This window comes from Oncorhynchus masou, chromosome 6 (assembly GCF_036934945.1).
Source record: "Oncorhynchus masou masou isolate Uvic2021 chromosome 6, UVic_Omas_1.1, whole genome shotgun sequence".
Lineage (NCBI taxonomy): Eukaryota > Metazoa > Chordata > Actinopteri > Salmoniformes > Salmonidae > Oncorhynchus > Oncorhynchus masou.
The window spans coordinates 25,417,808-25,470,797 of NC_088217.1; the positions used below are offsets into that span (position 1 = coordinate 25,417,808).

At 43.5% G+C, this 52,990-nt stretch overlaps 3 protein-coding genes across 4 annotated transcripts in view; 1 reads left to right on the forward strand and 2 right to left on the reverse strand.

The window, feature by feature from the left end:
• The first annotated feature begins 1,115 nt into the window (after positions 1-1,115).
• On the forward strand, positions 1,116-16,067 carry LOC135541048 (solute carrier family 2, facilitated glucose transporter member 11-like). The gene is made up of 11 exons (XM_064967182.1): positions 1,116-1,214; positions 12,184-12,344; positions 12,515-12,639; positions 12,855-12,984; positions 14,101-14,249; positions 14,492-14,679; positions 14,942-15,052; positions 15,172-15,273; positions 15,343-15,418; positions 15,554-15,681; positions 15,835-16,067. Exons 1-11 carry the CDS (start codon positions 1,116-1,118, stop codon positions 16,027-16,029), a joined length of 1,464 nt encoding a protein of 487 aa, XP_064823254.1. The 3' UTR covers positions 16,030-16,067.
• A 3,264-nt stretch (positions 16,068-19,331) lies between these two features.
• Positions 19,332-32,702, reverse strand: LOC135541743 (POZ (BTB) and AT hook-containing zinc finger 1-like). 2 transcript variants are annotated; one of them, XM_064968075.1, is made up of 4 exons: positions 31,022-32,702; positions 30,809-30,872; positions 30,397-30,568; positions 19,332-24,161 (listed from the first exon to the last, which is right to left on the reverse strand). In XM_064968075.1, the coding sequence occupies exons 1-4, from the start codon at positions 32,263-32,265 to the stop codon at positions 23,653-23,655; spliced, it is 1,989 nt and encodes a 662-aa protein (XP_064824147.1). In that variant the 5' UTR covers positions 32,266-32,702; the 3' UTR covers positions 19,332-23,652. The 2 variants fall into 2 exon arrangements, with proteins under 2 accessions (XP_064824147.1, XP_064824148.1); XM_064968076.1 differs by lacking the exon at positions 19,332-24,161 and adding an exon at positions 26,107-28,005.
• Positions 32,703-33,502: 800 nt separating this feature from the next.
• Positions 33,503-52,990, reverse strand: part of eif4enif1 (eukaryotic translation initiation factor 4E nuclear import factor 1) — a 21,469-nt gene continuing 1,981 nt past the window's right edge. The window contains 16 exon segments of the mRNA XM_064968077.1: positions 33,503-34,710; positions 34,920-35,096; positions 35,547-35,606; positions 35,609-35,887; positions 36,157-36,283; positions 36,581-36,662; positions 36,838-36,977; positions 44,220-44,326; positions 44,499-44,694; positions 44,858-44,938; positions 49,914-50,239; positions 50,442-50,621; positions 50,993-51,131; positions 51,724-51,887; positions 52,197-52,389; positions 52,657-52,922. Coding sequence (XP_064824149.1) covers positions 34,481-34,710; positions 34,920-35,096; positions 35,547-35,606; positions 35,609-35,887; positions 36,157-36,283; positions 36,581-36,662; positions 36,838-36,977; positions 44,220-44,326; positions 44,499-44,694; positions 44,858-44,938; positions 49,914-50,239; positions 50,442-50,621; positions 50,993-51,131; positions 51,724-51,887; positions 52,197-52,389; positions 52,657-52,922 — 2,747 coding nt within the window. The 3' untranslated portion in view covers positions 33,503-34,480.

A 52,990-nucleotide genomic window follows, 5' to 3' on the forward strand; every position in this document is an offset into this window, starting at 1 on the left:
TTTTAATGATCAATTCTCTTTTAGTTTATTGCCAATAACAATCACCAGTACGGGACAATGTTGCCAATAACAATCACCAGGACAGTACTGCTTGATACTCAGTAATCAAAACAACACAAACAATCGAAAGGCAACTTAAAAACAATGCACAATATTTTTACAATACAAAACATACAGTATCAACCAGAAGATTTGGAAATGACTGTTTTCTTTATTCCTTACAAAGTGCTCAATGTTAAACTGGAACTGGGCAGCACCTGTCCTGTTCAGCTTCCACATTGATGTGTACAGTCAGTGACTCACGGAACAATAAGTAAGTTATTCCTGTTTTATCAAGGCACCTTCCTAACCATCCATCTCTTATGAAAATTAAACCTAATACCAAACCGGAGTAAAAACAAACATGATGGAGTCACAGTCACAAGGCCAGGGCTTGTTATCAGTGGGAAGGAATCTGGTGAGATCCAGTTTGGACCAGTAAGATGTTCCTGGTTCAGTCCTGTTCCTCTCACTGTTCAGTGATCACTAATCTGAGCTCTCTCTACCCCCATCCCCCTCTTTCTCTCCTCCTCCTCCTCTCCAACAAGGTTTTCTTCCACTACAACCCAGACAATGTGATTCATAACAGTTTCGGGGACAGGACTGTGGTATCTGTGGGGATAAATGTTCCTTGGTGTCTGTGTCCCTCCATTCTCCCTCAGCAGCAGCAGGCGATCAACCAACTGTCCACCTGTTCTGCTGTTCCAGACAGCATCCAGGTGAGCCTCAGATGGAAAGATGGGAAAAGCACTCAATGATCTGGTAAGACAACAACACATCACTCATATAATTGATGAAGAGGCTCATACTGAAATTATTCAATAAATAGTTTTAAAAAAGAGACTCTGCACTCTGCCATTTCTACTCCTATGTTGTTTATACTGAGAGACATCCTACAATTAAAAAAAATAAATGTAACACAATTGTTGAGTCAAAAAACTTTGCACACTTTATTTGACTGTTGACTGTAATCTATCAAACTTGCATCATGTCTGTAATATTGCTCTTTGTTTCATTGAGACGTAACTCAGTTTATAATTCTTAATTACTGTAAGACATCCTTGTTTATATTCTAGATGCAGTACTGGAGGCTTTACCTGTTGACATTGGTATTGGGAATTGGGGGATCATTTCAATATGGGATGCAAGTTTCCATCATGTCTTCTCCAGCAGAGGTAAGAAAGCTGTCTGATGGTCAGCTCTAAGGAGTTGAATATAAACTTGATAATGAGGAATAGCATTGAGGGATAAAAGTGAAGACGTAATCTGATTTAAGATTGATATCACAAAGAAAAACCTATATGACCTGAGCCACATAGGAGCACAAATTAGCTTTAAAGTAAGAAAATGCTATTATTATTATTGTTATTAAGTTGATATGTCACAATTACACTACAGTATTACAGTATTGCAATTTTTCAATTGAGTGTATATCAAAAGGTACAAACAGCAGGGTGCATACAAAGTGTGAGAGAGTAAACAGTGTCCAGTTTCCCAGGAGAACAGGGAGATATCATATCACTTCCCAGCCAGAGGAGGGAGTGACCTAATCCTAATGGATAGCACTGTGATCAACAGTTCATCAGCAACAGCTTTTTCTCCAATCCAATTTATACAGACCCGACTGTGTATTGTCATATCATGTGAGCAGACAGAAAGAAACATGGTGGGGTTGAGGTTACAGGACTGTTGTTGGAGTATTTGAAGTATACCATGTTGCTTTAGACATCATAAGCAGGGTCAAATCAAACCAAAGTTTATTGGTCGCGTACACAGATTTGCAGATTCTTTCGCAGGTGCAGCTAAATGCTTGTGTTCCTAGCTCCAGCAGTGTAGTAATAATACCTAGAAAAACAAAACAATACGCAATTAATTTTAAAAAAGTCCAAAATTAAAAAAGTAAAATTAAGAAATATCAGAACGAACAATGTCAGAGTCCATAGTATGGTGTGTCTATATATCTCTATACAGTATGGACAGTACATGAATAGAAACGGTGTGTACAGCAGTAGTTATACAGGATAAGAGGTGACTACACTCAGAAAAAATTATGCTATCTAGAACCTAAAAGTGCGCTTCTTTCTAAGAGTTTACAGTATATACATATAGTGGATTAAACAGTATGTAAACATTAAAGTGACCAGTGTTCAATGACTATGAAGAGTTGTGGCCAAAAGTTCTGAGAATGACACAAATATTAATTTTCACAAAGTCTGCTGCCTCAGTTTGTATGATGGCAATTTGCATATACTCCAGAATGTTATGAAGAGTGATCAGATGAATTGCAATTAATTGCAAAGTCCCTCTTTGCCATGCAGATGATCTGCATTTCAGCCCTGCCACAAAAGGACCAGCTGACATCATGTCAGTGATTCTCTCATTAACACAGGTGTGAGTGTTGACGAGGACAAGGCTGGAGAGCACTCTGTCATGCTGATTGAGTTCGAATAACAGACTGTAAGCTTCAAAGGGAGAGTGGTGCTTGGAATCATTGTTCTTCCTCTGTCAACCATTGTTACCTGCAAGGAAACACGTGCCGTCATCGTTGCTTTGCACAAAACGGGTTTCACAGGCAAGGATATTGCTGCCAGTAACATTGCACCTAAATCAACCATTTATCAGATCATCAAGGGCATCAAGGAGAGCGGTTCAATTGTTGTGAAGAAGGCTTTAGGGCGCCCAAGAAAGTTCAGCAAGCGCCAGGACCATCTCCTAAAGTTGATTCAGCTGCGGGATCGGGGCACCAACAGTACAGAGCTTGCTCAGGAATGGCAGCAGGCAGGTGTGAGTGCATCTGCACACACAGTGTGGCGAATACTTTTGGAGGATGTTCTGGTGTCAAGAATGGCAGCAAAGAAGCCACTTCTCTCCAGGAATAACATCAGGGACAAACTGATATTCTGCAAAAGGTACAGGGATTGGACTGCTGAGGACTGGGGTAAAGTCATTTTCTCTGATGAATACCCTTTCCGATTGATTGGGGCATCCGGAAAAAGCTTGTCCGGAGAAGACAAGGTGAGCTCTACCATCAGTCCTGTGTCATGCCAACAGTAAAGCATCCTGAGACCATTCATGTGTGGGGTTGCTTCTCAGTCAAGGGAGTGGGCTCACTCACAATTTTGCCTAAGAACACAGCCATGAATAAAGAATGGTACCAACACATCCTCTGAGAGCAACTTCTCCCAACCATCCAGGAACAGTTTGGTGACGAACAATGCCTTTTCCAGCATGATGGAACACCTTGCCATAAGACAAAAGTGATAACTAAGTGGCTCGGGGAACAAAACATTGATATTTTGGCCAGGAAACTCCCCAGACCTTAATCCCATTGAGAACTTGTGGTCAATCCTCAAGAGGCTGATGGACAAACAAAAACCCACAAATTCTGACAAACTCCAAGCATTGATTATGCAAGAATGGGCTGCCATCAGTCAGGATGTGGCTCAGAAGTGAATTGACAGCATGCCAGGGCGGATTGCAGAGGTCTTGAAAAAGAAGGGTCAACACTGCAAATATTGACTCTTTGCATCAACTTCATGTAATTGTCAATAAAAGTATTTGACACTTATGAAATGCTTGTAATTATACTTCAGTATTCCATCGTAACATCTGACAAAAATATCTAAAGAGACTGAAACAGCAACCTTTGTGAAAATGTATATTTACGTAATTCACAGTGAAATGCTAAGTTATGGGCCATTCCCAACAATGAGAGGAAGAAAATTAAATTGAGAAGTAATAACATGTAATGATAAAATTAATAATATATACACAATGAGTAGCGATATCTTGGCTAAGAGAGAGTACACAGAGTACCAGTACCGAGTTGATGTGCAGAGGTACGAGGTAAATTATACCTTTTCCACATTTTGTTGTGTCACAAAGTGGGATTAAAATGGATTTAATTGTATTTATTTTGTCAATGATCTACACAAAAAAGTAAAACAGTATGAAAAATAAAACTCTAATTTATCTTGATTAGATAAGTATTCAACCCCCTGAGTCAATGCATGTTAGAATCACCTTTGGCAGTAATTACAGCTGTGAGTCTTTCTGGGTAAGTCTGTAAGAGCTTTTGCACATCTAGATTGTGCAATATTTGCTAATTTTATTTGTTTTAATTCTTCAAGCTCTGTAAAGTTGGTTGTTGATCATTGCTAGATGTCAGGGAGTTTGTTCCACCATTGGGGGCCAGAGCAGCGAACAGTTTTGACTGGGCTGAGCGGGTTTTGGTAGGGAGGCACAGGCCAGAGGTGGATGAACGCAGTGCCCTTGCTTGGGTGTAGGGCCTGATCAGAGCCTGGAGGTATGCGGTGCCGTTCCCCTCACAGCTCCGTAGGCAAGCACCATGGTCTTGTAGCGGATGCGAGCTTCAACTGGAAGCCAGTGGAGGGAGCGGAGGAGCGGGGTGACGTGCTGCGGCGTTCTGGATGAGTTGTAGGGGTTTAATGGCACAGGCAGGGAGCCCAGCCAACAGCGAGTTGCAGTAATCCAGACGGGAGATGACAAGTGCCTGGATTAGGACCTGCGCCGCTTCCTGTGGATGTTGTAGAGCATGAACCTACAGGAACGGGCCACCGCCATGATGTTGGTTGAGAACGTCAGGGTGTTGTCCAGGATCACGCCAAGGTTCTTAGCGCTCTGGGAGGAGGACACAATGGAGTTGTCAACCGTGATGGCGAGATCATGGAACGGGCAGTCCTTCCCCGGGAGGAAGAGCAGCTCCGTCTTGCCGAGGTTCAGCTTGAGGTGGTGATCCGTCATCCACACTGATATGTCTGCCAGACATGCAGAGATGCGATTCGCCACCTGGTCATCAGAAGGGGAAAGGAGAAGATTAATTGTGTGTCGTCTGCATAGCAATGATAGGAGAGACCATGTGAGGTTATGACAGAGCCAAGTGACTTGGTGTATAGCGAGAATAGGAGAGGGCCTAGAACAGAGCCCTGGGGGACACCAGTGGTGAGAGCGCGTGGCGAGGAGACAGATTCTCGCCACGCCACCTGGTAGGAGCGACCTGTCAGGTAGACGCAATCCATGGGCCGCGCCGGAGATGCCCAACTCGGAGAGGGTGGAGAGGAGGATCTGATGGTTCACAGTATCGAAGGCAGCCGATAGGTCTAGAAGGATGAGAGCAGAGGAGAGAGAGTTAGCTTTAGCAGTGCGGAGCGCCTCCGTCATACAGAGAAGAGCAGTCTCAGTTGAATGACTAGTCTTGAAACCTGACTGATTTGGATCAAGAAGGTCATTCTGAGAGAGATAGCGGGAGAGCTGGCCAAGGACGGCACGTTCAAGAGTTTTGGAGAGAAAAGAAAGAAGGGATACTGGTCTGTAGTTGTTGACATCGGAGGGATCGATGTAGGTTTTTTCAGAAGGGGTGCAACTCTTGCTCTCTTGAAGACGGAAGGGACGTAGCCAGCGGTCAGGGATGAGTTGATGAGCGAGGTGAGGTAAGGGAGAAGGTCTCCGGAAATGGTCTGGAGAAGAGAGGAGGGGATAGGGTCAAGCGGGCAGGTTGTTGGGCGGCCGGCCGTCACAAGAAGCGAGATTTCATCTGGAGAGAGAGGGGAGAAAGAGGTCAGAGCACAGGGTAGGGCAGTGTGAGCAGAACCAGCGGTGTCGTTTGACTTAGCAAACGAGGATCGGATGTCGTCGACCTTCTTTTCAAAATGGTTGACGATCATCTGCAGAGAGGGAGGAGGGGGGAGGGGGAGGAGGATTCAGGAGGGAGGAGAAGGTGGCAAAGAGCTTCCTAGGGTTAGAGGCAGATGCTTGGAATTTAGAGTGGTAGAAAGTGGCTTTAGCAGCAGAGACAGAGGAGGAAAATGTAGAGAGGAGGGAGTGAAAGGATGCCAGGTCCGCAGGGAGGCGAAGTCCTCCATTTCCGCTCGGCTGCCCGGAGCTCTGTTCTGTGAGCTCGCAATGAGTCATCGAGCCACGGAGCGGGAGGGGGAGGACCGAGCCGGCCTGGAGGATAGGGGACATAGAGAGTCAAAGGATGCAGAAAGGGAAGAGAGGAGGGTTGAGGAGGCAGAATCAGGAGATAGGTTGGAGAAGGTATGAGCAGAGGGAAGAGATGATAGGATGGAAGAGGAGAGAGTAGCGGGGGAGAGAGAGCGAAGGTTGGGACGGCGCGATACCATCCGAGTAGGGGCAGTGTGGGAAGTGTTGGATGAGAGCGAGAGGGAAAAGGATACAAGGTAGTGGTCGGAGACTTGGAGGGAGTTGCAATGAGGTTAGTGGAAGAACAGCATCTAGTAAAGATGAGGTCGAGCGTATTGCCTGCCTTGTGAGTAGGGGGGGAAGGTGAGAGGGTGAGGTCAAAAGAGGAGAGGAGTGGAAAGAAGGAGGCAGAGAGGAATGAGTCAAAGGTAGACGTGGGAGGTTAAAGTCGCCCAGGACTGTGAGAGGTGAGCCGTCCTCAGGAAAGGAGCTTATCAAGGCATCAAGCTCATTGATGAACTCTCCGAGAGAACCTGGAGGGCGATAAATGATAAGGATGTTAAGCTTGAAAGGGCTGGTAACTGTGACAGCATGGAATTCAAAGGAGGCGATAGACAGATGGGTAAGGGGAGAGAGAGAGAATGACCACTTGGGAGAGATGAGGATCCCGGTGCCACCACCCGCTGACCAGAAGCTCTCGGGGTGTGCGAGAACACGTGGGCGGACGAAGAGAGAGCAGTAGGAGTAGCAGTGTTATCTGTGGTGATCCATGTTTCCGTCAGTGCCAAGAAGTCGAGGGACTGGAGGGAGGCATAGGCTGAGATGAACTCTGCCTTGTTGGCCGCAGATCGGCAGTTCCAGAGGCTACCGGAGACCTGGAACTCCACGTGGGTCATGCGCTGGGACCACCAGATTAGGGTGGCCGCGGCCACGCGGTGTGGAGCGTTTGTATGGTCTGTGCAGAGAGGAGAGAACAGGGATAGATAGACACATAGTTGACAGGCTACAGAAGAGGCTACGCTAATGCAAAGGAGATTGGAATGACAAGTGGACTACACGTCTCGAATGTACAGAAAGTTAAGCTTACGTAGCAAGAATCTTATTGACTAAAATGATTGAAATGATACAGTACTGCTGGAGTAGGCTAGCTGGTAGTGGCTGCGTGTTGACACTACACTAATCAAGTCGTTCCGTCGAGTGTAATAGTTTCTACAGTGCTGCTATTCGGGGGCTAGCTGGCTGCTAGCAGGTTGATAGCGTTACGTTACCTAAAAGAACGACAATAGCTGGCTAGCTAACCTAGAAAATCGCTCTAGGCTACACAATTGTCTTAGATACAAAGACGGCTATGTAGCTAGCTAGCTACGATCAAACAAATCAAACCGTTGTACTGTAATAGTTTCTACAGTGCTGCTATTCGGGGCTAGCTGGCTAGCTACGTTAAAAGAACGACAATAGCTGGCCAGCTAACCTAGAAAATCGCTCTAGACTACACAATTGTCTTAGATACAAAGACGGCTATGTAGCTGGCTAGCTACGATCAAACAAATCAAACCGTTGTACTGTAATGAAGTGAAATTAAAATGTGATACTACCTGTGGAGCGACGCGGAATGTTGACCGGGTAGTTGAAGTTCAATTCGGTAGAGGTTGGCTAGCTGTTGGCTAGCTAGCTAGCAGCATCTCCTACGTTAAGGACGACAAATAGCTGGCTAGCTAACCTCGGTAAATTAAGATAGTCACTCTAAGTCTACACACTCTGAACTACACAATTATCTTGGATACGAAGACAGCGAAGACAACTATGTAGCTAGCAACTATGTAGCTAGCTGACACTACGCTAATCGAGTCGTTCAGTTGAGTGTAATAGTTTCTACAGTGCTGGTGGACAGTGGATGTTAGCTAGCTGCTTAGCTAGCTGCTGGGCAGATACGTTAGGACGACGAAATACGATAATTATGCAATTATCTTTGATACAAAGACGGCTATGTAGCTAGCTAAGAAGAAATTGCTAAGATTAGACAAATCAAACCGTTGTACTATAATGAAATGTAATGAAAAGTTATACTACCTGCGGACCGAAGTGTAGATGCGACCGCTCGCTCCAACCCGGAAGCTTCAATGAGTCTTTCTGGGTAAGTCTGTAAGAGCTTTTGCACATCTAGATTGTGCAATATTTGCTAATTTTATTTGTTTTAATTCTTCAAGCTCTGTAAAGTTGGTTGTTGATCATTGCTAGACAGACATTTTCAAGTCTTTGCTATAGATTTTCAAACTGATTTAAGTATAAACTGTAACTAGGCCACCTAGGAACATTCAATGTTGTCTTGGTAAGAAACTCCAGTGTATATTTTGCTTTGTGGTTTAGGTTATTGTCCTGCTGAAAGGTAAATTGGTCTCCGAGTGTCTGTTGGAAAGTAGACTGAACCAGGTTTTCCTCTAGGATTTTGTCTGTTCTTAGCTCTATTACTTTTCTTTTTATCATAAAAAAACTCCCTACTCCTTGCAGATGACAAGCATACCCATAACATGATGCAGCAACCACCAATATGAAGAGTTGTACTCATTGATGTGTTGTGTCGGATTTGCCCCAAACATCAATCAAATCAATCAATGAAATGTATTCATAAAGCCCTTTTATATCAGCAGATGTCACCCAGTGCTTACAGAGAATCCCAGCCTAAAACCTCAAACAGCAAGCAATGAAGATGTAGAAGCACAGTGGCTCGGAAAAACTCCCTAGAAAGGCAGGAACATAGGAAGAAACCTGGAGAGGAATTAGGCTCTGATGGGTGGCCAGTCCTCTTCTGGCTGTTCCGGGTGAAGATTATAAGAGTACATTGCCATTAAGGCCAGATTGTTCTTCAAAATGTTCAAACGGTCATAGATGCAAATACTAATCAGGAGTAAATGTCATTTGGCTTTTCATAGCCGAGCATTCAGATGTCACATCAGCAGGTGCTGTAGAGAGAGAAAGAGAGAGAAAGAGAGTGAAAGGGATCAAGACAGAGAAAGAGAGGGAGTCTAAAACAGCAGGTCTGGGACAAGGTTGCACATCCACTGAACAGGTCAGGTTTTCATAACCTCAGGCAGAACAGTTGAAACTGGAGCAGAAGCACGACCAGGTGGACTGGGGACAGCCAGGAGTCATCAGGCCAGGTAGTCCTGAGGCATGGTCCTTGGGCTCACATCCTCAGGGAGGGTGAGGGGAGGGAGAAAGAGAATTAGAGGGAGCATACTTAGATCCACACAGGACACCAGATAAGACAGGAGAATTACACCAGATATAACAGACTGACCCTAGTCCCCCGGCACATAGACTATTGCAGCATAGATACTGGAGGCTGAGACGGGGGAATCGGGGGACACTGTGGCCCTGTCCAACGACACCCCTGGACAGGACCAACCAGGCATGAAATAACCCCACCCACTTTGCCAAATCACAGCCCCCACACCACTAGAGGGATATCAACAGACCACTAACTTACAAGCCTGAGACGAGGCTGACTATAGCCCACGACAATCTCCTCCACTGCACGAGCCCGAGGAGGCGCAAGACCATACAGGCAGATCACATCAGTGACTCAACTCACTCAAGTCGAGTATAGTGCAAAATAGCCTGGCATGACATGATGCACCCCTCCTAGGGACGGCATGTAAAGGGCACTTGTAAGCCAGTGACTCAGCCTCCTTAATAGGGTCAGATAATCCCAGTGAAAAGAGGGGAGCCAGCCAGGCAGAAACAGTAATGGCGGTTCATCATTCCAGTGCCTTGCTGTTCACCTTAGCACCCTTGGACCAGGCTATACTCAATCATAGGACCTAATAAAGAGATGAGTCTTCAGTAAAGACTTAAATGTCGACACCGAGTCTGTGTCTTTCACATGGTAGGCAGACCATTCCATAAAAATGTATCTCTGTATGAGAAAGCTTAAGCCTCCTGCTGTTTGCTAATACATTCTAGGGATAATAAGGAGGCCTGCGTCTTGTGAATGTAGCGTACGTGTAATATGTACGGCAGGACCAAATTGGAGAGATAGTTAGGAGCAAGTCCATGTAATGCTTTGTAGGTTAGCACTAAAACCTTGAAATCACCCCAAGCCATAACAGTAAGCCAGTGTAGAGAGGATAACACTGGAGTAATACGATCAAATGTTGGGGTTCTAGTCAAGATTCTAGCAGACATATTTAGCATTAACTGAAATGTATTTAATGTTTTATCCGAGCATTGCAGTAGTCTAGTCTAGAAGGGACAAAAGCATGGATTAGCTTTTCTGCATCATTTTCCAGTTTTTGCAATGTTACGAAGATGAAAAAAAGCTGTCCTTGAAATATTCTTGATTTGTTTGTCAAAAGAGAGATCAGGATCCAGAGTAATGCTGAGGTTCTTCCCAGTTTTATTTGAGACGACTGTACAACCGTCAAGACTAATTGTCAGATCAGATCTCTTGATCTCTTGGTTTCTTGGGACCGAGAACAGGCATCTCTGTTTAAAAGTAAAACATTTGCCACCATCCACTTACTTATGTCTGAAACACAGACTTCCAGGGAAGGCAATTTTGGGGCTTCACCATGTTTCATCGAAATGTACAGCTGTGCGAGTTGACATTGTGTTTTCAAATGACATCACCAAGATATATTTACTGAAAACAATAGTGGTCCTAAAACAGAACCTTGAGGAACACCGAAATGCACAATTTATTTGTTAGAGGACAAACTATCCACAGAGACAAACTGATATATTTCCGACAGATGAGATCTAAACTGGCAAGAACTTGTCTGTGTAGATCAACTAAGGTTTCCAATCTCTCCAAAATAATGTGGTAATTGATGGTGTCAAAAGCGGCACTAAGGTCTATGAGCACATGCTTTTTTTTGTAAAACAGCTATTAATTGGTAAATTCTGAGGCCTGTGACCAGAGTTAAATTTCAATTAAATAAAAGCACAAGTCAGGAGTATTCAGAATGCTTTGAATGTTGGTTTGAAGTACTAAAAGGACAAACAAAACAAAATACTTGAGGCAAAGGGCGTTTCAATATAGCCTTTTCAAAAGTTTTATGACTTAAAATAAACACTGTCCAGGAAAGTGCCTCAATGCATTATTTTGCGAAGACAACTAGGCATATCAGATTTAAATAAGTAGTTGCACCAGCAAAACTTGGAAGAAGTGGACGTCAAGAATGCTGACAGGTCCCTGCATTTGGGCATACTTTAATTACTGCTCATTGAGATACGTTAAATATAGCATCATCATTTTATTTCATTTGGGGGCCCAAATAAATGTTTGGGCAATTCTACATAGTGTAAGATGACTCATGACATCTTTGGGGTAGGTTATTTCATGATAATAAAGATAGAGAAAATAAAGTCTAGACTATTTTATGTTATGACATACTCATAGGGGGGTAAATTCTAAACGTTTGAGGTAAACACTGACTGAGTGAGATGAAATGCGGGGTCCCGAACCGACACAAGAGCCCGGCACGCCATCATGTCCAGAGTAACCTGCTGTGTACTGTACTGCCAGTTGGACTCCAAACGACACATCGTTCAAATTCACCGACTACCGACTGACCTAAAACAACAAGAAATTTGGAGCACTTTAATTCAGAACGACAGACTTAAAAGTCATCCAACTCATGAAATAATCTGTTTTCTCTTGGATCTGTTACATCTGTCTATTGGAGCCTTTATCATACCAGCCTTTTATGTTAAGGGTGTCTAAGATACTCAAATGACCATTTACTCTTTTACTGACCACAATCTATTTGACAGTGAAGCTGACCTTTTAGCAGTAATGCCATGTTATCAAGAAGAGGCAGCAGGCAGCTGAGCCAGCACTTACCCAAAGATGCTGGGGAGTTGGGTGGGCAAAGTTAGAGGAAATTGATCGGTCTGCAGCAATAACTGAAGAGACAGATGCTGGTTTATGAAGGAAGTAATCCCAAAGAAATTAGATAATGTTATTTATTTTGAGTAATCCAATGAATTACATTTACAATTACTATTATTGTCATATAATCTATAAACAGTAACTGATTACAATTATCAAGTAATCCACCCAACCCTGATTTATAAGTGAGCTTACTTGCCAAAACTCAGGGTTCATCTCAATACTCTATGGTGGCTTCGTCCATCTGCACTGACATTAACTAAACTGGACAGGTGAAATCCATTCTCTCTCTCCCTGTCTGTATGTAGCACATACAGAGCTTTGTGAACCAGACCTGGCTGGGGAGGTATGAGGTTCCAGTAGACGATTCCACCAACATGCTCATCTGGTCTTTCATCGTATCTGTGTTTAGTCTAGGAGGATGGGTCGGGGCTATCCACAGTGGTAGTCTCCCTGTCACCTACGGCCGGTAAGACACTTAGGGCCACGCACACACACACACACACACACACACACACACACACACACACACACACACACACACACACACACACACACACACACACACACACACACACACACACACACACACACACACACACACTCACTCACTCACTCACTCACTCTTCTGTTTTGCAGGAAGAAAGCCCTGCTGTTCAACAACATAGTGGCCCTTGTAGCCGCTCTACTGATGGTATTCAGTCTCATGGCCAAGTCCTTTGAGATGATCCTGCTGGGCAGATTTCTCTATGGATATAATGTTGGTATGTGTTTTGTGCTTTGTTTTTTCCCTCTCTGTGTGTATAGTCTACTCTATGTGGGAACATGGGAGCATCCTGCAGTATTATTTTAATTTTTACTTCTCCTGTAACTCTTCCCTCCATCTCTCCCCTTTCTTTCTCTCTCTCTCTTTATTTCACTCTTTCTCTATATCTCCTTCCTTACACCTCTCCCTCCTCTCTCTCGTCCTCTCTCTCAGGCATGGGGCTGAGTGTGCACCTGATGTACCTTGGCGAGAGTTCACCTAAGAAGCTGAGAGGATTCCTGACCCTCACTAGCTCCATCTTTATTGGCTTAGGAAAGGTCATGGGTCAGATTGTTGGCATCAAGTCAGTACCCTTGTTACTTAACCCCCGAACCCTTGTTCTCAGGTTACTTTACCCTCTTAATTATCAGTTGTTCTAGCCTGGTCAAGCATTCTGACCTCTGTGTTGTGCTCACAGTGCAGCGGTCAGCATGGTTGACCAGGCTGCATTGGTTAATGTTCATAACACCTTAACACACATCCTCAGAACCCACAGTCACAGCACAGTTTCATAGATTACATCACCCTTCCAAAGTTCACACTGTTCAGTGAAATCCCCTTCATGCTCATTCCCCTCCTGTACTCCCTATTCTCCCATGACTGCGTGGCCACGCATGCCTCCAACTCAATCATCAAGTTTGCAGACAACACAACAGTAGTAGGCTTGATTACCAACAATGATGAGACAGCCTACAGGGAGGAGGTGAGGGCTCTGGGACTGTGGTGCCAGGAAAATAACCTCTCCCTCAACGTCAACAAAACAAAGGAGATTATCGTAGACTTCAGGAAACAGCAGGGGGAGCACCCACCTATCCACATTGACGGGACAGCAGTGGAGAAGGTGGAAAGCTTCAAGTTCCTTGGCATACACATCACTGACAAACTGAACTGGACCACCCACACAGATAGTGTGGTGAAGAAGGCTCTGACATTGCCCGTCCATATATTTATATATTCTTAATTCCATTAATTTACTTAGTAGATTTGTGTGTATTGTGAAATTGTTAGATGTTAGTTGTTAGATATTACTGCGCTGTTGGAGCTAGAAACACAAGCATTTCGCTACACCTGCAATAACATCTGCTAAACATGTGTATGTGACCAATAAAATGTGATTTGATTTGATTTGAATGTTCCAGTTGACCCACCCTGAACCTCGGACCAGCCTCATTGTCATATACATTGGATTCCCCTGTCCTGGTCCGGCTGGGCAGAAGTACATATTCTGAATAGCTCATCTGACAAATTACCAGAAATTTAATAATTTTGGAGAACAACATACAAGTGTATGGCAAAGCTCTCTATGAAATTGAAATGAATCATTTCTTACCAAGTCTCTCCCTCTGTCTTTCTGCCCCCCCCCCCCATCTCCGTCTCTGTCTCTCTCGATCTCTCCCTTTCCCTCCCTGTCTCTCTGTAGGGAGGTGATGGGTACAGATGACATGTGGCCCTGGCTGATGGCCCTTGGTGGCCTCCCTGCCATCATCCAGTTTGTGACCCTGCTCTTTTTCCCAGAAGCACCTCGCTACCTGTACATCGACAAAGGCGACACAGAGGGCTCAAAAAAAGGTATGAATAATGTGAGACATTTTTATTTTATCTGTTATGATGGCTTTGGGGGAAGAATGTCCCTGGATCAAATCTAAACCATACAATAATCAAACACAGAATACACTTCATAATGTACAACATAACAGTACACATATAATATAACACATCCGTACACATCATATCATCAGAGATGGCGAGAAGAGGTGTGTATATGATGTTGCTGTTGAATAACGTGATTTGTGTGTATGTTGTTGTCATAGCCCTGCAGTGGCTGTGGCAGGAGGATGACCTGAAGATGGAGATGGATGACATGGAGAAGGAGAGGGAGAGCATGCAGGGCCAGAAGTCTAAGACAGTGTGGGACGTGCTGACTTCTCGCTGTGTCAGGTGGCAAGTGCTGGCTCTGGTCATCCCCTGTGCCTGTGTTCAGTTTTGTGGTATTAACGCAGTGAGTCTGTTTTTACTCTATCTACCTTTACTGCAACATTACTGAATCTACCTTTAGTCACGAGTTCAATGTCAGTAGGTTGTATTTCCCCAATGAGGTTATTCTGCATTCTACAGAGAAGTGAAGAGGTGATCCATTCCCTTCCTTTTTCAGAAGAAATGCTTGTAACTGTTGCAAGTGGGAGCCCTCTCATTCTCTATATTATCTTGTCATTCTCCTTTCATCTCATCTTCTCCACATTGACCAAGAATTTGTTCTATAGATTTATTTCTACGCTTTTGACATCTTCCGTGAATCTGGAGTAGCAGAGGACAATATGCACTACCTGTCCATTGGCATCGGAGCAACAGAACTCATCTCCATCAGTCTCTGTGTGAGTACCATAACATACTGGAGGTCATAGTGGAGAATAACATCACTGTCTGTAACTGAACAATACAATAACATTTGTTTTAGTGGCCATATTGACCTCCTGTCCTTGTTGTGTCCCAGTCTCTGTTGATAGACCGTGCGGGCAGGAAGATGCTGATGGGCTATGGCTACCTGTTGATGGGAGTCATCATGTCCATCCTTGTTGTTATGTTGTCCATCAAGGTAAACCAACACTTCGGGTTTCTGTGTCAGCTGACATGAGAACTAACACCGTCCTTTCTCTCTCAACAGGACCTGTTTTCATGGTTCCCTTATGTTAACATCGCCCTCATCTTCTCTGTCATCTGTGTTTATGGACTAGGACCTTGTGAGTACTCTACGCTTATAAATGTCTTATGTATTATGTCACATTTTGGTGTGTACGATTCCAGTTCGGAGTATTTGGAATTGAGTGAGCTAATGCCAGGCTGAGCTGGTTGTCACAGTACTCGTATCTTTCTAGCCGGGGTATCCATGGCCCTCCCTGCAGATCTCTTCCTGCAGGCCTGGAGACCGTCCGCTTACGTCATCAGCGGCTCCGTCAACTGGCTCGGCCTGTTCCTCATCGGGATGTTCTTCCCCTACATAGTGGTAAGATACTGCTCCAAGTCAACATACACACACTTAATATCAGTGATCCGAACGACTACCATTCCCTGACGGTTTTATATCTCTGAGATCCTACTGTCTGTCTGGTCAGTGAGTTATCTGTTGATCTTTAACATTATTCATGTGCCCATGTAGGATGCTCTAGGCCAGTTCTGCTTCCTGGTCTTTGTGGCATACTGCATGTTCAGCTCAGCGTTCATGCTCTACTTCATGCCAGAGACCAAAGGCAAGAGCATGGTGGAGATCATGGAGGACTTTAACAAACTCAACTACAAGAATAGGGGGACAGACACCGAAAAGGCTGACTTTGTTTTGGAAACAACATTTTGAGAACATTTGTATATACAGTATACACTACCGTTCAAAAGTTTGGGGTCACATAGAAATGTCCTTGTTTTTGAAAGAAAAACATTTTTTTTGTCCATTAAAATAACATCAAATTGATCAGAAATACAATGTTAATGTTGTAAATGACTATTGTAGCTGAAAATGGCAGATTCTTAATGGAATATCTACATAGGCGTACAGAGGCCCATTATCAGCAACCATCACTCTTGTGTTCCATTGGCACGTTGTGTTAGCTAATCCAAGTTTATAATTTTAAAAGGCTAATTGATCATTCGAAAACCCTTTTGCAATTATGTTAGCACAGCTGAAAACTGTTGTGCTGATTAAAGAAGCAATTACAACTGGCCTTTAGACTAGTTGAGTATCTGGAGCATCAGCATTTGTGGGTTCAATTACAGGCTCAAAATGGTCAGAAACAAAGAACTTTCTTCTGAAACTCATCAGTCTATTCCATGCGAGAAATTGCCAAGAAACTGAAATTCTGGTACAATGCTGTGTACACCCTTCTCAGAACAGCGCAAACTGGCTCTAACCATATTAGAAAGAGGAGTGGGAGGCTGGTTTTCTAGGCAGAGTAGCAAAGAAAAAGCCATATCTCAGACTGGCCAATTAAAAGAAAAGTTGAAAATGGGCAAAATAACAGACACTGGACAGAGGAACTCTGCCTAGAAGGCCAGCATCCCAGAGTTGCCTCTGCACTGTTGACATTGAGACTGGTGTTTTTTCCGGATGCTATTTAATGAAGCTACCAGTTGAGGACTTGTGAGGCGTCTTTCTCAAACTAGACATGTAATGGACTTGTCCTCTTGCTCAGTTGTGTACCGGGGCCCCCCACTCTTTATATTCTCGTTAGGGCCAGTTTGCGCTGTTCTGTGAAATTTCTAAGTAACCCCAAACTTTTGAACGGTAGTGTATATTATTTTATGTACTATACAGTTCTTTCTAAAAGCCCAAAGCTGTTAAACAATGGACCAGTTTCCTGGAAACAGATGAAGCCTAGTCCTGGACTAAAAAAAACACATTGTCTGCTTAATCTGTGTCTGGAAATGCAAGTGAAAAATATGTTTAGGTAAGGACTACTTGATATAACATGTCGATTCAATATGGTATATTATCATTGATTATACAACAAGACACTAGATTAGGGCTCTCTATTTCATTTGACTGTAAACCTATTAGATCAATACCATTTCTGATGTCAGTGTGGTATTTATTAACTTATTGAAACCTGCAATGACATCAACCCCAATGACATGACACTGAAAATAAAACAATGTTCCTGGGAAAGAATGACATATCTGTCTGTCCTTTCCAACACCTGAATGTCACCACCAGTATGTAGCAGATGTCTGTGCAGTTTGACTGTCTGGAAGGGAGTAAAAATAAAGATATGACACTAAATTGTGTTTCATCAATAATGTAGCCTTTACACTACAATGTTTTATTCTGCACTAATCTATTCTGCACAGTAACATCGTGTTAATTTTCTACTTGTGGCCACATGAAGAGCTTGAATCCAGTGGGTGACATGGCTAAATAAGTGAACCATGATGTGTCATGAAAAGTAAATCAAAGTCAACTCAACCAAAACTATGGCACAATAACACACTCAGGAAGTTTCAAATACATATTTATTTCATCCCCAACTCTGTATCAATCAGACAGAGATGACAGACTCAAAAACAGTGTACAAAAACAGACGTCTATAGAAAAGTATGCTTATTTTGAAATATGTCCAAACGTTTAATAAAACATGTAACTTAAAAATGTTTAAAGTTGAAGAATCTTGACAAGTACAATGATAAAATACCAACATACATATACAAATGTACATCTTCTTTGTGTGCATGTTATGTGTACAAAAGTGTCATTGCAATTCACTCTGCGCATGATTGACCATTTATAGAAATAGGTCCTTTTTCATCTCGCATTTCAAATCTACTGCTGTGCACAATCAGTATTGGGAAGGCACTTTGCAACAGACCAACATAACAATACAAGAAAACAACACAGGTAAGTATCTAAGCAATCAATCAATAAAAACATCCTATAAATTGAACTACCAAAACAGGTGAGATAAACAAACAACCAATACCACCAGATGAATTGAATAGCATGTATGGGCGATCACCAGTGTTGCATATCATATGAGCATATTTCTAAAAACAGCATTGCCTCTTACTTATCCAATAAATAACACAAAGAAACAGGCCTTTTTGAATTGATTTTTACTCCATCCCCTGTGTGAAAAGCATCACTATTCAGTGGGGATATTAAAACAAATTAAATGGAATAATATGGCCTAAACAGACTAATTGATCAAAGCCATGGGTGGCAGAACTAAACTGGTAGAGTATACACTACCAGAACAAGGTAACAGCACAGAGAACCAGACCTGGATTCAAATAGTATTTGATTTAGCTTACCTGGCACAATAGATGAGTCCCACAAGTGCAAAATCCACCCATCTGTCACTCCAGCCAGACTCGAGCAAATGCTTTCAAGTACTTTTTGAACCCAGGTCTACAGTGAACAGGGATACTTCTGTCACCATCCAGTGAACAACCTCATCCCAACAAACATTTACGTCCAGAACAGTACACAGCAGATCATGGGCACTCACAGTGTGGAAAACCGAACAACCACCACCAAAACTTGCAAGGAAGGAAAAAAAAGTTTTATATATATATACATACAGTGGCTTGCGAAAGTATTCGACCCCTTGAACTTTGCGACCTTTTGCCACATTTCAGGCTTCAAACATAAAGATATAAAACTGTATTTTTTTGTGAAGAATCAACAGCAAGTGGGACACAATCATGAAGTGGAACGACATTTATTGGATATTTCAAACTTTTTTAACAAATTAAAAACTGAAAAATTGGGCGTGCAAAATTATTCAGCCCCTTTACTTTCAGTGCAGCAAACTCTCTCCAGAAGTTCAGTGAGGATCTCTGAATGATCCAATGTTGACCTAAATGACTAATGATGATAAATACAATCCACCTGTCAAGTCTCCGTATAAATGCACCTGCACTGTGATAGTCTCAGAGGTCCGTTAAAAGCGCAGAGAGCATCAGGAAGAACAAGGAACACACCAGGCAGATCCGAGATACTGTTGTGAAGAAGTCTAAAGCAGGATTTGGATACAAAAAGATTTCCCAAGCTTTAAACATCCCAAGGAGCACTGTGCAAGCGATAATATTGAAATGGAAGGAGTATCAGACCACTGCAAATCTACCAAGACCTGGCCGTCCCTCTAAACTTTCAGCTCATACAAGGAGAAGACTGATCAGAGATGCAGCCAAGAGGCCCATGATCACTCTGGATGAACTGCAGAGATCTACAGCTGAGGTGGGAGACTCTGTGCATAGGACAACAATCAGTCGTATATTGCACAAATCTGGCCTTTATGGAAGAGTGGCAAGAAGAAAGCCATTTCTTAAAGATATCAATAAAAAGTGTCGTTTAAAGTTTGCCACAAGCCACCTGGGAGACACACCAAACATGTGGAAGAAGGTGCTCTGGTCAGATGAAACCAAAATTGAACTTTTTGGCAACAATGCAAAACGTTATGTTTGGCGTAAAAGCAACACAGCTCATCACCATGAACACACCATACCCACTGTCAAACATGGTGGTGGCAGCATCATGGTTTGGGCCTGCTTTTCTTCAGCAGGGACAGGGAAGATGGTTAAAGTTGATGGGAAGATGGATGGAGCCAAATACAGGACCATTCTGGAAGAAAACCTGATGGAGTCTGCAAAAGACCTGAGACTGGGACGGAGATTTGTCTTCCAACAAGACAATGATCCAAAACATAAGGCAAAATCTACAATGGAATGGTTCAAAAATAAACATATCCGGGTGTCAGAATGGCCAAGTCAACGTCCAGACCTGAATCCAATCGAGAATCTGTGGAAAGAACTGAAAACTGCTGTTCACAAATGCTCTCCATCCAACCTCACTGAGCTCGAGCTGTTTTGCAAGGAGGAATGGGAAAAAATGTCAGTCTCTCGATGTGCAAAACTGATAGAGACATACCCCAAGCGACTTACAGCTGTAATCGCAGCAAAAGGTGGCGCTACAAAGTATTAACTTCAGGGGGCTGAATAATTTTGCATGCCCAATTTTTCAGTTTTTGATTTGTTAAAAAAGTTTGAAATATCCAATAAATGTCGTTCCACTTCATGATTGTGTCCCACTTGTTGTTGATTCTTCACAAAAAAATACAGTTTTATATCTTTATGTTTGAAGCCTGAAATGTGGCAAAAGGTCGCAAAGTTCAAGGGGGCCGAATACTTTCGCAAGGCACTGTATATATATATAAAATCTCCATTCATCGACGAAAGATGAACTCAATCATTAGAGAGATATAGATATATATATAAAAAAAAAAATTATATGCCATGCATTCGGAAAGTATTCAGACCCTTGACTTTTGCCCAATTTTATTACGTTACAGACATATTCTAAAATTAAATAAATACAAAATGTTCCACAATACCCCATAATGACATAGCAAAAACAGGTTTAGAAATTTTTGCAAATGTATTAAAAAATAAATTTAAAAAATACCTTATTTACATAAGTATTCAGACCTTTTGCTTATGAGACTCGTAACTGAACTCAGGTGCATCCTGTTTCCCTTTGATCATCCTTGAGATGTTTCTACAACTTGGGAGTCCACCTGTGGTAAATTCAATTGATTGGACATGATTTGGAAAGGCACACAACTGTCAATATAAGGTCCCACAGTTGACAGTGCATGTCAGAGCAAAAACCAAGCCATGAGGTCAAAGGAATTGTCCATAGAGCTCCCTCCGAGACAGGATTGTGTTGAAGCACAAATCTGGGGAAGGGTACCAAAAAAATGTATGCAGCATTCAAGGTCCCCAAGAACATAGTGGCTTCCACCATTCTTCAATGGAAGATGTTTGGAACCACCAAGACTCTTCCTAAAGCTGGCCTCCTGGCCAAACTGAGCAATCGAGGAAGAAGGGCCTTGGTCAGGAAGGTGACCAAGAACCCGATGGTCACTCTGAAAGAGCTCCAGAGTTCCTCTGTGGAGATGGAAGAACCTTCCAGAAGGACAACCATTTCTGCAGCATTCCACCAATCAGGCCTTTATGGTAGAGTTGCCAGACAGAAGCCACTCCTCAGTAAAAGGCACAACAGCCCGCTTGGAGTTTGCCAAAAGGCACGTAAAGACTCTCAGACCATCAGAAACAATATTCTCTGGTCTGATGAAACCAATATTGAACTCTTTGGCCTGAATGCCAAGCGTCATGTCTGGAGGAAAACTGGCACCATCCCTATGGTGAAGCATGGTGGTGGCAGCATCATGCTGTGGGAATTGTTTTCAGCGGCAGTTACTGGGAGACTAGTCAGGATGGGGAGAAAGATGAACAGAGCAGAGTAGAGAGATCTTTGATGAGAACCTGCTCCAGAGCACTCAGAACCTCAGACTGGGGCGAAGGTTCATCTTCCAACAGGACAACCACCCTAACACACAGCCAAGACAACGCATGAGTGGCTTTGGGACAAGTCTCTGAATGTCCTTGAGTGGCCCATCCAGAGCCCAGATTTGAACCCGATCAAACATCTCTGGAGAGATCTGAAAATACCTGTGCAGCAACACTCCCCATCCAACCTGACAGAGCTTGAGAGGATCTACAGAGAGAATGAGAGAAACTCCCCAAACACAGGGGTGCTAAGCTTGTAACGTCATACCCAAGAAGACTCAAGGCTGTAATCGCTGCCAAAGGTGCGTCAACAAAGTAAAGGGTCTGAATACTTATGTAAAATGTTACATTTTCATTATGGCGTATTGTGTGTAGATTGATGAAGGAAAAAAATAATTAAATCAATTTCAGAATAAGTCTGTAATGTAACAGAATGTGGAAAAATGCAGGCGGTCTGAATACTTTCTGAATTCACTGTATATGAATGAATGTTATATACACTCGTTACAATCGCAATATAATGATAAATAAAAGCAGGAATGTACTGAAACTAATAAAGCAAAATTATCTGACAAACAATTAGACTAAAAGCCTTCTTGTTGATTAGATTTGGAGGACAAAAGCACATATCAGAGAGCACCAAACACATCCAGATATTTCAGCATACATACTCACTGTTGCTCCCTAGTTGGCCTCCTGTATCTAGCATAACTTATAGACTAAAATCAGTACAACACATCGACATCTCAAACATCAACTCAAAAAAAAAAAAAAAAAATCTTTGTCCACAAAGCATACAGGGCAATCAATAAATTAATAAAATATATTCTACATTTCTCACGATTTCTAATAGTCAAACCTGAACTTGGTCCCTGTTGAATATCTAGAATTGATTTCACGTGACTAACAAATACATCTGTTCTCTAGAAATCTGTTATTAGAGAATAGAACATTCTCAAATGGAACAGCCAAAGGGTTTTATCCTTGCCCTGCAGAAACTGATAGAATTGACTATGATTCTATTCAGAGTTGGACCAGAGTTCCATTTGCAGCCTCTCCCCTTCAGGAGCTCTGTCTGAAGTAAGGGGAAGCTTGGGTTTGACGGTTTCACCGCAGCTGTGAACTGCATATTGATAATAACAAAGCAATTCAAAATGACCCACTGAACGCATGTACTAACCCATTGGTTACAAACCACACTCTGTATTTCCATTACCTGACATGATAATAACAGCATTTACTAATATATTTTTCTTATATGTGCATGGTATGGTAACGGATCTTAAGGGCATGGTTATGTCATAAACAACAATACAAATACAATCAAAAAGGAAGATAACAGCTTCCTAAAATCTGCTGTCTTAAGTTTCTTAATGTTAAAATAATTCATGTTAATGTACATTTTATATTCTGCTCTGAAATGGTCTTCATAAAGAAATGCTGTATATAGATAGTAATAGCGAGCTCCATGACACAGAATGTAATAAAACAACAGTGAGCGATGATGCCATGAACAGCAGAGCAGTCTATAGCCAACGCCAAGAGCAGTCTATAGCCAACGCCAAGAGCAGTCTATAGCCAACGCCAAGAGCAGTCTATAGCCAACGCCAAGAGCAGTCTATAGCCAACGCCAAGAGCAGTCTATAGCCAACGCCAAGAGCAGTCTATAGCCAACGCCAAGAGCAGTCTATAGCCAACGCCAAGAGCAGTCTATAGCCAACGCCAAGAGCAGTGTATAGACAACGTCAAGAGCAGTGTATAGACAACGTCAAGAGCAGTGTATAGACAACGTCAAGAGCAGTGTATAGACAACGTCAAGAGCAGTGTATAGACAACGTTAAGAGCAGTCTATAGACACCGTCAAGAGCAGTCTATAGACAACGTCAAGAGCAGTGTATAGACAAAGTCAAGAGCAGTGTATAGACAACGTCAAGAGCAGTGTATAGACAACGTCAAGAGCAGTGTATAGACAACGTCAAGAGCAGTGTATAGACAACGTCAAGAGCAGTCTATAGGCAACGCCATTCCCTTACATCTGATAGGCTGAACAGACCTAACTTGGGCAAATTTCCCGCACAAATCTAGGTTCACTTTCCCCCACATTGACCTATTGGTCACTTCCCCCCGACTGAGCTACAGGTCACTTCCCCCCCAGCTCCATCCCACTATGTCCTGCCTCAGAGTCCACCAGCGACGAGGCAAAGGCAGACTGGACGATCTGGAAGCCAAATGACTCCAGCAGAGACATGTTCTGTTGAGGGGAGAAGGGTGAGCCCAGGGAAGGACCCAGCTCCCCCAGACCTGACCCAGACCCTACACTCACCACTAGACTCTTCTGGACCCCATGATGGTGCACTCTGTTGACGTGCTTATTGAGGTAAGACTTGGTGCGGAAGGTCTGGGTGCACTCGCTGCAAGGGAACTTCTTCACTGGAGAGTCCTGGCTGGTCTTGGCTTTAACGGCACCTGGTGGCGACCCTCCCACAGCATCGGTAGAGGCTCCGTTGCAGTCAAACGGCGTCCCAAGCTCCTCTTCCTCAGACTTGTGCGGAGACTTAATTTCGTCGCCGTTGGACAGATCCCCGAACAACGGCTCGTCTCCCTCAGATTCTCCTTGATGGGGGCATTTTCCAGCATTCTCCTGTCCGTCTGAGGTAAATACAGAGGGGGTGGGGGAGGATATGGAGGGGTGGAGGACAGGGGAGGGGAGGGAGTTGATAGGGTGGGGGAGGATATGGAGGGGTGGAGGACAGGGAGAGGAGAGGGAGAGTTGATAGGGTGGGGGAGGATATGGAGGGGTGGAGGACAGGGAGGAGAGGGGGGAGGAGTTGATAGGGTGGAGGACAGGAGGAGAGTTGATATGGGGGAGGATATGGAGGGGTGGAGGACAGGGGAGAGGAGAGGGAGAGTTGATAGGGTGGGGGAGGATATGGAGGGGTGGAGGACAGGGGAGAGGAGAGGGAGAGTTGATAGGGTGGGGGAGGATATGGAGGAGTGGAGGACAGGGGGAGGAGAGGGAGAGTTGATAGGGTGGGGGAGGATATGGAGGGGTGGAGGACAGGGGGGAGGGGAGAGGGAGGACAGTTGATAGGGTGGGGGAGGATATGGAGGGGGAGGAGGGACAGGGGAGAGTTGATAGGGTGGGGGAGGAGGGAGAGGGAGAGGGAAAGTTGATAGGGTGGGGGAGGATATGGAGGGGTGGAGGACAGGGGGAGGAGAGGGAGAGTTGATAGGGTGGGGGAGCATATGGAGGGGTGGAGGACCGGGGGTAGTTAGAGGGAGAGTTGATAGGGTGGGGGAGGATATGGAGGGCAGGGGGGAGGAGAGAGAGAGTTGATAGGGTGGGGGAGGATATGGAGGGGTGGAGGACAGGGGGGAGGAGAGGGATAGTTGATAGGGAGGGGTTGGGTAAGGGACACAGGGAGAGTCAGAAAGCAGAGGAAGTTTAAGGGGAGAGAAAACCTCAAATTAGGCCATGCACACGCAACACAAAATGTGTCTAGACCAGCAGGTAGCACTGCTCTCCGGTTAGCTGCCGCCACCACCTGCAACATGAACAGGGGACAGTTTACTGCTGTGTGTACTAAGCACCTGCTCAGTACTAAGCACCTTAACCCATTGGTTAAGAACAACAACAAAAAAGAGTATAGTAATGTTAAGTAGAATTGTTCTGCAATTCTTAAAATACATGGTGTTCATTTATATTATAGGAACAGAGGGCACATTTGTTCAAATTATATAATATGCATTCATTTACCTAATAGTTATACGCTTTTCATTGAAAGCAAGGTCTTTCTTCCTCGTGAGTTTGGAGCAAAAAAGACAATTCCACAGGAACACCCACTTTGTCATAATTTCTTTACACTTAAAAATGTTCAGCCTGGACATAGGTGTTTATTGGTAGCACTACGCGGCAGATTATTTTAGCTCAGATTGAACAATGTACAATATCGGCCCATAATATCTGATATGAAAAAGGCTATTGTATCATCCAAATTTTTACAAAAAAAAAAGAAAAAAAAAAGATAAAACAACTGGTGTCATGTTTTAATCATGATACCAAAACCACATCAGAACTACTTAGGTGTTGACATAAACTAAGCAGATTATTTCCAGGAAACCTTTTGCTCATGCATCCCATCAACCAAATTTCCTTGACTCTTTATGCACATGCATCCCCAAGAGGTTGTTATCTTCTCGTCTAACCAACTCTTTACAGTGGAACTCTTGTTACTCGTCTAATCAGCAGGCCTTGTTTAGCGCCCCAAAGCCCCAACCCCCACCCTACTGCTGGCCCATACTGACCTGGCAGAGGCCCGTGGAGGGGGTGAAACCCAGGCAGCCCGGCAGAGTGGCACTCCCAGAAATATGGAGCCCCCCCAGGCCCTGGTTTCCCCAGGAGCAGCTCGGGCTGCAGACCCAGGGAGGGAGGGCCGGCCTGGGGGAGAAAGCAGTGACCATCTGCCTCTGGGAAGGTGACCAACAGCCGGTGACTGGTGCACAGGTCTACACCAAAGACAGACAGAGAGTAGAGAGGGGGCAGCAGAGACAACAGACAAGGCCAGCGGAAACCATACATACATCAATGTAGTCAGGATATTACCCAGACCTTACTAAGTCTAATTTAGTAGCTTTACTTTGTCCAGTGATTTTAATAGACAAAACTGTAAACAGTGAATGAAACTTTTTCCTGTATTACTTGCCAAGCCAGCCAACTTGATTTATTCTAAATAAAAGCAGTTTGCCAATAGATTTAGAATTCTGGCATGCCACCAATAGATTTAGAATTCTGGCATGCCACCACATTGCAACGATTTTAGAACTGAGATAGGTAATCACTAGGAAGTCCATTTCTATAGCTAAAAAACTGAAATGAGTTCAAGGTTTTAGCCTAGAATCTAAACCTCTCTCCACTAGGTTTGGGCGATATTCAGATTTTCATACATTTATACCGTTTCTGTACCATACCAGGGTATGCGTCATTACCGGAGGGGCACATAAGGGTCGCACAAACCAATTTGGGGAACATGGATCTTGATCCAAGAGGGGATTGATTGTCTCTGCTGTAAACAAGAAGCTTGATCTTGCCATCTAACCACTTAGCTAGCAAGTTAACAAACCAAATTCATAACTGGAGCTCGAGGCGGGGTGGCCGAGGTGGGGGCCCCTCCTCCAGCTAAAAAAATGAATCCTAGTACTGTTGGTATGTCTAAATACCCCAATATACGGTATAACGCCCAAGCCTACTCTCCACACTGCTTTGACTCCTTCTCGCTCTCTGCCAGAGTGAAGTACTGTGCAGCCGAATCCATAGGCTGCTGCTAGTTGCCATGGCAATAATAGTTGAAAAAAGCTCCATTGAATCCAGAGGAACACTGCACAGTACTGTATGATTCAATAGACATGCAACATTATAGTGCATCATTTGGCCAACGGCCACAAGTTGATGGAGATGACAGCAAGCAACAAACAGCGTTTTCAGAAAGCATTCACATTGCCATGCTGAACACAGACAGAATAGCATGGCACTAAGGCTATTAAGGCTATACACAGTCTCTGTGTATGTCTGAGCCTGACTGAAGAGCAACAAGGCCATGGGAACATGGGGAGGTATACATGCACTTCTTTGTTGTAGCTTTTTATGAGCTGACTGAGTCCCTGACAACCTGCAGTATCACAAAACTGACCACTGGGTGGCAGTGCCCCATCTAGAGAAAATGCCAAATGCTGCAATTGCAAATATGTCTTTTACCTTGATGAAGTCATGTTTTTATTTCAAGAAATAGGCCTATACATATTCTAACCCATTGAGTAAAAGCTATCCTTATTGATAGCTTAATTCACATCTCTGCCTAGTAAAATGCAAAAAGTGAAGTTCCCTAATCAACTTCCTCTCAGTTTCCTTCTCTCTTCACAATATAAACCAAGCAGAAGAGCAGACAACTACACATGCATGCTGATTTAGAAAGTAGTCTGCTGCCATGGGCCTAACAATCTCTTTATATACACACAATATCAGCCAGGACAACCATATCAGCCTGCTGTACATATGATGCTTCTGAGGACAGTGTCCCAACTGTTAGCTGATGGAGGCACAGAGGGGATGGATCCTTTAGCGTTAGCATCACTGCGCAGGCAGGAATGCCGACATGCTTTGTGTGCATATGTGTATGTTTGTGTATGCTTGTGTTTTTGTCAGGCTTTAAAAACAGATGCAGCAGGTTTTCCCCACAAGCAGCAGAGCAGATGATGATCAACACAAAGCAAGAAGAGACATAGCCTATGCTTGGAGGCAGGGTGGAGCGGAACAGGGTGGGCAGCTGCTTGCCTTCCACTGTGCACTGGCGTCCCGTGTGGTAGGGGGCGCCGCTGTGCATCTGCGGCTCCCCTTGCAGCGCAGGGAAGGCACCGTGTGCTTGGGCAGTACGGGGGAGCAATGGCGAGCCATGGTGCGATTTTACGTGCACCTTAAGGTAGGACGCAGTGGAGAAACCTGGAGACCCAGAGAAGAACACAACAAAGGGCAGTGGCACTACACACCCAGCTGGGATAGAATGGATGCGCTCTGTTGTTATGTACCCAAAGATGACAGTGGGACAAAAAAAACCACCTCTTTCCCAAATCTGCCTTTCGCTGTGTAATTCTGTTTTATATCTTCATGCAGACAATGATATATATGAGATGGTAACAAAGGATAATAATATGATTTTGTTGAACTAAGCTGAGCTGTTGGATGTTGTAACAACCCTCAAAAGCAAAACTGAAGCACATCTAACTTCAAAGGCAAAGAAGAATATGAACCAACAAGAGGTAGGCTAACCACAAGCAAGAGTGAACAATACGCAACCACTGTTCTCCATTATCTAGGCCTACCACAAGAATGACACCATGTCCAGACAGGTAAATCAGGGCAAAATAAGCAAGTCAACCCAATACATTATCTTGACTTGGGGCAACATTTCTGACCAAGAGACAAACTGCATATGGGGCTTGAAATAATCTACAGTAGTACACACATTAAGGTAAGACACAAGTATTAAACCTTAACATACAAAATCAAGCTTTTCTAAAAAACATAAAACATCAGCACTAACCATGTTTCCATCCAAAGTTTTTATGCAAGTCATACCGTATAAAAAGAAAACGTAATGACAGCTGTGATGGAAACAGGAAGTTTGGTTACATTTTATAAATGCCGACAGTTAATATGTTCGTTAGACATGGTGGGATCTTTTTGTGTTTGTAAAATAAATTAAATCGAGAAATGGTGATGGAAACGGCTTTATGCGCAAATATTGATATAATAACTATCATATCGGAGTAAACTTGGAGTCACATGATAACATGGTGTAGTCCTCCCACTACGACTTAGGAAACCATGCAGTTTATTAGGCTACAGATTAAACGAGTTTTGATGAACTTCACAGGGTGGTGAAAGTGAGCGGTGACCTTGATGCTCCGTTCCAATAAATATTGAGGGTTTTATTCTGGTGAAATGATGATTGATGGATGACTGCTGTTTAACTAATAAAATATTCTCGCTCTTATCAGTGGCCTTGTGGTTAGTGTCCGCCCTGAGATTGGAAGGCTGTGAGTTCAATCCCCGGCCAAATCAAAACAAAGGCCGTAAAAATGGGATCTGATGCATCACTACTTGGCACTCAGCATTAATGAGCTAGATTGGGGTTGAGGTCCTGCGATAGACAAGCATCCTGTTCAGGGGGTGTACTTGTACATCAAGCTGCCTCACTCTACAGAAGCAGGAGATAGGCTCCTGTCCTATGAGCCATTCTGGCTTGCACAAGCTGCTACTTACTTATCCATAATAACCAATTTGTAAGTCGCTCTGGATAAGAGCGTCTGCTAAATGACTTAAATGTAAATGTAAATCTCATCATGCAGCCTACCTGCGCTGTTGGCTAGAGTTAATGTGCCAAGACCAGAGCAACGTTAGGTACATTTGCTATTTAATGATATGGAAACACATTGAACTTTAGATTTTTATTCGGCATATGAAAACTTTAGTGTTAAAAGTACATTTTCTGTGCACTATGTCATCACCCACTGATTTTTAAACACAACAAGTGGAAACACACCACTGGTGGGAAAATGTGCATTTTATATTTATGCAGATTCTGGGCTATTCGGCAGGGTAGCCTAGTGGTTAGAGCGTTGGGCTTGTAACCGGAAGGTTGCAAGTTCAAACCCCTGAGCTGACAAGGTACAAATCTGTCGTTCTGCCCCTGAACAGGCAGTTAACCCACTGTTCCTAGGCCGTCATTGAAAATAAGAATTTGTTCTTAACTGACATGCCTGGTTAAATAAAGGTAAATAAAAAATTTGAATGAAATCTGTCACCAATTGGATGGAAGCCAAGCTACTGTCTGCTGGCAAGTATCTGATAGGTGCAGCTGACAGCTCTATTTTGGATAATTCATTAACCAGATAAAAACATTTTACATTAATGAGACTACACGCATTAGCGTACAAGAGAGTCAATTAGAATGGCAGCAGGAGAATGTTCAGAGGCCAACAAAAAAGAAGAAATGGGAAAAACACTGGACAACACATGCAGACACTACAACTATGATCTGCAAATAGCCCATGATTGCAGTTCACAAGCTCCTCTGTAGAAAGCAACCCAAATGCTTTGCACCAGCTGAGGCAGTTGATGGTTACTACAGTGTTAGAATTGAATAGTAAACATTTTGATAGATCATCCTTGTTGCAAGATGGCAATACCATGGTGGAAGAGAGGCAGGTTAACAAGAAAAACACAAAAATCTAAGACATAAGAAGATAGCACAGTCATAGATTGGAAGCTCCCGCCCTGGTTCTCCTGACAGATATGTGGTGATGATGCTGCACCCTAGCCTAAGGTTACCTTTGTTGCATATACCACAGTAGTTGTGAGGTCCTTCACTGTGTTTCTTGAGATGGTCGGTCATGTACGCAGCTCGGAGGTACTTCCCACACATCTGGCAGGGGATCTTGTCCTCGTGACAAGCTAGGTGGGACCGCAGGCGATCTCTTGTAGCAAAGGAAGCATTACAAATCTGAAGAATAGGTGGAAAATACAGGTAAAATAATATGCCTTCATACATGTTACGTACAGAAACACTATTGATTTACCATCAACCTTTCAACCATATTCTAATCAACAAGAATAACAACTAAATCTTTAAAACAAGCAAATACCAAAATGACAGATTTGAAGTGTGATGTTCATTCATTGTGACAAATATAGAATCCACATCCACTCTTCTAAGAAGATCCAGTTGTTGCTATTGTCCCACCTGGCACTTATGGGGTCTCTCTGTTGTGTGAACCTGCTTGATGTGTCCATTCAGATGGTCTGGCCTGAATAAATCAAACATAGGCATGTTGAGACAGATGCAAGGACTGATTATGAATTCATTTTCCCTCCAGATCACAGAATGCTTCAGAATAGAATAGGCAATGTACCTGGAACTACTGGTTTTAGTATACAATAATTGCCCATAGCTCACCTGGAAAACCCCTTTCCACAGCTTTGACAGAGGTAGGGTTTACCCACAGATCCATCATGTGACCGGACATGGTATGACATCCTGTCCTTGCGCTTGAACCGCAGGCCACAGACATGGCAAGCATATGGCTTTTCCCCGGAATGAGACAACTTGTGTCGGTTCAGGTGGTAGACATCCCGGAACACCTTCCCACAAATGTCACAGCCAACGTGACGTCTCGTCCTCTCGCGCTTACGGCTGTTTTCTATGCCTACTGCTCCATGCAATGGCATGCCATTCTCCAACAGACCTGGCTGACCAGAGTGCGATATCGTGGTAGGGCCTCCCTCGCCAGACAAGCCGTCGCCGCTACTCGCGCCATGGCTGGACGCTCCATGCTGCGCTTCGTGGTTTCTCAACCGCACAGCCTCTGTAAATGCCTTGCCACATATTCCACAAGGAAATATCTGCTCAATGTCTTCTTTAACGTCAGAGGTGCTGATGTTGTAATGAATAGGTTCCATGACTGTCCCCTTCTTTGGTCGCCCCCTGCCTCTCTTGGAACCCGAAGAGCCCTCTTCTTGGAATGGGTTGCCCGTCATCTCTGATGGAGACACGGGCTGCAGGACTGGCATAGAGGACTGGGGGCTGCCATCCGACATGACTGTATCATTGGCCCGATTTCCATCCACATTATGCGTCTGCCCATTGTTGGTAAACAAGCCATTCCCATTTGACAAGTTGTCTACAGCCAATGTGAAACTAAATTCAGAGCCCCCGGTGGCACGGAATAAACTGACGTCGCCTCTTCTTGAGGGTGGAACAAGAATTTTTACATTGGACTGTTTGATTACTTCTTGGCATATCTCGATGACAGAACGCATTAGCAAAAATTTAGCAGCCGTCATCAACTCGGGGAAACATTCCAATCGTACCACAATCCTAGAGGTGTAGGCAAAGTCCAAAATATCTTTAAAAACTTTGGGACTTATCGTATGCATCTCGAGCTCTTTTGCCTCCCCGTCGCCCTCCGTTTGACAACCAAAAACGGACTCGAAATACTCGCTGCACGCCGCCAGTACCGCCTTGTGGGCAGGAAAGCTCTCTTCGCCGACGCGCAAGATCACATCGCAAAACTTGCCTCCATCTTTCCTCTGAATGTTGAGGTTGTGTAGCATCTCCGCGCTATGCTTGCTCACCTGATAGGTGTATGAAGAATTCCACGACTGCTCCGCTATTCTCTCCATGCCGAATTCATTCAACATCAATTGTTAGTGAGTAGGGGTGGCGAAACAAACAAAAAAACGCGTACAGCTCAATAGTCTGGAGAAATTAATTAAAACCACGACGACCACCCCTCCCTCTCTAGCATCTAAAATGTAAGCAGCAGTGAAAAATGGTAGCCCCCCAGCTTCCTGTGAACTTTAACCTTTTTCGTTTCAAAGCTGGGGTTATCGTTCTAAATTTTTTATTTCACTTTGACATAAAGCAAGTGGGTCTCCGTTGTGTCGAGTAAAATGTATTCGTCAAATAGACACTAGATATTCAGGCTACATGAGGTTGAAGTTGTCAAATACATTCATACCATTTCTCTTCCTGGTTTCTCCCACACAAGCCCCCTCCCCCAGCCACAGGCAAGGTTGAGATGGGGTTCGTTCCTCTGCCCAGGCGTTGCTACGCATGACAGATTTAACGCCTGAGTAGTGGCAGATTCAGCCGCGCGTCCGATTATAATTTTTACGCTGCATATTGACCACACAAATATTGTATTTGAAGATGCATAATTTCACACCTTGAATACATTGAGACGCGTGCATGACTTGTGTGGGAATAATACAGATTTTACCGAATCCCTGAAAGGTTTGACTAAACCGTGAAAAAATGAAAACACCCTTGACCAGCATCTGTTGCCGACCAGTGTTTTAGTAAGCGTCAGTCAATGACTTTACGCGCAACCATTGGGTGAGGCATGCAATGTCTGGCACCAAAGGCTACCGAGTGTCCTGCGTGCAGAACGGTACATGTGTTAGAAAAAAAATGGCAAAACATGCTTTGAAGAGGTTGAACCCAACCATAGTTGGTGCAAATTGTTTTTATAACCCATTACATTTTAGTGGACCAAAAAATAAAAAATGGAAGCCTACTGTTCAAAGTTCAGATGCCTTTGGAGAATTGCACAACCATCTGCAATGCAAATAATAGCCGTGTCATGTTCTGAGTAAGGGAAAGAAAGTGAGAACCGAAAGCCAATTTGGTAAGATCTAAAAATCCATGTTCATTGTCAGCCCAAATGCAAAAATGTACACAAACCATGAACGACATTCATTAAGACTGGGGGGGGGGGGGGGGGGAGTCTTTAGTTGTGCCTGAATTGTTAAAGCGGACCCGCCAAGATACCCAGTCTTTGCACCTCATTATTCCAAATACGCAGCACAATATCTTCCATTTTCAAAAGACACATGTTTTACGTAGTCACTCTTAAGTTCAATTCTTACAAATAAAGCAAATTATGAATTCTTTATTGAACATTATTTATTCATTCATTCTATTTGTGCTTTTAACTTAATAGCACATTACCATAAACTGAATCCTTACCAACCCCACAAAATAATAAATATATATATATCTCATGATTCAGAGCCGTGCTTCTTTTCCAGTGACTGAAGGAATGGGGGGGGGGGGGGGGGGGTCAAGAGGGTTGCAGTAAAAAACAACAAATAGGCTGGGGGCTCTTTTAGACATCTTTCCTTAGAGCCTCTACCTTTCCAAAGCACATTGGAAAAGAATGTCAGAGGGGAGGGATCTTAGACGAGCAACTGGATAGGATGCAAGGAATCACAGAAAGAAGAACTGAGAATCAGAGAGCGAAAAGGCACAACCAGCACTTGCTGCTCCCCCTGGGGGTTTCCTGTAAGCACCAGCCATCTCTCCAGACAGGGCAGGAAGGGACACCGACTGACCCAGCCATAGGGAGGACATCTTTTGAAGGGAACACTCAAGATCAACTCCACAAGCAAACATGGGTATTGAACTTGCATTAGCCCCTTTCTCAGTGCAGTTCAAATCCATGGTGAAATAAAACTACCAGGACATGACAATCCTTGCTTCGCTTGGGTAGCTACTCCATTTGACTGTGGCAGTTTTCACTTAAAAACAGCAGGATACACCCTTACCAAGAAAAAAAATATATACAGGAAGAAGAATATCTATTCCCACAGTCTGTACAGTTTTGGGCTCATGTTACTTCATCTTTATTGCAAAAAAATACCCAAAAACAAATAAGCTGCAGAAAAGAAATCTTCCACAACTCATCCTTCCCTTTCTTTGAGTTTAGGCCTCGATACTCTACCAGTGACTTCAAGGTTTAAGACAAAACATGGACAAGTATTGTTCGTTCCCCAGGATCTGTTAGTCTTAGAAATTAAAGACCACATTTTCACTAACAGGGAGGTGAAGGGAGGGGTAAATTTAAGTCTTGCTTTATCCAGAATTCTGGTTGTATGAAACGCCTGAGGGACCAAACTCGAGTTCGTCTACACTTATGACTTTAGCAGGCATGGAAGGAAGGGGCTGCTGCAGCACGTCTGAGCCAAACCACTTGGCCAGGCCAGCTCCCCCCACACCAGGAGGGCTACCCACACGTTGCTGGGAGTGGTTTGTCCGATGAGGGCCGTGGTTCTGTGACTGGTGGCCTGGGACTGTTGGATGCACTGAGAGAAAATGAAATTTGTCAGTGAATGCCATAAGGAACATTGGCAAACCCATGTCATAAAGCTAGATCCATTAAGTACCCTCATCTCCCTGCATCTTTTAGACTGTGCATGAACATTAGTACAACATATGCAAAATAGGTTAAAGATGGAGTTGTTGAACTTGTTGAATAATAACAATGACAGACTGAATTGAAAATGCCACTCACTCAGTCTTTGTTGTTGCTGCTGGAGTTGCTGCTGCATGAGCGCTAGTTGCATGGGATTGCCGGCTCTGGGAAGTAAGAGGGGATGTCCCGTTGCTCCTAGGGGGTAGAGGGGTTGTCCGAGTAGGGTAGAGGGCAACCCCTGAAGCTGTGAGAGGTCAACATGTTGTGGAAATATGCCTAGGATGAAGAAAGATTTCAATGAGCACCTCAGCAATCAGTCATTTCCATCCACTTCAGAGTACAAGTAGTAATAGGTTGAAAAATGTATAATTGCTTGAGTACTGTGGATACCAATATGTGACCTTCCCAGACCCATGTTGCCTAGGGTTAAGAACATAAAATATAGATTAATAATCTGAAATTGTATTACCCCCTCAATTTATTTCTCAGATCCCTTAGCCAATTTGTTTAATAATTCATTCATAACATTTTAATAAAATACACTTTAAATTGTATTTTGGAGATCTGTCCACAGAACCCCGGGAAGGACCACTCCGAGAACCCCTGGCTTAACAAAGGCAATTAGCATGTTTGCGCAAACGAGGCACAGAATTACTAATCTTGAACTGTGATTTGTAGATCAGTTTGAAACAAATACAATGTAATCAAGAGTGGACTTGTACTAACCTGCCTGCATCAGAGCCGGGCCAAGCTGCTGTGGCTGGATGCCCTGGGCCAGCATCCTTGCAGCACGCTGGGGTGGAGCTGGGGCAGAGCAGGGCGCACCATGGGCACATGTCCATGGGATAGCAGCGGTACTGGGTAGATTGGACGGGGGAAGGGAGAGACAGACCTGGGGGACACCAGGGTGGGGGTCTGGTGCCCAGCGGAGCCTGGCCTAGGACGCTCCTGGGTGTGCTGGCGAGCCTGGGAGTGGGAGGACAGGGGGGTGGAGCAGGCCTTTACCCCTCCAGACTGAGAACCACTACCATTCATCCCATCCAGGAAAGAGCTGGGAGAGCTACTGTCTGTAACACAGGAACACAAACACTACATTTGACAAGACAGGAACAGACAAGTTAAGTGCGGCGACAAGGGCATTCATCCACCTGACTAGAGTACTAGTTCACTACCACGTGTTTTTTAATTTGATTTATTGTGCAAAAATTACAAGCCCAAAATACACCAGACTAGTTAACCGAGAACGCCTTCTCCAAACAATGTCATTACGGACATGCAAACCTAAATTGACAAAACATTTTAAATACATACATGAAACAGCAGTATGTGAACATACCCTCTTGAGAGTGGCCTTGGGAGTGACCCTCCTTGCTGTCTGGACGACTACCTGGCTCATCTCGACTCTTCTCTTTTGTCTCGTACATCTTACGGATCACAGACGTGGGCACAAAAGATGGTGAAAGCTGAACAGACAAGAACTAATAGTTACATTACTTTGAGTTATATGAGGGCATTAAAAAAGGTAACATGCAACAAACCAGACACTTGGTCAAAAATTGAGTTACAATATTTCAAATTATATATTTAATATACTGTGCATAGGAAGTGACAGTTCAACAAAAAAGCACTTATTTCCTGAAACCACTATCTGGTTTGATTCAGCGGAGTGATTGAACAGGGTCACATTCATTAGCACAGAGGTAGTCCCCTACCTGTCTGTTTTGTGCCTAATGAATATGACCGACAACCTTTCAACATACCATGCTGGTGACAGTGTTGCCAGGGGAGTTTCTGCCTGCAGGACGAGGGCCTGGACCAGGGGATCGGTTCATCCTGGTTTGTCTGGAGAACACACAGTACACAATTGATACCTGAAACCAAGTTTGGAAATACAGGAGGGATCGAAACCCCTATAAAAATAAAAATCAAGGGCCCCCCATAATTACAAAAGATGAATGTTGGGCACCAAGTCATTGTATAATTCAATCCCTGCTTAAAAGCTACTAGTGAAAGTCACCTGTTGTGTTGGTAGGCCTTGTTTGGAGGTGGTTTGTTGTAACCTGTCTGGAAGGCGTGGTGGGCATGGAGAGCCAGGTCTTGCTGGATGATCAGCGCCTGACGGTCAGCCTGGTCAACAGCCATGGACAGCGCCCTCACCTGGAGCCAGAGAAGAAAGCATTCATCTACCACCAGTTTTTACACTCATCTAAAAAGGTTGCAGTTGGCATTTCTTCATTGACAATAGCTAGGTTTCCATACAATTTGCGACAGATCTGAAAATTCTGAAATCTGTAAAATAAAAAACATTTTCCCCCACCAGTGGTTCCACCATACTGACTTGTGGATAAAAAGCAATGCGTGATGACAGTGCCCACCCCCCACAAAAAGGTACTTAATTAACACTTCATATAAGTTCAATATGTTTCCAACTCCCGATAGTGGGCACAAAAAATGTTGCGTTAAAATAGCAAATGTGCCCACTGGTCTTGGCATGTACACGCCACCCAACAGCTTGCAGATCTAGTGCAGGTAGACTAGCCTACATGAGTTTATGGATAGGTGCAATCATTTGTCTAAACGGCAGCCAAGGATCAATCATGTCACCAGAATAAGACCCTCAATACTTATCGGGAAGGATCATCAATCACTGTGCACTTTCACCAACTTGAGGTTCATCATAACATTTAAATCTGTAGCCTAATAAACTCCATGTTTTCCCGAGTCGTAGTAGGAGAACCACACATGTAAATCCAAATACGTACATAAGTGGACACCCCTTCAAATGAGTGGATTCAGCCACACTCGCTGTTGGGTGTAAAAATATATATAAAATCGAGCACAGCCATGCAAACTCCATAGACAAACACTGGCAGTAGAACAGCCTTACTGAAGAGCTTAGTGACTGTCAAAGTGGCCGTCATAGGATACCACCTTTCCAACTAGTCAGTTCGTCAAATTTTAGGCCTGCTCAAGCTGCCCTGGTCAACTGTAAGTGCTGTTATTGTGAAGTAGAAATATCTAGGAGCAATAACGGCTCACAGAACGGGACCACCGAGTGCTGAAGTGCGTAAAAGTTGTCTGTCCTTGGCTGCAATGCTCACTAAAGAGCTACAAACTGCCACGAAGCAACTTCTCCCAGTGCGTGCCACTGAAAAACATCCCCACAGCATGATGCTGCCACCACGCTTCACCATAGGGATGGTGCCAGGTTTCCTCTAGACAGGACACTTGGCATTCAGGCAAAATAGTTCAATCTTGGTTTCAGACCTGAGAATCCTGATTATGGTCTAAGAGTCTTTATGCAGGCTGTCATGTGCCTTCTGAGGACTGGACTCTGGCAATGCCACCATAAAGGCCTGATTGGTAGAGTGCTGCAGAGATGGTTATCCTTCTGGAAGGTTCTTCCATCACAGAAGAACTCTGGAGCTCTGTCAGTTTGACCATCAGGTTCTTGGTCACCACCCTGACCAAGGCCCTTCGCCCCCGATTGCTCAGTTTGGCCAGGCAGCCAGCTCTAGGAGGATCTAAACTTCTATTTAAGAATTATGGAGGCCACTGTTCTTGGGGACCTTCCATGCTGCAGAAATGTTTTGGTACCATTCCCCAGATCTGGGCCTCAACATAATCCGGTCAGAGCAACAGACAATTCCTGCGACTTCATGACTTGGTTTTTGCTCTGACATGCACTGTCAACTGTGGGACCGTATATAGACATGTGCCTTTCCAAATCATGTCCAATCAATTGAATTTACCACAGCTGGATGCCAATAAAAGTTGTAGAAACATCAAGGATGTTCAATGGAAACAGGACGCACCAGAGTGCAATTCCGAGTTTAATATGCAAATAAATAAATGTTTTTGCTCTGTTATTATGGGGTATTGTGTGTAGACTTGACAAATAATTTAATCCATTTTAGAATAAGGATGTAACAAAATGTGGAAAAATCAAGGGGTCTGAACACTAAATGCACAATTTTCAGCGACAAACAGTTAACATCCCTAGGTAGTACAGTTTAAAGTGTCCTGTACGTTTCCAACTGAGCAGCATGCTAGCCTGTCCACTTTTAGATATTGAAACCAAGTAACCTACCTGGAAAAGATGCTTGTTTCTCAAAATGAGTTGGCAATTCCTTGTACAAATGGTTATTTTTATGCTCATTTGCTAGGGCGGTCATAAAATTGTCAGCCGGCTATTGTCATACAAAAGTCTGCCAGTCTCGCCGAAATTGACCATTAATTAACACACTTAGCATCTCCAGGCCGCCATGCATAGAGGCCCTGATGCGCGCCTTGGGAACATTACTTTAAAAAAACAAATCAATTTAATATACACCGTCAGAATAAATCCATTATTTATTTTAGGCATGTCTAAAGAAACAAGAACATTCATTTCAGAAGAAATGAATGTTATATGCCATAGGCTTGTTCATTTAGCAGACAAGATACACACAAAACTCAAGCCATTATTTAATACAAAGGAAAATATAATTCAACCTACCTGAATAAAATACGTGTGGATATGAAGTGGCGATGTTGAGTGTAAAAGTGATCTGAAACAGGGCCTATAAGCTAGATTTAGAGTTAGTTGGCTACTTTAGTTGTGACAGAAATTAAAACACAATACTTAGAATGTATAAGACAATCTTTAGGCTGCATGATAGGCTATAGATTTGAGAAAGTAGCAAAAAAAGCTTAAACTTTGTTCTTTGCCTCAGACTGCACAGCTGTTACATCAAGTAAACATTTTCACCATTCTAAATGTTAATCTTGTATTTACTAAAATGTAAAATAAGTTTAGATTTAAAAATGGCCCATTATAAAAGTGGGAAGGAATAGGGAAGAACTTTTTTCTTTAAATAAACACGCACTCCAATAATAAATGGAAGTCGCTTTCCTGCGGGTTAGTTTCAGGCTACTCTGGTTATTTCACTCCACAGCATCAACCGTTCGAGGCGCATGCAGCCTCTCGCTGCGCTACAGGTGATATTCTGCATGCCATTGGCTCTCCAACCTGGTTCCTGCATTTACCCAGTGCTTAATTTGGGAAACCATGTGAACTCGGTTTGCAAACATTGATAGTAACATGGTTCTCACAACAAAACATTTCATTCAAGTGTTGACAGGCCCCCTTCTCTGCATGCTAGATGAAGGAAAGAAGATGCACCGAAATGAAATTTGACCGTAAGCAATATTTCTTGCCAAAAAATACATATATTTTTAGCAGCCTTAAGCATTCTAGTACAGTTAAATAGTTGACACACACCAAAGAGCTATTTTGTAAGCAGTTACGCATGTCCCCATTACCAGTAAAACATTTCACTTACTTGCTGTGCTGTTTCATTGTTACTTTGTTCAGTCTCAACCAGGATTTCATCATACATATCAAGCAGTGAAGTTTCAGCTCAGTCTATCCATGGCCTTTCCCTCTGTGCGCATTGACCATTTCCACCTGCATATAATTTCTCATGTAAACCCTGTTTGTCTGCATCGAAGTAGTGGTTCTTGTACCTAGCGTTGAGCATGGTGGCGACACAGTAGCAGCTCAGCGAGAACCTTTCCAAGTTATACCAACAGACTGTCAGGTTTTGTTGAGCCAGCGTTAATGCCATGATGTCTGCAGCAGACGCAGTTTTGTTAATTTCTTGAGTCAATTGTTTGAATGGAGCGCGTTCATGTTTCAAACATCCTCAGCAGCAAGAGAACCAGCACATTGAGAAAGCAATACGGCTTTTTTCACTACCAAATCCTTGTCGACCCACTGTGCTGTCGGACTCGGCATGCTCATGGGGCAGACATCGCTTGTCCTAATGTCAGTCGTGAAGCGAATAGCAGTGACGCCCATAGCAAGTAGCTCATGGATGTGCGTTTCAACAATACTATGCATCTCCGGTAGGGCAACATTTGAAAAATAGCATCTACTTGGTAGTGTGTACCGGTGCGCGACCAGTCAACGAAAGCGAACGTCAACCACGACAGGCGGTTTTGCTTGTCAAAGGCAAGGAACTCCATTATCTCTGCATTATTGGATTTCGCCATCTCACTGAAATGCTCTTACTCCTTCAAATGACCACTCGATCCACACAGCAGACATTGTGGGCTAGGTTAGGAATGCTGTGTTGCACATGTATTGCTATATTTGTGTTCCGTCATTGTCATCTACCTACATTACATACAGTTGAAGTCGGCAGTTCACATTCAACCGAAGTGTCATTGAAACTCGTTTTTCAACCACTCCAAAAATGTCTTGTTAACTATAGTTTTGAAAGTCGGTTTTTCAACCACTCCAAAAATGTCTTGTTAACTATAGTTTTGGCAAAAATGACTTGTCATGCACCAATTGTTTAAAGATTTCACTGTATCAATTCCAGTGGATCAGAAGTTTACATACACTAAGTTGACTGTGCCTTTAAAACAGTGTGAAATTACAGAAAATTATGTCATGGCTTTAGAAGCTTCTGATAAGGCTAATTGACATCATTTGAGTCAATTGGAGGTGTACCTGTGGATGCATTTCAAGGCCTAACTTCAAACTCAGTGCCTCTTTGCTTGACATCATGGGAAAAAAAACGAAAAAAAAAAAAAGAAAGTACACCTCCAGAAGTCTAGTTCATTCTTGGGAGCAATTTCCAAACGCCTGAAGGTACCACGTTCATCTGTACAAACAATAGTACGCAAGTATAAACACCACGGAGCAGTCATACCGCGCAGGAAGGAGACGTGTTCTGTTTCCTAAAGATTAAAGTACTTTGGTGCAAAGTGCAAATCAACAAAAGACCTTGTGAAGATGGAGGAAAATGGTTACTAAAGTATCTATCCACAGTAAAATGAGTCCTATTTCGACATAACCTGAAAGTCTGCACAGCAAGGAAGAAGCCACTGCTCCAAAACCATCATAGAAAAGCCAGACTACGGTTTGCAACTGCACATGGGGACAAATATCGTACTCTTTGGAGCAATGTCCCCTGGTCTGATGAAACAAAAATAGAACTGTTTGGCCATAATGACCATCATTATGTTTGGCGGAAAAAGGGAGGTTTGCAAGTCGAACACCATCCCAAACGTGAAGCACGGGGGTGGCAGCATCATGTTGTAGGGGTGCTCTGCTGCAGGAGGGACTGGTGCACTTCACAAAATAGCTGGCTTCATGATGAAAAATGTGGATATTGAAGCAACATCAAGACATCAGTCAGGAAGTGTGTCTTCCAAATGGACAATGACCCCAAGCATACTTCCAAAGTTGTGCCATCAAAGCCCTGACGTCAATCCCATAGAAAATGTGGGCAGAAATGAAAAAGCGTGTGTGATCAAGGAGGCCTACAAACCTGACTCAGTTACACCAGCTCTGTCAGGAGGAATGGGCCAAAATTCACCCAACTTCTTGTGGGAAGCTTAATGGAAGGCTACAAAACATTGACCCAAATTAAACCATTTAAAAAAGGCAATGCTACCAAGTACCAATTGAGTGTATGTAAACTTCATACTCACTGGGAATTCTGACATTTCACATTCTTAAAATAAAGTGGTGATCCTAACTGACCAAAGACAGGGAATTTTTATTAGGATTAAATGTCAGGAATTGTGAGAAACCGAGTTGAAATGTATTTGGCTAAGGTCTATGTAAACGTCCGACTTCCACTGTCGGTACGCACGGCAGCTTTGACATCAGTTCTTTTACGACGGCGTTAAACTAGACATCGGGCTGAGGCCAGCATTTTTAGCCAATATCGGCCAATTCCGATATATCATGCATCCCTAAAAGGCACGGTTGTTAAATATTCTATAGCAAAAGTTAGTCAGCCTATTAATTATGAGAGTATAAAACTCCAATTGTAGGCTTAGCTGCCCTGAACAAGCAATGAACCAACAGCATTGCATACCCCTAGAAGTTCTTCTAGACTCATGGATAGAAAGTTCGGAGTGTAGCATTAGGTAAGCAGTCAAAGGCGAAAACGCACATTGAACAAATTAGGATATGCTAGACCAATGTAACAATGAAATCTTAACCAGTTATGGCTGCGATCACCGTACAGGGACCAACAGCAGGGGAAATTTCAGAGTGACAACTAAAAATACAACTTCGTAACATTAAACATTCTTGAAAATGCAAGTGTCTTACACCCTTCAAAAGATTAGAATCTTGGTAATCAAACTATGTTTTCCAATTTAAAATAGCTATTACAGAGAACAAATCCCATGCTTTTGTTTGAGAAGAGCAATAGAAACATTGTGCCGTGAATTCCATCTATCAATTTCTTACGGAGCATTTGACATGATTCCCCCCTGTAAACAAGCGTTTATCTAGTCATGGTGGGTTTCAGTGCATTCCTCTGGATGTTTGCAACACAGCCAAATGTCGTTTTTTTTGCAGGGAGTATTGACCGAAGTGAGACGATTTGAAGACAACGATAAATGACTACCTTACGCACCAATAATTTTAGCGAAGCTTCATTGATTGACTATATTTCTGCCCAATGACCACTGATCTTCTTGAAATCTAGCTGGGTAGATACGCCAGTATGTAACAGTTTGGGGTTGGACCACAATTCCTTGTTTGTAATCGCACGCGCAGGGAACTCCATTTTCGCCTTGACGATCAGAGGCGTTGCTGTAAGGCTTTTTACGCGCAGCTGTATTTCAAAAAGTTGTAGTTTCAACAATTTCATTGAAGATATCATGGCAAATAAATAATGTAAAGCGAAGTCAAACTAAAGTGAAAGTGAGAGATTTTTTTGTTTGAGGAATCTTGGCGTGTTATGATTCAAACAGGAACTGAGGAGCTGTTTCTGCAAGGACAGGACGTACTTCTGGATGGGTAAGTGCTAATGCCGTTTTATGAAATATATATTATATATATAAAAAATAAACAATTTTGCAATGAAATGCGTAGTTTGTGTATACATATATATATATATATCACACAAAAACCAACACACACATTTGTTGTTGTGAGTGGGAGAGAGGGGCTTAGTGTATGTGTGGAAAGGGACACCGTACACAAGGAGACAAGCCATGAGAACAAGTGGACATAAACGTTCATAAAAACCTTGATTCTTGCGATACAGGCATTTGGAATTTTTCACTAAAACAAATTTGATATGTCGCCCAGCCCTACTTCAGAAAAGTGTTACTGTCCCAAAATTAGGGCCGGGATGATACCAGGATCACAATTTTTCCATGACAAAAAGGAAAACACAAAGCAGACTTTAGGCCCTTTAAAACCTGTTGTATGTAAAATAGTGTCCTATAGCTTTGATAATAAAATGGATGATAATGTGATACAAATATTAGGGTTGTTTTCCTAAAGAAGTTAACGCAGTTTGATACTAATGAGTTGAGATACTGGTATCGTCCTGGCCCGACCCATCATTGGGAAATTTGATAGACAAGAGTATCTCTGACCTGTTGTTGCTGTTGTAGGGTGGGTCCATGTCCAGGACCAGGGCTGAAGGATCTATGGATCTCTGGGAACTGCTCCCCAATCATGGGCTGTGGACCAACAGGGTAACCTGAAAAGGTCACAAGACAAAAGTAGTCATTCAATTACACTGTAGTTATTAGGCACCAAATGGAAGAAAATTGCCCTGAAACAGGGGCAGGGTAGAGACTATGAACATTTGTTTTCTACAGTATACCCTAATGAACACAACCTAGTCTTAGCTTCCACAGAGTAATCTCTACCGGCAGGAGGATGCATGCGGCCATGGAAGTAGTCAGGAGAGGGAGCCCTCTGTGTGAAGAGTGGAGGCGAGGGCCCCCTGTGCTGTAGCAGGCTGTGTTGAGGACCAGGGAGTGGAGGGGCATTGGGGCTGCCCAGCAGGCTGTGGAGGAGTGAAGGGGAGCCTCTACAGGGAGGTCCCTGTGCACCCAGAAGCTCCTGTAACAGTTTTACACACTTCAGACGGGACCAACACAGACATCATAAAATAAGCACTAATCAGGGAGTCATCCATTACTAAACAAACAAAATAATGCCATCCTTTCATGCTACAGCTTACTATCAAAATCCCACATGCAAGCTAGTCCCAAACCACACACACCTGGAATATGTTCTTGTGCTGTTGGGCAGGCACTGGGGCTTCAGGCAGGGGCACTACAGCAGGGTTCGAGGGCTGTTTGAGCTGTAAATGGGGTGGAAGGTGGTGCAATCAGACAGCCGTCTTGGTAGTGGACACACTTAATCCATCCCAATGGGCATTTTCTGATGCATACATTTTGATTTTATTTATTTGACCTTTATTTAACCAGGTAGGCCAGTTCAGCACAAGTTGTCATTTACAACTGACCTGGCCAAGATAAAGCAAAATGACAAAGAGTTAAACAAACATAGATTAATCTATTTTATTTTGTGTTATTGACTATGTACATTGTGTGCAAATGTAGAAGAGTAGAGAGGTAGGCAAGAAGTAGGCCCAAGAGGCAAAAATAACTACAATATAGCATTAATACTGGAGTGATAGATGTGCGAGTAGATACTGGGGTGCAAAATAGCAAGAGCGTAAGTAATAATATGGGGATGAGGTAGTCAGGTGTGCAATTTACAGATTGGCTGTGTACAGGTACAGTGATGTAAGCTGCTCTGACAGCTGATGCTTAAAGTTCAAGGGAGATATCAGTCTCCAGCTTCAGTGATTTTGCAATTTGGTTTGTCATTGGCAGCAGAGAACTGGAAGGAAAGGCAGCCAAAGGAAGTGTTGGCTTTGGGGATGACCCGTGCAATATACCTGCTGGAACGCATGCTACAGGTGGGTGCTGCTATGGTGACCAGTGAACTAAGATAAGGCAGGGCTTTACTTAGCTAAGACTTATAGATGACCTGGAGCCAGAGGGTTTGGTGACGGTTATGTAGTGAGGGCTAGCCAACGAGAGCACACAGGTCGCAGTGGTGGGTAGTATATGGGTCTTTGGTGGCAACTGAAGGCACTGTGATAGCAAATTGGATCAGTCTGAGTAGTGTTGGAGACTATTTTGTCAATGACGTCGCTGAAGTCAAGGATCGGTAGGATAGTCAGTTTTATGAGGGTTTGTTAGGCAGCATGAGTGAAGGAGGCTTTGTTGCGAAACAGAAAGCCGATTCTAGATTTAATTTTGGATTGGAGATGCTTAATGCGAGTCTGGAAGGAGTGTTTACAGTCTAGCCAGACACCTAGGTATTTATAGATTTCCACATATTCTAAGTCAGTACCATCCAGAGTAGTGATGGTGCGGGCAGCGATCAGGTGAAGAGCATGCATTTAGTTTCACTTGTTTTTAAGAGCAGTTGGAGGCGACGGAAGGAGTGTTATATGGCATTGAAGCTCGTTTGGAGGTTGGTTAACAGTGTCCAAAGAGGGGCCAGATGTACACAGAATGGTGTCGTCTGCATAGATGTGGATCAGAGAAACACCAGCAGCAAGAGAGACATTTTTGATATATACAGAGAAGAAAGTCAGTCCGAGAATTGAACCCTGTGGCACCCCCATAGAGACTGCCAGAGGTCCGGACAACAGGCCCTCCGATTTGACACATTGAACTCTGAGAAGTAGCTGGTGAACCAGGCGAGGCAGTCATTTGAGAAGCCAACATATGCTTTGGTTAGTTTGTGTTACACATCCAATTTTAACATCAAAATACTAGAAATGACTGAGGTCATTCAATGAAAAACATGGATTGTTACATAAGACATTATGGGTGGGTTGCACCAACATGGTTAAAATTAATCTAGGATTAGAGCTAATCTAGGTTTATGATTAGAGATGTTGCACCACCTCATTTTAAATCTGGATCAGTAAATCTATGACTAAGAGTTTTAAACTAATGATTAGTGACATGTTACACCAATAAGGTATTTCGTGAATTGAAACGAAGTAGCTAGCCAACTTGCAAAACGAGGCCACAAAATTGCTGTTCCTTGATAAAAACAATGTAACGTTAGAACTACTGCAACTATCGTAAAAAGTTCTCAGGGGTTGGCTGATTTGAAATAAAATCTGTTATTGGCCAGTACTAGACAGAAAACTAATTTGTTAGCTACTGTAGCTAGCTAGTTTATAAACCAAGCTAGCTAGCGTACAATATTTGTCATTAACGCTATTTGTCCGCTAGCCACCTGATCATGGCAAGTCCAAGAACATGACAAGTCCAAGTTCAAATTTCTCTACTTATGAAAGAATTGAAAATATCGCCGGAGCTGATCGAGGAATTTAGTAATGTACTGGAGGATAAAAAGACAACCAACACGACTGCCAAAAAGTAGTAAGACGCCATTTAATACGACAAATGTAAATGGATTGACATGGAGTAAAGGGGAGAGGGACCCAAATCAAATTAAAGAGGGCTGGAAAAAAGCAAATGCAAATCCAGAAAGGACATGGCAAAGGAAAGGCGGGGGCTATTTCAGACTGGAGCGGGGCCTCCGTCCAAGGGAATTGATCCTATCACCCAGAAGATATGCGAGATGATTCCCCAGCAGTTACCCCCTCCAATTTTTTAAAAAACATTTATTTTACTAGGCAAGTCAGTTAAGAACAAATTCTTATTTTCAATGACGGCCTAGGAACAGTGGGTTAACTGCCTGTTCAGGGGCAGAACGACAGATTTGTACATTGTCAGCTCGGGGGTTTAAACTTGCAGCCTTCCGTTTTATTTTATTTCACCTTTATTTAACCAGGTAGGCTAGTTGAGAACAAGTTCTCATTTGCAACTGCGACCTGGCCAAGATAAAGCATAGCAGTGTGAACAGAACAGTTCCACATGGAGTAAACAATAAACAAGTCAATAACACAGTAGGAAAAAAAAGAGTCTATATACATTGTGTGCAAAAGGCATGAGGTAGGCAAATAATTACAATTTTGCAGATTAACACTGCAGTGATAAATGATCAGATGGTCATGTACAGGTAGAGATATTGGTGTGCAAAAGAGCAGAAAAGTAAATAAATAAAAACAGTATGGGGATGAGGTAGGTAAAATTGGGTGGGCTATTTACCGATAAGACTATGTACAGCTGCAGCGATTGGTTAACTGCTCAGATAGCAGATGTTTAAAGTTAGTGAGGCAAATATAAAATCTCCAACTTCAGCGATTTTTGCAATTCGTTCCAGTCACAGGCAGCAGAGAACTGGAACGAAAGGCGGCCAAATGAGGTGTTGGCTTTAGGGATGATCAGTGAGATACACCTGCTGGAGCGCGTGCTACTGGTGGGAGCTGCCACCGTGACCAGTGAACTGAGATAAGGCGGAGCTTTACCTAGCATGGACTTCTAGATAACCTGGAACCAGTGGGTCTGGTGGCGAATATGTAGCGAGGGCCAGCCGACTAGAGCATACAAGTCGCAGTGGTGGGTGGTATAAGGTGCTTTAGTGACAAAACGGATGGCACTGTGATAAACTGCATCCAGTTTGCTGAGTAGTGTTGGAAGCTATTTTGTAGATGACATCGCCGAAGTCGAGGATCGGTAGGATAGTCAGTTTTACTAGGGTAAGTTTGGCGGCGTGAGTGAAGGAGGCTTTGTTGCGGAATAGAAAGCAGACTCTAGATTTGATTTTTGATTGGAGATGTTTGATATGAGTCTGGAAGGAGAGTTTACAGTAGCCAGACACCTAGGTACTTATAGATGTCCACATATTCAAGGTCGGAACCATCCAGGGTGGTGATGCTAGTCGGGCATGCGGGTGCAGGCAGCGAACAGTTGAAAAGCATACATTTGGTTTTACTAGTGTTTAAGAGCATATGGCGGCCACGGAAGGAGTGTTGTATGGCATTGAAGCTCGTTTGGAGGTTAGTTAGCACAGTTTCCAAGGACGGGCCGGAAGTATATAGAATGGTGTCGTCTGCGTAGAGGTGGATCAGGGAATCGCCTGCAGCAAGAGCAACATCATTGATATATACAGAGAAAAGAGTCGGCCCGAGAATTGCTAGTTACTTGTCCAATGCTCTAACCACTAGGCTAACCTGCCACCATAACCCCTATGATGGACAATTTGACCCAATATTTAGTAAGCATAAATAACGCACTTTAAAACTAACGTTAATGCTACTTCACTAATATGTTAGTGTTATCAGGCCCGTTACAGCATGTTGAATAACATGATTCGTACCAAGGCTGGGAATATCATAAAACCCAATTCAATTGTACAAAATGGGCACGCAAATAGCCCACTGTATAACGAGTTAATTATCCTAAAATGCAACGGGATTTAACTGGTCTATTCTGAGGAACCCGTTTTAGTCTCTCCACAGTAGATATGCTGCCATTTTATCAGTTAAACCACCTCAAGTGGCAGTTGAGAAATAATCTCCAATCTAAGTTTAAGTTTAAGTTTAAGTTTAAGTATATATATATATATATATTTTTATAATTCATTGACCAACAGGCTAAAAATGTATCTAAATTTAAAGTGAAAATTAAACTTAGATTAGAGGAAAGATTTAATTTAAAATGTGGTGCAACAAGATTAATAGCCAAAACTTGTTTTAACAGATATTCCATGTTGGTGCAACCCACCCTATAACATTTGACATAACAATTCTAACAAATTAATCTGTCGTGACCAATTTGTTACAAAAAGCAACAATTGTTCGTCCGATCTGAACATTTTCCCATTGGGATGGAGAAGAGCAAAGTATGTCTCAGCCAGAGGCAATGAAAGTCCTGAATGTAGATATACCCCCATGTCCATAGATCAAAGTGACAGACATTCACCAGGGTACAAAACTAACAGGACAGTGATAATCCAGTAGAATTTGATATGAAGTATAATGTTAAGGGTTAATGTAAAGAAAATCTTTATGCAATCCTTTGATTGTCATGTTACTGCATCGAGGTTCAGGTGAATCCAGAACACCCCTCGAAAGAGGAAGTCTTCGAACTTTCCTTTACAAATTTATACCCATCACTTTCCCAGATGTACTGACTTCGGTGTTTTGATTTAATGGTTAGGATGTTAGCTTTCATGCATCATTTGCCACACTCACAGCAAAACATACGTGGGTCAGTTTACCAGACTCTAGGTTACCTGAAGCAGCTCAAAGCAGTTAGGGATTAAACATCCAGCTGGAAGCATACCAACAGGACAGTCAGTGCTTTTTAAAGATTAGCTGAGAGCGGCACACTTACGTTGCTGTTCACTTGGTTTTCTTTGGGGTGGCTGGGCAGTGTTCCACTTGCCTTCATGCTGCTGACCAACTTGTTAAAGGCGGACATGTCAGGGTCTCTGGCCCGTGAACACGGGGGCCCTGCACTGGGGCCTACACCGCCTGTTAGAGCCCGCTCCAGATGCTCAGCCATGAAGGGTGTGCCACTGCTGGTGCGGCCTCCGCCACCGATGCTTCCCTGCTGCTGGTGGGCCTTTCGTGGCATCTGGTGGTGAAGTTCCGAGCCCACTTTCAGCTCCTTCAGGCCCCCCTCTACCTCCTCCAAAGAGAGAACTACGCCCGAGTGAGCTGGGGGACAAGGCAGAAGGGCAATGTAAACATTCACATCATACCAATGCACCAAAACCTATGAACCATTACTCTCGTCTTAAATGCTGTACAAGCCACAAGACCTAACCATTTTTATACAAGACAAATTTTGTAATAGTCTTGCAGCTGATGTAGTTGACATGGTGGAATTTAGGTACTGTTTATGTAAAGGATAACTCACTGCTCTGCTGTAGCCGTTGCTTGTTAACATTGAGGCTGGAGAGGAGGGGTTTCAAGTCTATCTTGGCCTTGTGTAACAGCTCCAGGATGTCCACCTTATCCCTACACTCCACTGACTGGATGGGGGTGAAGTAGGGGACAGGGCCCCCCTGGCTAGGGGACGTACAGCGGGGGTCCAGCCCTGAGGGAGGGGTAAACCAATAATTTCCGAAATTTAGACAATAGGGTGCAGTTGCCTAGACAAATTAAGTTTGTGTTTATTTCAGGATTAGGCTTAATCTGTGACCATAACAAGTGTGTTAGTCCTCAATGTAAAAAAAGCATTGCATTTCATGTTGTTATTCAATTATGCTTCTATAATAAAATTAAACAGAAGGCATAACTAAGGAGGGAATGAAGTCCCCCACCTCCCCGGGGATGAATTCTAGAATGGTCCCAGATCTGTTTGTGCAGTCTTGCCAACTCCTATGTCATTGTCATGCTAATGACCACAGGAGGTGGCAAGACAGCAAACAGATCTGGGACCAGGCTAGAAATGTGCCCCTTCCTTACCGGCCAGTCTCTCCAGCTCCTCGTGGGGGGTGGAGCGCAGGCTGGAGGAGCGGCTGCCTGAAGGACTCAGGTTACTGGAGAACCACCGGCTGAAACGGCTGGCCGACACAGGGCCCTCACCCAGAACATCCTCTATCATCTGCAACATAGGGACAGAGGCCAGTCAGAGACAAGCTGGTAGTCCAGAGTGGCAGACTGCTGAAGGGTGGGTGTGACACTTACATTTAGGGCTCTGTCCATGTGCACACTTAGGCTTTTTGTCAGTAGTGTACCCTTCATTCATTTAATCTGTGCTTTATTTCCCTATCCCATGGCTATAAAATAGGGAAATGGGCTCCCTTTGCTAATAATTTGCAAGGTATTCTAATAAGTGACGTAATAAACTGGAACACAATGGGCATACATTTGCATTAGACTGAACACGAACAAACCCACCACACTGGAGGAGAAACCGGTTGGGTCCCTTACAACCTTTGACTGCATTTTTTAAATCATAATACAGCAAGAAAATATTTTAGAAAGTACAATGTCCTTGACAGGGTGACAATCCAAATAGACAAAGAAAAGTCCCAAGTGATAACACCATGAAACTAACCTCCAGTGTATGAGAAGACCATGTATAGCCAAATACAGACCAATGCATGGTATATTTAAAGTTGATGTATAACACAGTGCACACCTTATAGTCCCCAAACACACACCGTAAACATGCAGTGCTGCCCAGGACTTACAGAGGCCAGTCCTGGCATGGTCTTCTCCAGGTTGAAAAACTCATTGAAGTCAAAGTCTCCTGATGTCTGCTCTGGTAGGACCTCTGGGTGAGGGACCTCCTGGTCTGATGTAAAGTGAGAATCTCTCACTACATGCTCCTCTGCTAGCCCACCGTTACATTCCACTGCTGAACACAATGCAAACATGACAATGACTAAACACATTACAGACCATCGGGGTAGCTTGCTGGTTGAAGATAAACTGATCGCTGAATGGCTACTGAAGATAGACAATTACATTGATGGAAAATACAATATTGAATCTGACGTTGCATTAGATACCACCACCCCCCGGTACTCATTTTAAAAAGTATATGGAGTTATTTTTTACTCAAACCACCCGCATACCAGATTGGACCCAGCCACCAGACAACCTTTTTGGGGGACACCAACTCCCATGATCTCCAATGGTGATATGATGCAGCATGACTTGCCTTCTCTCACAGAGTCTGTCCTCTTCCTGGACCGTTTGGGTCTGCGCTTGTCCTCCTCCAGGATCTTGTCATCAAAGCCAATGAGCTCAATGGTCTCTGATTGGCTGGTCGGGCCCCCTGAGAACCACTCCGGCTCTTCCTCCAGGTCATTCCTTCTCCTCTCACTGAACACACGCTTGTCCCCAAAGTCACGCTGCAGGAAAGGGAAGAAGAACTGGTATACGCCAAATCTAACAGGCTGCTAAATACCATGGGAAATATTTAAAGAGAGCAAAGAGTGGAATGTGTACACAGCTCCTGACGATTGTCATTTAGATTTATTACTGCAGGAAGTAGGCCTCCCATTGAGGCACAAGAAATAACCATTTTGTGTGTAGGTACATACAGATAACTATTTGTCCCTTTAGGGTCATTCTGTTTGAATTGAATGCAGCTCAGGAAGCAGCAGACAGACACTAACCCTGAACCTCTTATCCTTGAAGTCTCGCTCCTTCTCCACGCGGGGTTCCCTCTCCCTTTCGAACCCTCGGGCCGCCATGATGCGTCCACTACCGATGCGCCGCGCCACACCCAACCTGAGACTCTCATTCTCCTTATTCTCCAGGGGGCTGACAGGGCGGCGGGTGGGTGCAGGCAAAGCATTGCCAACGCAACCCCCTCCGAAGCTACGACGCTGTGGGCTGAGCACCACATCCAGGTCATCCTCCTTTAGTCGCTCACGGGGATCTGAGAACAGTGTCACAAAAAAACAGTTAGCATTCAACATTCACACTAATGCATCATAGCTTATTCTA

What these genes read in the sequence shown, in the direction of transcription:
- LOC135541743 (XM_064968075.1), bottom strand. Translation starts at nt 32,265, where the DNA reads ATGTTGAATGAATTCGGCATGGAGAGAATAGCGGAGCAGTCGTGGAAT. An exon ending in TGTGGAAAGGGGTTTTCCAG is followed by an intron (nt 30,873 to 31,021) that starts GTGAGCTATGGG and finishes TGATTTATTCAG; the next exon opens with GCCAGACCATCTGAATGGAC. An exon ending in CTGTGGTATATGCAACAAAG is followed by an intron (nt 24,162 to 30,396) that starts GTAACCTTAGGC and finishes TATTTACCTCAG; the next exon opens with ACGGACAGGAGAATGCTGGA.
- LOC135541048 (XM_064967182.1), top strand. Translation starts at nt 1,116, where the DNA reads ATGCAGTACTGGAGGCTTTACCTGTTGACATTGGTATTGGGAATTGGG. An exon ending in TGTTTATGGACTAGGACCTT is followed by an intron (nt 15,419 to 15,553) that starts GTGAGTACTCTA and finishes GTATCTTTCTAG; the next exon opens with CCGGGGTATCCATGGCCCTC. An exon ending in TGTTCTTCCCCTACATAGTG is followed by an intron (nt 15,682 to 15,834) that starts GTAAGATACTGC and finishes GTGCCCATGTAG; the next exon opens with GATGCTCTAGGCCAGTTCTG.